At 45.4% G+C, this 72,089-nt stretch overlaps 3 protein-coding genes and 1 pseudogene across 4 annotated transcripts; 1 reads left to right on the top strand and 3 right to left on the bottom strand.

Annotated features, from left to right (window-relative positions):
- Positions 1-23,007: 23,007 nt before the first annotated feature.
- LOC136471933 (BTB/POZ and MATH domain-containing protein 2-like) lies at positions 23,008-24,158 on the bottom strand. The gene is made up of 2 exons (XM_066469674.1): positions 23,914-24,158; positions 23,008-23,808 (listed from the first exon to the last, which is right to left on the bottom strand). Exons 1-2 carry the CDS (start codon positions 24,156-24,158, stop codon positions 23,121-23,123), a joined length of 933 nt encoding a protein of 310 aa, XP_066325771.1. The 3' UTR covers positions 23,008-23,120.
- Positions 24,159-28,565: 4,407 nt separating this feature from the next.
- On the bottom strand, positions 28,566-35,058 carry LOC136471934 (protein NRT1/ PTR FAMILY 4.3-like). Of its 2 annotated transcripts, XM_066469678.1 has the most exons (6): positions 34,750-35,058; positions 34,389-34,606; positions 30,503-30,961; positions 30,290-30,417; positions 29,263-30,186; positions 28,566-28,945 (listed from the first exon to the last, which is right to left on the bottom strand). In XM_066469678.1, the coding sequence occupies exons 1-5, from the start codon at positions 34,844-34,846 to the stop codon at positions 29,283-29,285; spliced, it is 1,806 nt and encodes a 601-aa protein (XP_066325775.1). In that variant the 5' UTR covers positions 34,847-35,058; the 3' UTR covers positions 28,566-28,945; positions 29,263-29,282. The 2 variants fall into 2 exon arrangements, with proteins under 2 accessions (XP_066325775.1, XP_066325774.1); XM_066469677.1 differs by having other exon boundaries at positions 28,566-30,186.
- Positions 35,059-42,272: 7,214 nt separating this feature from the next.
- LOC136471935 (receptor-like protein EIX1) lies at positions 42,273-45,706 on the bottom strand (annotated as a pseudogene).
- A 17,373-nt stretch (positions 45,707-63,079) lies between these two features.
- LOC136469021 (BTB/POZ and MATH domain-containing protein 1-like) lies at positions 63,080-63,955 on the top strand. The gene has a single exon (XM_066467374.1). It carries the CDS (start codon positions 63,080-63,082, stop codon positions 63,953-63,955), a length of 876 nt encoding a protein of 291 aa, XP_066323471.1.
- Positions 63,956-72,089: the final 8,134 nt, after the last annotated feature.

Genomic DNA, 72,089 nt, shown 5'->3' on the forward strand with positions numbered 1-72,089 from the left:
CTTCGACGGATATCGTGTGGTGGTCATGACCGAGTATCCTTTGGGCGACATCATTCGCAATAAGGACGCGAACAGGCACATCGTCAAATGGGCAATGGAGCTATGCCCCTTTTCCTTGGAATTTGCAAGCCGTACTACAATCAAGTCTCAAGCACTCGCCGATTTCATCGTCGAGTGGACAGACTTAGGTACGCCTGCCCCTCTAGGATTCGACGAATATTGGACGATGTACTTCGACGGTTCTCTCAACATTGACGGTGCGGGAGCAGGAGTCCTTTTCAGTGTCACCATCCTAAGGAGCAGCTCTGGTACGTCCTTAGGATTTATTTCCAGCATCTAATAACGCCGCCGAGTATGAAGCATGCTTGCATGGTTTACGCATTGCAGGTTGAGCTTGGTGTTAAACGTCTCTATGTCTATGGAGACTCGGCTCTAGGTCATCAACCAACTCAACAAGGACTGGGATACTGACCAGCAAAAAGATGGACGCATACTGCAAATCGATAAGAAAGCTGGAAGGCAGGTTCTATGGCATCGAATACATACACAGTGGTCCGGGACAAGAACCAGGTAGCAGATGCGTTGTCAAAGTTAGGATCATCCCAAGCCAAAATCCCACATGGCGTATTCGTCCAAGACCTGTTCACTGCCCTCCATTGAAGACGAAGAGCCTACGGTCGACAATGCTCCAGACCAGTAATTAGTGGCTACGGTTCCGGCACCGAGCACAACCGAGCCTGTTACCAACCACTCATGAGCTAGACTGGAGAACACCTTTCATCAAGTACTTAACTAGATGGTAGTGGTTATACTGATCGAACTAGAAAACGAGCGCCTGATGCGTCGCAGTAAGCAGTATATGCTCAGTCGATGGCAAGTTATGGCACAAAAACGCAAAGGAGGAAATCTTGATGAAGTGTATAACCCTAGGAGGAAGGCGAGCATCTCCTAGACCAAATCCACTCTGGCTCCTATCGGCAACCACGCGGCCTCAAGAACACTGGTCGGTAAGGCTTTCCGAGCAGGGTTCTATTGGCCGTCAGCAGTAGCCGACGTAGAGAAGCTAGTCCGCCGCTGTGAGGGTTGTTAGTTCTTCGCCAAGAGAATCCATGTACCAGCACATGAGATCTAGACGATCCTAGCCTCTTGGCCCTTCACATGCTGGGGACTAGGACATGATTGGGTCCTTTCAGACCGGCTCCTGGAAAATTTACATGCGTCTTCATGCTAATTGACAAATTTTCTAAGTGGATAGAATACATGCCTCTAGGTACAGGCATCCTCAGAGAAGGCTGTCACATTCCTCGACCAGGTCATCCACCGTTTCGGCGTACCCAATAGCATCATTACTGATCTGGGTACTCAGTTCACCGGAAACGCTTTTTGGGACTTCTGTGATGAAAGGAGCATAGTAGTAAAATACGTCTCGGTGGTGCACCCTAGAGCTAATGGACAAGTCGAGTGGGCAAATGGCATGATCTTGGACGCACTAAAGAAGAGGATGTTCAGAGAAAACGGCAAAGCTCCAGGAAGATGGCTCAAGGAGTTACCAGCCGTGGTCTGGGGCCTCCGAACTCAACCCAGTCGCAGCACCGGCGTCTCACCATACTTTATGGTTTACGGCGCTGAGGCAGTCCTCCCACCTAGATATAGCTTTCAGATCAGCACGGGTAGAGAACTTCGACTGAGGGCAAGGCCAATGAAATACGAGAGCTAGAAGTAAACAGCGCTAGAGGAGAAAAGGCTCGATTCTTGTGTACGCACGGCCAAATACCTTGCTGTTTTGCGCAGGTACTACAACAAGAACGTTAAAGAGCTGTTTCTTCAGTGGTCGAGGACTTAGTCCTGAAGTGGAAGACAAACCAGGCTGGTGTCCACAAACTCACAACCCCATGGGAAGGACCCTTCATGATCAAGGAAGTCACACGACCAACGTCTTACAGGTTAGCTCACCTAGGACGGCACGGACGTACCAAACTCGTGGCATATCGACAAGCTTAGACGTTTCTATACTTAAACTGCTGAGATATGTACTCTACTTTTATTTTCGTTTACTTCAATAAAGCAATTATGATTTCACCGACCACTCTAATGCGTCACTACGAATTTTATGGTTACTCTAACTTAGCCAGTACAAGCCGACCACCACTCCTTCTACGGTTTTCGGAGTAGGCCCTATCTCCGGTTCCCCCCAACACGTGCATGGGATCTGCTCTCTATGTTATGGGTGATCGGTAGGTGCCCCCTGGTTTGACTAGTCCACGTCCACATGTGCATAGGTCACGATACCTCACACTCTGACTACATGCCAAACTAGGTCCGCACAAACTCTTCGGGATGATGTGTCGAGCAAAGCGGTACAACTAAACAGAATGTTAACACGTTCTCACTTAGTTACACCAACAAAAAGTTTCAAGCTTAAGTACGTTTTGTACAAAGCAAACAAGCTTATAATGATATACAGTTACGTTATTACAAACTTTCCTGAATAGGGTCAAGTTTACAATAACACAACTATGTCCTCCTTCTATAGCTCTAAGCCTATTACATTAGCTGGTCGGGGAGCATGGCATTTACTGCTCGCCGCCTCTAATACCCTACTCAAGCCTCGGGGACTCTTGCGCTAGTCGAGCTGAAGGGGATGGCCCTATCGGTGCCTAGGCTGGTCAGAGACCGCTAGGCTTCGTTGGTTGGCTTGCAGCTGATGGCATTTCCAGCTGACTTGTCGATGGCATCCCCTGTACAGGTGCTGTCCCACCTCCACACAGGTTAATATCGCCAATTATCTTTGACGACAAGTCCAGCTGGGCCATCCGAAGCTCTTCTGCCTTGTCTAGGGTCTACCTCCTTTGGGTACCTAGCCTCCAGGCGCTTGAGATCGATCAGGGGGTAGTGGGCACGCACCATGCTTAGTACATGGGCACCCATGTACTCACCCGCCTCCTTCATGAACTCTTGGAACCATCCCCAAGCTTGTCTGCATCTCTCGACCAGTCCTAGCTGGGGCGCCCTTAGCTCTTCATCTAGTGAGCGCCAGGGTCGATAAGGTCGAGGACGGGCACAATGCCAGTGGCCATCTCTTGGCACCGCTTGCTCCACGTGTCCCAGCTCCTCGGTGGCCTTGAGGCATCGTGCTTTCTAGTCGTCGCGCTCTTTGATCACAGCCTCTAGGTGCCTCTTAGCATTGACTTTCAATACTGAACGCTAGTACAAGACACCAAATGTGATGACACGACAAGGCAAGGAGGGTGGCAGAATGAGAAAGGTGATCTGGAATACTTACTTTTCAGGTCATCCTTCATTCTAGCGGTGTGGTCTTGGAGTTCAGACTGGTTGCGTACTAGTTTCTCGTTGTCCTCCTTTAGGCGACCACATTCTGTGGTCACACGGCTATTTTCCCCTTGGAGGCGGGTCACTTCAGCTTCTAAACCTGCATTACAGCCGTCACTGCCAAGAACACAATAATACAAGTCCTACAGTTGCTATGATAAGGTGAAAACTTACTTGTTTTCTCCCGCTCTTTGTTATTGAGCTGGCCGACCAGGTTTTGGTGTTGTGCTTCTCGGTCTGTCCTCTCCTGGTCGGCGGCTTCAAGTTGGTGCCGCAAGCGTTCCACTTCGGCCACCAGCTCCTTATTGGTCGCCGTGATTCCTTCAATCTGGTCGAAGCACCTTTTTTGGTATTTTGTAGTTTTCATCAAGTCCTACATACAGACAAGCTAAGTCAGACAATTCGACTACACAACAGGGTCAAGAACTCAAGTCAAATATACCTGGACTTCTGTCACCAGACGCTTGGCCGCCCAGTTCGACTCTTAGGGTCTCTTCAACCTCTGGGATCTCTTCGTGCATGACCCATTCGTCGTTCCGATAGCTCGACACATATACATGTTGTTGCCTATCTTGAGGACGGCCCAGGACCTCTTCTATTTCTTCCTCTTCAGCCTCCTGTTCGAGAGGCAGCGCTGGTCTAGAGTCTATAGACTTCACGACCACCAGGGCTTTTCCATGAGCCATCGCGTCAACAAGAACGCCATGGGCCACTTCTGGCTGCTGCTCCTCGGCTAGATCCGGCTCCCTTGGTGCCAGGGTATCCGCCTCGGCAGAGTTCGTGCTCGGTGCACTTGTACTCTGCTTGGCTATCTTCTCGACCAGCCGCTCGGGGACCGGCGTCTGGTCGTCCGCCTGCTGAGGTACAGGCGGAGTGCCTACTATAGGCTCCTTCACAGCTAGTTGTCGGGCAGTTTGTCTCGCCGTTGCTGGCGAAGAGGTGCCACACCCGGCTAACTGGTCGGGGTTCTCGGTGGATGCCGATCTAATATATCAGAGACAATTTCAGAAGATAATGGTATCCAATGCAAATTACAAGCTTACATCAAAAATATAGATACTTACAGCTTCGATTTGCGGAATGATGTGGCAAAGGAGCGTCTCCTCGATCGCCCCTACTCCGCATGCTCGGTAGGTTCCACTGGGTCTTTTCCCACCTCCGGTACAGGCGTCGGGGTTCGACGCTCGACGTTTCCCTCGCTTGTCCCCTGTGTTGCAGTGGTCGGTGATGCGACCACTGCTAGGCACGGAGGCGCCATCCTGCTCCGACGATCCCATTTGCCTTCTCCTCTTTCGAGGGACAAGCCGGATGACATCCACATCCTCCTGCTTCGTCGTCCGATAGGGGGAAGATGGCTTGGCGTCATTTGCTGGCCACTGGACGCTTCCCTAGTGGCCCTGGTCGATGCGTCCTCCATAGTCTCGAGGGCCGCCCAGTGGACGTCGTCGGTCCTGGTGCTGGTCTGGGCTGCTGGGCCGGCAGTTTGCGGCCAATCTACAATGGGGGAGGCAACACGAACACTGCTGCCCGGTCACGACCATTCCACTGAGGCACAAAGCGGGGACAACAGTCAATTTATGGTTACAACGTGACTCTACAATTAAAAGGAGGCATCATTTACCTTTGGGGGAGGTCAAGCCAGCTTGAAGGCATGCTCGATGTCGTTCAGCCTAACGTAGTTGGGATCGGCCAAGGTTGAAGAGCTCCCCAATCCTAGGCCTTGATTTCCATCTTGTCGAGTGGCTCCTTCCTGGTCCTTGTTGGATCGGCACTCCCCTAGGTACTCGAAGCCTGGATGAACCCTCTTCTGGTAGGGCTGGATCCTTCGGCTGATGAAGTTTCCGACCACACTTGGGCCATCTAGTTTCCCCCATGGGATCATCCCGAGTAGTTCGGCGATCTGCTCTACGTTCTCGGGCTTCTCTGTCCTAGCTATTCTTCTTCTCTGGAATCAGTCCCACATCACACTAGGGTGATGGTGTTTGGCTCTTCACGGATGTAGAACCACTTCTTGTACCACTCATCCAGCGAGGTGTTCCAGGGGCAGTGCAAGTATTGTGCTTTCATGCCTGTCGCTGCAGATTCAGGTAGACGCCTCCTGCTATCTTCGAGCCACCGCTCCCTTTCTTCCGAAGACAGAACAGGTGGCGAAAGAGGTCGAAATGGGGCTAGGAAGCCACCATAAGACTCAGCAGAGATGGATGAAGGTGGAGATAAGGAGAATCGAGTTGGGATGCAGATTGCAAACCCCAATCTCAGTAGTACAAGCAGAGACCCTGAAGGAAAGGGTGCACTGGAATCCCTAAAACCCCGTTTGAAGAAGTCTTCGAAAACCACAATCTCACCTGGTTGTGGATCGGGGAAGCTCTCTCCTTCCTGGCGCACGCCATCCCGCGAGTGCCTTGTTGTGGAGCACTCCCATGGCGACGAGGTCCTCGATGGTCTGCTCATTGCTCCGCTGATTTCCACCATTCCTTCGCCATGACCCCACCTTTCTTCTGGGCGTCTCTCTTTGCCATTAGTCCATCCTTGCTAAGGGGGTGGATGCGGGATGGCGAGGGGATTGGTGATGAATTTTCGGAAGAATAGGATTCGGCTTGGAGGAAGAAGAAGGTTGCGGCGGCGGATGGCAGTGGGGAATGGTATGAGTAACTTACCAGATCTACATTATATAAAGCAAAGAGTCCCATCGTTTCGTTCGCCCGAGAATATTGGGAGTCATGCGCACGCGCCGCAGACGGTTGTTCACACAACCTCGAAATCTGCTGCCAATAAACGCGCTCCTTCGTTACCAGTGTACGCGCCTCTTCGTTGATAGTGTAAGAGGGCCCACACTGACACACCTCAATACAGGTGTCAACCTGACTGTTTGCCAGAAAAGAGTAAGAAGACAGAATGGCATACTATACCCATTTGCTTTTTTGATCAGACGTGTTAGACTGGACTTGGCAGAGAATAGAGACAAATAAATACAAAAATTAATTGTCTACACAGCGCACGCGATCGTGGATTTGCCCCGACCATTTTTGTGCTCGGGGACTGCCCAGACCACTTTTGTGCTCCTGAGACTACCCAGACCACTTTCGTGCTCGGTGACTGCTCCGACCACGGTGACTACTCTGACCACGGTGACTACTCCGACCACGGTGACTACTCCGACCACGGTGACTGCTCCGACCACTACCCTGCCCGGGGACTACTGCGACCATTACTGTACTCAGGAACTGTTATGACCACTGCTGTGTTCAGGGACTCTCCCGACCACCTCTTGGAGTTTTGCTCTCCTCGGCCACATGTCATGTGTATTCACATACAGTTGAGAGACATTTCTTTAGACCTGGCCACAAGGCTCATACTTCACCTTTCAGCAAACTTGGGGACTATGTCGGTACGATGCACCTACCGGTGCATCTTGTTTTGCCAGTACGGCAATTGGATTTTTAACGTCAGTAGAAATTCTTTTTTGACCCTAGGCACCACCTGCCTGCATCACCTACTACCAGGCTCGGGGACTAAGTGGGCACACTTCACCTTGCGGTGAATTGGTTTGTTTACTCGACCCCTGTGCTTTGAATGATTGTAAGGATTATTAATGTGCTCAGGGACTACCCCGACCACTGCTTGAATACTGGTTCTCCTTGGCTACATGTGGTTGGTACTCACATACAATTAAGAGACATTTCCTTAGACCTTGCTACAAGGCTCATACCTCGCCTTCCAACAAGCTCGGGGACTACATCGGTACGATGCACCTGCCGGATGCATCTCGTATCGCCTGTACGACGATTGGGTTCTCAACTTAACTGGGAATTCTTTTTAGACCCTGGCACCACGTGCCTATGTCACCTACTACCAGGCTCGGGGACTAAGTGGGCACACTTCACCTTGCGGTGAATGTGTTTGTTTTTTGACCCCTACGCTTTTGATGTTCAAGGACGCTATGCTTCAAGACCACTTACATTTCTTTTCAGAAATACAAGTGGGCACACTTCTCAGGACAGAAATCTTTTTCTTTTTTCTTAAGAGCACCATATATTCTTCGGACAACCTACCTCTTCGGTGATGACGATGGTCAGAGGCATCAAGGACTCAAGCCTTACTTGTCGGAGAAGGTTAAAATGGCGTGTCGTAGCATAATACATGATGCTCGGGGACTAGCTAGTGGGGGTATTAACCCCTATACCCTTACGGCTAAACTTGGGCTGGCCCGGATCGACGGGTCTAGTCCACCCAAAAGACAACAGTGCGGCCCAGCTAACCTGATTAGAGTCCTGCACTAAGGAATCAAGACGGATTTGGCGATCAAGCAGGATCCTGGTCGGTTAGAATAGGAATCCTTATCTGGCCACATATGGCAATTGTAACTGACTAGGATTAGTTTCCAGATCTGTAACCCTGCTCCCCAGACTATATAAGGCAGGGTAGGGGACCCCTCTAAAAATCATCATCTATTGACATATAGCAATACAAATCAGACGTAGGACGTAGGTATTATGCCTTCTTGGCGGCCGAACCTAGATAAAACCTCATGTCCGTCTTGTGTTACCGTCTTGTTTGGGGCTTGCACACCTGTCTACCGATAATCTACTACCTTGGGCATACCCCTAGGTAGACTGCCGACCTTATTTCGTCGACAGGCTAGAAGCCTAGTTCGGATTGGATCCAAATTAGACAAGGCTTAGGGTTACTAATGGGCCTCCAACTTAGGAGCTCATTAGGGATGCCTATAAATATGTGGGGTGGGGCAATGGGGCAAATCAATCCATGCCTTTTGGCAGCTGCCGCCGCCCATCCTATGCCCGCACCTACTGCTCCTCACGGACCTAGCAGTCCAGGAGGCACAACGCTCCCTCCCTGTACGTGTGGATACCTTGGAGGTGCTGCATCTGGAGCACAAGGACTGAACCGCACAAAGGGGATGGACGGACGAACGACCTCACAACTGCACGGCACTACTACGACTGCGTTCGACTACATCGAGTCGCTTCCGCTACATCTGCGCAGTCTAGTGGTAATCCTGTGCTCTATAACTAGCAGTAGATCTTGGTTTATGAGGTCGAATTTTTGTTTTTCGGCTAGCGTAGCATCCTCATAACCCTACATGTGTGACTTGGCAGGAGTTTATCACTGTTTTCCATGAGTACTATATTCCCGCTAGTTTGCTCAATAGGAAGTTGACTGAGTTCCTAGATCTGAAGCAAGGGAGTAGGACTCTGATGGATTATGTGAATAAGTTCAACCATCTTCCACTAGTATGCTGGGACCCATGTAGACACTGATGAGAAGAACAGGGCCCATTTCTACTGTGGCCTCTCTTGCAACTTGCAAAAGGAGCTGTACACTAGGGGATATCAGACTTTTGGTGCTTTTATGAATGCAGCCATTGCTATGGAAGGACTTCAGCGTGATTCTCATGCGGAGTGGAAGCACAAGCGGGTGATCACTAGATCTTCTAGTCACCCACAGGCTTAGAAGTGTAGGTTGTTTGGAGGATGTCCTATCACTCTCTAGGTGGACAACTGTCCTGTCAGTCTCAGCAGGCTTACAAGGCACCTCCCACCCTATATCGTGCACCTACTCAGTAGGTGCAACAGCAGCCTTAGGGACAGAAGGTTTCAGCCTCATCAGGGATAGGGGAATAAGTCTAGTGCTTGTTTCAAGTGTGACAAGGATGGCCACTATGCTTGGGAGTGTACACAGAACCAGTCTGCATAGTCTTCCCAGCCTTCAGCTAACTCCCATCTAGTCAAGAGGACGATTATCAAGAAGAAGGTGCCCATAAGTCGCTCTGGACAAGTTAACTTCACTGAGGCTGAGGAGATTTTGCAAAATGAACCTATGATGGCTAGTATGTTTACCATTGATTCCCACCCAGCATATGTGTTGTTTGATTCTAGGTGCATCACATTTGTTCATGAGCATGGGGTTTGCACAGGGGCACAATATATCTCTTATGGCTATTCCTATTGCCAATAGAATTAGTACTCTAGGTGTGTAGTTGTGCATTAATACTCAGACGGACACAATTAGATTAGTGATAGCCACTCACACTTACCGCCTCTAGTTCATGGTGCTACTTGGGCAAGGCATAGATGCAATTCTAGGCATGAACTAGTTGCAAGTTTATGGGGTAGTCTTGAACCTTAACTAGAGAGTTGTTGAGTTATGGCTTCCTTCTTCCGAGGATAGGATGTCTCTCTTTATGCCCTCAGATCTAGCCTTACTAGTTGTTGCTCATGTTGAAGCTTCTCTTGATCTTGCCACCGGATAGGGACATGGAGTTTACTATGAGTTAGAACCTAGCACTGCTCCTATTTCATGGTGTCCCTACCGCAGTGCCTCCTAAAGAACTAGCAGAAATGAAGAAGCAGTTAGAGGAATTATTGGAGAAGGGCTTTATCTATCCTAGCTCTTCACCATGGGGTTGCCCAGCTATTTTTGTGAAGAAGGATAGTACACTATGGATGTGTGTGGATTATCCACCCTTTTAATGTGATAACCATTAAGAACAAGTATCCATTGCCTCGTATTGATACTTTGTTCGATCAGTTGGCTAGTGCAAAGGTGTTTTCTAAGATTGATCTTCTGTTCGGGTTACCATCAAATTAAGATCAGGCCACAAGATATACCAAAAACAACTTTCTCTACTAGGTATGGGCTGTATGAATACCTAGTCATGTCCTTTGGTCTCACCAATGCTCCTGCATTCTTCATGTATCTCATAAATTTAGTCTTCATGTCGGAGTTGGATAAGTTTGTAGTGGTGTTCATGGATGACATTTTGATATACTCCAAGAACAAAGAAGAGCATGCACAACATCTTCAGATAGTACTGACTCGATTAAGAGAACACAAGTTGTATGCCAAATTCAATAAGTGTGAGTTTTGGTTAGATCGAGTGCAGTTTTTGGGACATGTTCTAACACCTGAGGGTATCTCTATGGACCCAAGCAAGGTGCAAGATGTGTTAAATTGGAAGTCTCTAAAGTCAGTGCATTAGATCCATCAGCTCCTTGGTCTTGCTGGTTATTATCGGTGCTTCATTCCTGAATTCTCCAAAATAGTCCAACAATTGATCAAGTTGCTCTAGAAAGATGTCAAGTTTGTATGAACTCCAACTTGTGAAGAAGCTTTCCAAGCTCTGAAGCATTTTTTACCACTGCTCCTGCTCTCGCCCAACCAGATATTGATAGGCCATTTGATGTGTATTGTGATGCCTCAAGGACTGGATTGGGATGTGTGCTTATGTAGGATGGACGTGTGATAGCTTATGCTTCACGCCAGCTAAAAAAGCATGAGGTGAATTATCCCACCCATGATTTAGAGTTGGCTGCTGTGGTGCACGGTCTACAAATTTGGAGGCATTATTTGTTGGGAAATAAAGTGCATATTTATACGGATCACAAGAGCCTTAAATATATTTTCACTCAGTCCGAGTTGAACATGAAGCAACAGAGATGGCTGGAGCTAATCAAGGATTATAATTTGAAGGTTCATTACCATCCTAGAAAAGTTAATGTGGTAGTTGATGCCTTGTCGGAAGTCGCATCAAGTTGAAGAAGAATCTTTGTCTCTCAACCATTCTGAGGTGTTAGCCCATATTGCTCTAGTCTCAGATTTACTTGAGCAAATTATTATAGAGCAAAGGCAAGATGTTTCAGAAATTCCACATATCAAGAAGTTAATTGCCGAAGGGTGGAGTCCTCATTTTAGTGTTGATGACCAAGGTGTGGTGAAGTTCAAGAACCGATTGGTGCTTCCCTCAAGTGATGAGCTTAGGAGAAAAATTTTGGATGAAGCTCACAATTCCAAGTTATCCATTCATCCAGGAAGTAATAAGATGTATCATGATTTGCATCACTTGTATTGGTGGCCAAATATGAAACAGGACATTACCAAACACATCTCAGAATGTGACATTTGTGGAAGGGTTAAGGCGGACCATATGCGTATGTCTGGATTTCTATAGCCCTTGCCCATCTCTGTTTGGAAATGGGAAGATATTTCCATAGATTTTATTGTGGGTTTACCCCGCACGTCCAAGGGCTATGACTCCATTTGGGTCATTGTGGATCGTCTTACCAAGTCCGCTCATTTCCTCCCGATGGATTCCAGGTATTCAGCCAAGAAGTATGTCAAGTTGTATTTTGATCGGGTTGTGACCCTACATGGAGTTCCTCTTTCCACTATTTTTGATACAGGGTTAGTCTTTGTCTCTCGTTTCTAGGAGCAACTCCAGAAATGTCTTGTTACTAGTCTCCTCAGAAGTTCATCTTATCATCTGCAAACTAACAGGCAGATAGAAAGAGTCAACTAGGTACTTGAGGATATGTTGAGGGCTTGTGTCATCTCTTTTCTAGAAAAGTGGGACGAATGCTTGACTCTAGCTAAGTTTTCTTATAACAATAGTTATCAAGAAAGCTTTTGAATGGCACCATTTGAGGTTTTACATGGCAAGAAATGTAGAACACCACTTAATTGGGTTGAGGTGTGAGACCATGGTTATTTCAAACCATATTTTATCAAAGAAGCTCGAGAGCAAGTTAGTGTTATTCAGAGTCATTTGAAAGTAGCTCAGAATTATCAGAAAACTTATGCGGACAAGCGAAGAAGGCCCTTACAATTTGAAGTTGGTGATCATGTGTATCTCAAAGTGTCTCCCATGAGAGGGGTGCATCGCTTTGGTGTCCGAGGAAAGCTAGCCCCTCGCTATATTGGAACTTACAAGATTTTGGCCCGGTGTGGTTCTATTGCCTACCGTATCCAGCTCCTGAATATTTTTTGTCATAGTACATAATGTGTTCCATGATTCCTAGTTAAAGAAATATTTGTGGGTCCCTGATGAAGCCGTGGAAATTGAAGGACTTCCCCTCTAGCCCAACTTGTCTTATATTGAAAATTCCGTCAAGATCTTAGATGAAAAAGAAAGAGTGACTAGAAACAATGTGGTGAAGTTTTATAAAGTTCAGTGGCAAAATCACTCGGAGGACAAAGCAACGTGGGAGCAAGAAAGATATATCTTGAAGAATTATCCCCACCTTCTTATTAATTCACCGAGGTAATTGTTTAAATCAGAATTTATTCTTATCTCTTTTCCTACACTAGGCACTCACATGAAATCTCAGGGCGAGATTTTGTTTAAGGGGGGTAGAGCTATAACACCCTCAGTGTTACCCCATTAATCATCTACTAAAACATGTCATGAGCATCATACTTGTGTGTTAATGCATGTGGTGAAGTGTGTAGATCAATTTCTGTAACTCAAAATGATCAATCAAAATGCTAAACGAAAGTTTGTTCGATGGTTCATGGATATCAGGTAGGGTTTAAACCCAATTTTTATTAAGCAAAAATACTATAGAACATGTGTGTGATACTTAAATAAAGTTGGAAGTGCAAACTTTGTAGATGACAATGAAATACTTGCTGTTGAAAAAGAACATTGCTAAGTAATATTTTCAGTAGCTTAGAAATGCAATATGAAATTAAGATTAGCTCAAACGCTTAGAAAATTTCTAAGTCTATGGATAGCTAGACGCTGCTATGTTTAGCAATTTATTTGGAGAGATTGGGTTAAGGAGTACTTGAGTGTAATGAAGCCAGTTTAGGTTTAGGAGCAATGGTTTGGTCATGATCAACGCTTTAAAATTCATGCACGTAATAGCTTTGTGCTGTCTGGCGCTGTGCACGTGGTCACCACGTGTAACCGACCCGCGTCGCCGTGCAGTTGTGCCGTGCACGCATGTGTGGCTACGCACCAGCTGGCCATGGCCACCGTGGCCTTGCCGTGGCTTGGCCGCTCTGGCTGCACCACTAGGCCACCAGTCCGCTCTATGCCCAACCACCCCTACCACCGTGGTTGTCGTTGGTGCTGCTGCCACCGTCGCAACACCACGCTGCGTGCTAGTAGCTGCGCTACGCCGCTGGCCCACCTTGACGCTACACACACATGGCCGTGTCGCTGTCGCCTTGCTATTGATGGCACTACGGCGCATGGGCCATGCCGATCACGAGCATGCTTGTCTGTCGCCACCCAGCCGTGTCCGCTATGGCTCGTCGCTGTGCTCGTGTAGTCGCCGGCCGAACCACCGCTTTGACTGGGTTCATGGTGTGCCCCTAGTGCTTATCCCCTATCTCTACCATCTTGTTAGCATTGTAGCTCGCCAAGGTGACCGCGGCGCCGCCGTGGGTGACCGCGCGCGGTTGCAGCTCGCTCCATTGCACCCTATTGCTTCGTATCGCCGCTTAGGGTAGGCGTCAGGGTCGTAGATGGGGTTTGGCTCGTTAGTTGGGTCGGTGCGAGCCTTGAGTGGCCGGTGTACCGCCTCATGCCACCGTCTGCAACGTCGGCGAGCGCGGGGCATCTCGGGGACCTCTCCGATTCGAAGGTGAAAATATATGAGGGCTCCGTTGCAAAGTCGTTGTCTATATAAATAGTACGTGTAGTGTTCGCGCTATTGTTTGATAACATGAGGGCATTTTTGCAAGAGTGCCAGCGCACGCGTGGGCTCCCCGCCACTGGCCACCTCCGTACGTGGGCCGCGCCCCGCGTGGGCCGCGTTGGGCCAAAATCGGTTTATTTTTTCGTGAAAAATAGAAAAAGCTTTTCATTTTAATTCTGAACTGAACTTTGATAATTAATATAAAATAATGTAGATATCCAAAAATTGTGAAACTAATTTTGTTAGGTTCCCTAAAACATTGTCTACCTGTTAGTATAGTTAGTTCATACATATATGTGTGGTTGCTAAGGAGCATTAAAATAGTTGAGATGCTTAGTATTATTTTGATTAATAATTGTAGGAATTTTTATGGTAGATTGGTGATAGCAAAAACCCTAAAATTTTTATAGTAGCTTCATTGTATTATTATGTGCTCACTTTAATTTTTGTAGCCCTAGAATAGACTACTTAATATGGTAGCTAAATACCCATTAAGGCTAAAGGAATAATGTCATGATATTGGTTTATAAAAGTTAAGCACTTGTAGGGTGAGCTTGAAATCTATTTGGTAGAGATAATGATTAGCTTAGTATCTTAGTAATTAGAGCTAGCTCAGTAGCTTAGCATGTCTATTCTTATTTTAAGAGTTGTTGCTAAAATACTAAGTGTTGCATCATCATTGCATGCATGTAGAGAATGAGTTGGTGGAGTTCATGACCGCCGCAGAGCAGGAGTACGAGGAGGTGATCGAGGAGTACGAGGAGAAGGTTCTCATACAAGAGGAAGCCCCACAGCCACCGACGACTAACATAGCTGACGATCCGCCTATCCAAGGCAAGCCCGGTGCATAACCCTTATTTTGAAAAATCACTAGATATATATATATATATATATATGTGGTGTGCATTTACGTTACAGGATTTATATTGAAACTACATACATAGATAAACCTACCTATGAGTTCTACTAGCATAGGTCGAGTAGCTGTTATGCTTAGGCTATCGGTAGCCTGAGTAACCTGCTGTTACTCACAATAGGTGATTATTATTATTACTCTCATGATAAAATGGTGAAAGGAAATGGAGATCGGGCAGGGATATGGTACGGGTATTGGTAGGTGTAATAGGTTGTGTTCCGTGGCCAACGGGGCATAGCTTGGTTACACTGTTTTCCCTGTCCGTGTCGGTTAAGGACCGTCCGTTGCTATGGATGGTAGTTAGATCACAAACTTATTATCCTAAGCACATACTTGCTTATGGGAGCGGGAAGGCTCGTTGCTCTCTTGTCGTGGGTTTTGGCTCTTTCTGGACCAACTGATTAGAGGTGGGGATGGTGGAGGTCTAAGCACCACACTGAGTCTAGGACTCAGGAGTGGGGGCTTGGAGTCCATGTTTGGGCGGGGACCTAGACCCATTGACAGGAGAGTGGTGTGTTAGTCTTGCTTGTGCTTGTGGTCCAAGTAGGGCGTGTGTTTTGGGGTACCCAACTAGGATACATTGGTTCATGAATCGCCATGTGATACGGTATGACTTGGCTATCATCTAGCACCGTAGTAAGAACTAGAAGATGAAAGGGGATGAATGGATCTAATTGCTCAACTCTTGCTTGAAAGTAGAACAAGTGCTTACATAGAATGGTTAGCTAATGAACTAATTATGACTACTAATAAAACACATACATAAGGATTCACTACTAGTAATGCTTTACGCAAAAAGGAAACCCAGCAAACCATAAAGGTTATCATATCCTTTGGAGTCAGGAAATTATTCCTACTAGTCGGGTAAGTCTTGCGAGTACATTGTGTACTTAGGGTTTATTTACCCCTGTTGTAGGTGCAGCTTGAGGAGTGGCTGTTGTGTGGAGGATTCTTCTGGTGGGCACAGATAGATCCTTGTATCTTATCGTTAGATGTTTATTTCAATTCCACTGTTTAAATTCCGCACTCTGAACTTGGTATTTTAATAATATATTTCTGAGAACTCTTATTGTATTAAATATACTAAGTATTGTAAACTCGTTCTCATTATTGGATTCTATATGAAAAAAACATGGATTGTTTGAGTTCTCCCTTGGGGTGTGCTCGATGGAACCGCCTGGTGTAGCTTACTTTTGGGGTGCTTAGTGTCTAGCGGAATATAAGCGCCTCCGAAGGTGTGTAATTTTGGGTGGTTCTACCACAACATCCATCTTCTCATTGGTGCAATTCCAATCCTTGTTGAGCTAATTGATCACAAGGGCAGAGTCACCATACACCTGGAGGTGTTTAATGCCGAGCTCGATAGCTATAAGGAGACCATGAAGTGTCGCCTCATATTCAGCGATATTATTGGATGCACGAAAGTATAGGCAAAGAACATAGCGAAGCTTATCCCCGATGGTGAGATGAAAATACGCCTGCCCTAGCACCATCAAGGTTGAGAGACCCATCGAAGTACATGGTCCAGTGCTCAGGGTGGTCGACTGGGACAGGAGTCTGCATATCCATCCACTCGGTGATAAAGTTGGTGAGCGCCTGCGACTTGATTGTGTGGCAAGGCCTAAAGTCGATGGTATAGGTGTCGAGCTCGACCGCCCATTTAATGATGCAGCCACTGGCTTCCTTGTTGTGGTGGATGTCGCCGAGTGGGTACTCAGTAACTACCACTATATGGTAGGTGTCGAAGTAGTGATGGAGCTTCTGGGATGTGATTAGGATGGCATACAGCAGCTTCTGGACCTAGGGGTAGCGAGTCTTAGACTCATTTAGGACCTCGCTGATGAAGTACACTGGGCGCTGGACTTTGTATGCATGTTCGGCCTCTTCTCATTCAACAACGATGGCGATGCTAACTACCCGGTTGCTCGATGCGATGTATATTAGCAAGGTTTCATCCTTTTAGGGGCGATCATGATCGGAGGTGTGGTGAGGAACCACTTGAGCTCGGCGAATGCCTTGTCAGCATCCTCTGACCAGACAAATTTCTCTTGAGCCTTGAGTAGCTTGAAGAAGGGGAGTCCCTTTTCGCCTAGCTGGGATATGAAACAACTTAAAGCCGTCATGCACCCTGTTAGCTTCTGGACATCCTTGACATAGGTCAGTGGCTTCATGTTGGTCACCGCTGCTATCTTCTCTAAGTTGGCTTCGATGCCACGGTGACTAACGAAGTTGCCTAGCAGGATACCAAATGGAACACCAAAAATGCATTTAGTGGGATTCAGCTTCCATCGGTACACTTTCAGGGCTTTAAAAACTTCTGTGAGGTCAGCGATGAGAGTGTTGGTAGTCTTAAACTTAACCACTATGTCATCAATGTAGGCCTCGATGTTCTTCCTGATCGGGTCCTTGAGGCAGCGCTGGATGGCTCTTTGATAAGTCGCACCCACATTCTTGAGCCCGAAGGACATGGTCATGTAGCAGTAGGCGCCGAAGGGCGTAATGAACGACGTCTTGATCTGATCTTCTTCCTTCAGCGTGATCTGGTGATAACTAGAGTAGCAATCTAAAAAGCATAGGAGCTCACAAGTGGCTATAGAATCTATGACCTCGTCAATGCGAGGTAAGCCAAAGGGGTCTTTAGGGCAGTGTTTGTTGAGATCGGTGTAATCAATGCACATTCTCTATTCTTTTTTCTTTTTTCTTACAAGAATCGAGTTGTCTAACCACTCTGGATGATACACCACTTTGATAAAACTAGCAACTAAGAGCTAGGTTATTTCTACTCTAATGGCCTCCTTTTTGTCCTGCGCGAATCATCAAAGCTTTTGCTTGATTGGCTTGACGGTCGCCGAGACATTTAAGGAGTGCTCGATCAGCTCCCGAGGCATACTAGGCATGTCCACTAGTTCCCATGTGAACACGTCAACATGCTCCCTTAGGAAGCTGACAAGCGTGTCTTCCTATTTGGGATCGATGTCAACCCCGATCCGAGCAATCTTAGACTGGTCGATAGGGACGAGGACCACTTCCTTCACCTCCTTCGACTTGGTTGATGCTCAAGCGGCCTCCATGGTTGGGATCTACTATGAAGATGCGAGGCAGTCTTGCATGCGGATGGAGATGTCAGTAGCCTCGGTGAGCGTGAAGCTTTCCTTCTCACAGGAGTAGGCGATGTCGAGGTTGGCGCATAGGGAGAGGACCCCTGCTCCATTGGCATCTTCAACACTAGGTACGTGTAGTGTGGCATGGCCATAAACTTGGTGAGGGTTGGTCGACCAAGGATGGCAAGGTACGCTGTGTTGAAGTCAGCAACCAGGAAGTTAACGTAGTCGACGCGGAAGTGCTTGGCGGTGCTGAATTGTACCGATAGTGTAATCTGTCCTAGAGGTAGGGAAGCTTTTCCAGAAATGATCCCCTAGAACGGAGAGTCCATGGGGGTAAGGTCTTCTTTCTTGATCCCAAGCTCCTCTAGGGACCCAGCGAACAAGATGTTGAGGGTGCTCCCTCCATCGGTGAAGACCTTCTGGAAGCGCACATCCTTGATGATGGGATCCAAGACGAGTGGGAAACTCTCTAGGTATGGGATATCCGACCACTAGTTGGCCTTGGAAAAGGTGATCGGGTGCTCCTACCAGTCGAGGTACTTGGGATCAATGACGGAGCCATCATACATAGCGACCGACATGACACGTCGAGCTACAAGCTTCTGCTCCTGCTTTTCTTTAGAGATAGCTCTCCCACCAAAGATGGTGGCAACGGTCTTGGTGGGGTCCTGGTATGTTGGGCCCTTGTTCTTGTGGTACAGCTTGCCACAGAGTTGCTCGTGCTGGAGCCCCTTAGTGAAAGCGGCGATGGCCTCGGTGTTAGTGATGTTAGGAATGGAATTTCTTATCTTTGAGAAGCGCCTGATGAAGTCACGTAGGGACTCCCCGGAAGATTGATGAAGCTTCTCTAGGTCATACTTGGTGTCGGGCTACTCGCACATAGCCATGTAATTGTTGGTGAAGACTTTCTTGAGGTCATCCCAAGATCGGATGGAATTCTCCCACAGGCTAAGGAGCCAGTTGTTCATAGACTGGTTAAGCATGACAGGTAGATAGTTAGTCATGACGTCTTCGTCTTCGCCTGTGGCTCTTACCGCGATCTCGTATAGAGTTAGCCACTGAGCGGGGTTGGTCTTTCTGTCATAGGTGTTAACACCAAGAACCTTGAAACCCACAAGCCACCGGATGGCTCGGAGCCTTTCTGTGAAGGGCGAAGTCCTGATGCGTCGGCGGGAAGTGGCCCTTGACGAGCAGCAAATCCCTCATGTTCGGCGTTGAATTGCTAGCTACGCTCCATCTCTGCTTCGTAGCGCATAGTCCTACTATTTTCGATGCGGCCGCGAACATCTACGTCGCGTTGATGTGGTCACGAAGGTCGTGATGGGGTTGATTGACCTCTTGGTTGCAGTTGCCACCACAACCTCCCTGGGGGCGCGGTGGGTGACCGTCATGGCATGAATGAGCTTCATAGTTGCCTCTAGATCCTCTCTAGAGGTAGGGACCTCTAGCCTGAGGTCAGGGGCCCTCAACACCATGACGCTGGCCTCCTCCGTCGCGGCGGGAGCGACGGCTACAAGCCGATGCGGTGGAATAAGATGGGGCGTTGTTCCAGAACTCGTTGACTTGGACTTGCGCTGCTATGATATGTGCTCGGACCTTCTCGACCTCTAGAGTATGAGGGAGTTTGTCAAGCTCGTTGAAAGCGATGGCTAGATTGGCGCTTGGAGTTTGGTAGGCTGGATGGTCACCCACCATGTCAAACGCCTCCTCTAGATTATGTTGATGGCGGGGCAGGTCGCGACCATCTTCGTCGGACACTTGGGCTGCTTCTGCATCTCACCGACGTTGGCGATCAGCATTCTTCGCTAGATGAGCTTCGTGCTCTTCAGTGGTTTTGCCATCCTTGGTTATGCTATCGTGGCTGATATGGAAGATCATGCCCCCGATCCCCAGAGGGAAAGCAGGGCAGCTAGATGCGGTCTTGGTTGAGCCCTCAGAATAATCGTCGGGGCTCTCATTCAGAACGTTGTGGAGAGATTCGGTTGGAAGAGAGGGTTCATCCGAAAGCTAGCGAACAGCCACCATGTTGACCACGGGCGCAGGTTGACCAGAGTCAGTCGGGTCGATGATGTAGAGGTCGGTGATGTAGTCATGCTCGACGTGGTCGACAAAGATGTGGTGGATGGCATTCTGGTACGTAGATCCCTCACCCTCCAGCCTAAAGGGATAGGGCTTCGGCGGGTCCTCCATTGGGGCCTCGTAGTTGGCCAAACGTAGGCCGGTAGCGAGAAGTGGTCGGCGCCGCACCGTGCGCCCCTCTAGAGTAGCCATGATCACCAGATCAGAATCTGGCCGCCTTGAACGATGTGGCCGAGCAGGTCACTCAGTTGCAGCGGCTTGGTGATCTTGGAGTGTGGGAAACTCGTTGCTCGCTCTAGATTGACCGGAGACCGAATCCACGAGGAGCTGACATTCCTCCAAGCGGTCTGTGACCCGATCGATGGATCCAATCAGATCATCATTGTTGATGGATCTCCTAACCTAGCGACGGGCGCCGGGATCAGAGATGTCGTTGCAGGTGTTGGCGTGATTGGCGTATGGTGATCCTACACCGTCTCCACGATCTCCCTATTGCTGTCAAGGTTGATGACCCAGGTCATGGGTCCGACCATGAAGATCGGGTCCGGCTCGGGAAAGGCCATGGAGCTTGGGAAAGTAACCATCTGGTATGCCATGAATTCAGCACGCACACCCCTACCTGGCTTGCCACTGTCGACGAAATACGTTCGGCTGTCAACCGAGGGGTATGCCCACGGTAGTAGATGAATCGGTGGAGGTGCGCGTGAGGGAGCCGGATGGTAACACAGAACGCAAGAGATAGCGATTAGACAGGTTCAGGACGTCAGCTTGATGTAATACCCTACGTCCTGTGTCTTTGTGGATTGTATTGCGTATGATCAGATGAAAACGAGGGGGTCCCTACCCACCTTATATAGCTCGGGGTTTAGGGTTACAGATCGGTTGTTTCTATCCTAATTGGTTTTACAAGATAGAAAGTTATAGATATTACGGGATCTGTCATATCCGAGCAGGTTTCCTAGATCATCGAAGATCTTCACGTAGTTTTGCGAGACACGCCGACCTGTGTCGTGCCTCACACGGCGTCGTCTCATAGGTTGGGCCTCCACCAGTGGCGTGGCCCATGAGCAGTCTTGTGGGCTGGGCCGCCCTAGCGGCTCGGCCCATGTACAACCATGCTGGTACCGAGGGTTATACCCCCACAAGGACTAATGAAATTATACACTGCAAAACTTTATAAGCTCCAATTGATCAGTTCCAAAATATTCATGATATCTACCCATTAAATTTGCATAAGCTTTTCAAAATGATAGCAACAAAGAAGCAAAGAATAAACATTTTGATCTGGTTTCAATTCAGCAGAAACTTGTATTGATCTGATGAAGTAAAACATTGGAGAATTCCATCATTATACACTGTAGATGGCAATAATCAGCCTGTTCGTTTGTTCGTAAACGATCGTAAATTTCCAGCCGGGAACAGTGTTTTTCTCTCACATCAAACCAGCCAACAGTAAATAATCCACGATACGATACGGCCTCCCGAACAGGCCGAATGTAGGAGGAATTCTTAATTTTAATGGTTGACTATTTAAGATAAGTTCTCACTTTATGTAAAGTTATGGACATTCTTAACTAGAGTAAGTCCTCTCAACAAAAAGGAAGTACTACACAGGTAACCTTCTAGTTGTAAAGAAAATTTATGAAAATCCTATCAGTTTAAAAATCATTTGAAAATTTTAAATTGAGGATAATATATTGTATAGCACCATGGTCGACATCATCTTAATTATTCAGTCTAGATTTATGCAGTATATGTGTTAAATTTGGCATAGACTGACATCAAAATACTAATTTCCACTTGTAATTTTAATAATAAAAAATACAATACAAATTTTTTTTTGCCTTCTCAGTTAGATGAGTAGTACTATGGAAAGCTTTAACTTTGCAAAAACAAAACTAAAAGAGGAGTCAAAACCTGAAATTGTGGGTGTCACTCCCAGAACAGAAGATGCACTGACAGGAACAAGTGTTGGGACAATTAACTCTTATTTCAACAGCCACAAAACAGGATAAAGATGTTAGAATTGATATGCTGATTAATCCCTCATTGCGAAATATAGTGCCCCAATTTTAACATAATCTGGTTGATTTCTTGTAATTTCTTGAATCATATGAACAGTTTGGATGTAGATTCATATATGCTGGTAATAATCTCAAGGCTCAAGCACAATGTCTGCACTTTAGTGTGTTCATGTAGAAAGAGGAAGGAAGAAATACAGGACAGATGAAATGATATACTGCAAAAACTTTATAAGCTGCAATTGGTTCCAAAATCTTCATGATATCCACCCATAAAATTTGCATATCTTTTCAAAATTATCAGGACAAAGAAAGCAGAGAATATATAATCAGATAATTTGGTCCGGTTTCAGTTTAGAAGCAAAAACATGTATTGATCTAATGAAGTAAGACAGTGGATAGTTACATCATTGTAGAGTGTAGACTGTAGATGGAAATGATGTAGGAGGAATTTCTTAATTTTAGTGGTTAACTATTTAAGGTAAGTTCTCAGTTTCTCAATTATGGGAAGTTGTGGACATTCTTAACTAGAGTAAGTCTCCAATCAGTTTAAATATCAATGAATGTTTTAAATTGAGGATAGTATAGGGTGTCGCACCATGATCAGCGTCATCTTAATTATTCAGGCTAGATGTATGCAGTATATGTGTTAAATTTGGCATAGACAGTGACATTAAAATCCTAATTCCCACTTGTAACTTTAATAATAGAAAATACAATAAAAATTCCTTTTCCTTTCACAGCTAGATGAATATTATGGTAAGCTTTAACTTTGCAAAAACAAAACCAAATTAAAAGAGGAATCAACTTGAAATTGAGGGTCACTCCCAGAACAGAAGATGCAGCGACAGGAACAAGTGTTGGGACAACTCTGGTACCAAGAGTGTTGTACTTGATTTCAACAGCAACAAAACAGGATAAACATGTTAGAATTATATGCTGATTAATCCCACATTGAAATGGCATTGATATATGCCTTTGTTTTATTCGGTTGGTGTAATGGGTGATTATCATGATGATGACACCAGCCGCTACAAAACTGAGAATGAATTCTCAGTAAACTGAAATATGATGTTAGATGGACAATGTATTTTGACAGGATGTGTACAGAAAAAGTAAACATCTCAACATTAAATATACTGCATCATTTCAGCATCAAAGTTGTCCTGACATTTTACAAGGAAACTGGTTTGAAGTAGTTTAAATCTATGCAGAATTGCAGACAGCACTAGACCCGGGGAAACTTGCTTGACTTCTCCAATACCTCCAGCAAAACTGAAGGGCACGATCTTTTTAGGTGAGCATAGCCTTGGCTTGCCACCACATCATCAATCTTATTTGAGAAGGCAATATACTCGATGCAAGCATCTTTTAGGATGCATAAGTTGAGCTGCTCAGCAAATGCCAAGGTAGTGGCAACAGAATCCACGCTAAGGCTGTTGCAGAGGCTGTCTTCACACATCAACTTCAGCCTCTTCATTTCATACTGATCTGCAGCCACAAGCAAATGCCGAGTCATTTCTTTCTTATCAACATCTCCAGGATTATCCATATCAGGCAACGAGTCAGTGTAGATGAAATGGAGCATGGCTTTGAAGACAGCAGGCCGCACATCCTCAACAGCAATGCAACCAAAATTCTCCTCCATCTCAGGCCCATAGAATTTTGCCTTGAACACCGGTGACCGCATAGCCAGCACGATCTTGTGGGCACAAATAACCTCTCCCTGAACCTTGAAAGTGACATCAGATGTGTCATCCTCCAACAGCAAACTGCCAAGATGCACCGACAGGTCCGAAGGCGGCTCCTTGAACACGGAGACGATCTTGGTTTCAGAGACCTTTGGTTCTTTGACGACAGTGACCGCGCACTCGATGGTGAGGCGATCATCTTGGGCATACATTAACAGATTCCACCTGAAAGTGCTGACTTTCGCGAGGTTATTCACAGATCCAGCTTTGTAATTCATAAAGCACGCCTGCCACTTGGGGGATGCCTTCCCGGTGGCCTGGTTGAGAAACCTGAAGTGGCACGACGCCTTCGCCACGACGTCCTTGGTCAGCAGCTCAAGGAGCAGCACCAGCGCGCCGCCCTCGCCCCCATCGGGGAAGAAGCGGACGGCCCAGTCGTAGCCGCCGACGGAGAAGGGCGCGGAGCGGACGGAGCTCCCGGCGCCGAGGCGCTCGTGGAGGCTGTAGCCCACGATGTGGAACAGGTGCGTGCCTTGCGACGCCTCCACGGTACAGGTCGACGTGGTCAGCGGCATTGACGGCGGCGTAGGCTGAACCTACTTCTTGTCCCTGAAGAAGGGAATCGAGATGTCGGCGAGGCGGCGGCGGCAGCAATATCGGCCCAGGGAATCAGAGGGGCCTATTTAACGAAGATGGGCTTGTATGGGCTGCAGCCGGCTCTGCAGTGGGCCGGTGGCCTTTTCCTATTTCGGGCCATGGAAGTGTGCTTCTTCTCTGGCTAAATCACCCTACTTCCTAATTAATTTGTGTGGGTCCTCTGCTCCCATTGATCAAGCCTCATGTCATGTGGTAGCAACAGCAGTTAATTGGAGTATAAGGATCCTAACGGATGGAATTTTTATTATGGGACACCTTTGACTAAGTTAGTTTCTGTCATTTTTAATGAAGAGGCAAGGACCGGGCTGCATGTGTACCGGTTGCTGCCACAAACCAAAGGAAAGATTAGTGTTAGGTGATCTTTGTTTCTTTGATCTGCTCCATAGTTTTTTTTTTCTCCCAGTTAAGCAAGGTTTGGTTCTTGTGCTTCGAATGGTTTGGACTATGAGCCCTTTCTAATGCGTATATGTGTTGAATTCTAACTTATTTTATTCTCAAGATTTCCTATCTAGATGTGTACTATGGTTTTGCTAAATGTTGCTATATCTAACACAAAAGAGTTACGCAACATAAATCCCAATCTTGTCAACTAACCTAGCAAATTATACTAGGAAAAATAAACACACAACCTAGGAAAGCAAGTAAATGCGGAAGTTCAAATGAGTCACAGAACGATATTTTTTCTAAGGTATAGAGAAGCTCAAGCTTTCTCCAAATTGGAGCTCATCACAAGGATGTCTTCTCAAGGAAAGATCCAAGTAGAATTAATAATCCAACATACCTCTTTTCCTTTTTTTTTTCTTGTACCACATACACCTGTCTATTTCTATGACTTTTTCTTTTGCTTGCGTCTAACTTTCGTGTAGGAGTTGCCTACATTTACTACACTACTATAGAATTGGACATAATTGCCGGCCTCATCACTGCCGACTTTTAAGAAACCGATAATGATAGCCCATCACTGTCGGTTTTTTGCTAAAACCGGTAGTAATAGGACCAACCGATACTGATATTCGGGTCTTCACTATCGGTTCATATCACTGTCGGTTCAAGCCACGAACCGACAATGACAGTATCAGTGTTGGTTCTTGGCTAAAACCAGCAGTGATGACCCAAAAAACTTAATAAGTTTCACATATGATGTCTGATGAAGACAAACTTTATATCAAAATTGTAGTACTCGACAAGATCTATAATTTTGTAGTTTAAACTTTTTAATTTGAGATCGTTTGGATGTCCAAATATTTTCATTTGAAATCATCTATCTAAAAAAATTATGTTTGATTTCTAAAATTTATAATTTGAATTTTTCAAACGACCTCGGATGAAGAAACACCCAAAACAAAAGTTGTAGATCTCGAAAAGTTATACAACTTTGTAGTTGACAACCTTTTCATTTGAAATCATTTACTACTTCAAAATCTTATTTAAAATTAAAATTTGAAATTATTGAAGAAGTCTGATTTCTCTTTTTAATCTCTGGGTAAAACTTGTAACTAGTGTTTCTCCCTTATACTAACTTCAAATTTGATGATTTTTTCCTAAAAAATTTTAAAATCATGCTCTACTAATTTATTGTGTTCTTATAACTATTATTTTATCCACCTTTTCATGTGACTGTGTTTTATCCATTTGAATTTTAAAAAATGACAACTTCAAACGTTATTTTGGAACAATAAATGATTTCAGTTGAAAAAGTCATGAACGTAGAAGTTCTACAACTTATCAAGATCTACAACTTTTATTTTGGTTATTTCTTCATCCGATAAAGTGATAGTGATATTGTTCACAAAGTTTATATATCTCTCTTATAGTTTCATAAACTATAAGAGGGATATACAACATTTGTAAATAATGTTATTACCACTATGTTAGATGAATAAATGATCAAATGGCCAAAATAAAAGTTGTAGATCTCGAAAAAATATGAAACTCTGTAGTTGAGAATTTTTTGATTTGAAATCATCTTGTCAAGGAAAACTACGTTTGAATTTCTAAAATTTGAAATTCAAATTTTATAAACGATCTCGGATTGAGAAGCTATTAAAATGAAGTTGTAGATCCCAAAAAGTTATGAAACTTTGTAGTTGATAACTTTTTATTTTAAATCATCTTGTCAAGGAAAACTATGTTTGAATTTCCAATAATTTGAAATTTAAATTTTTTAAACAACCTTAGATGGACAAACAGCAAAAACAAAAGTTGTAGATCTCAAAAAATTATGAAACTTTATAGTTAACAACTTTTTGATTTCAAATCATCTTGTGGAAAACTACGTTTGAATTTCTCAAATTTGAAATTCAAATTTTGTAAGCGACCTCGGATGGAGAAACTACCAAAATGAAAGTTGTAGATGTCGAAAAGTTATAAAAGTTTATAGTTGACAACTTTTTCATTTGAATTCGTTTACGATCCCAAATACTCATTTCAAAATAAGATGAACATAAAATGGCCAGGACGAAAATCTCATTTGGACACAAACAGCTTGCCGGTTGAGTGGTTAGGGGCCGAAGACACGACCTAGGAGGTTAGGGGTTCAAACGCCGGTGGCTGCGAAGCGTGCGTTTTTTCACGCGAAAAATCGCGTGACTTGTGGGGCCTCTCCCAGATTTTAAAAAAATCCCTAATTTTTTAGCCTATTTTCTAGATTTCCTAAAAACCACATTACTGTCGTTTTTTTATAACCGGTAGTCATGAGCCCCCTTCATCACTGTCGGTATGCCACTGTCGGTTCAAAATCCAGCAGTAAAGGGGTTTTTTGAACCGACAGTGATGTAAAGATCTAGAGCAGTGCTAGATTGACAGCTCTATGATGAAGTGCGAAGTGTTACATCGACACCATCTCCATATGCCTATGCAGCGGATCCATCTTCGAGGTCAGTGGCAGATCTTCTCTCCCTCTTCATACGCCATATATGGGTGAGCCACGGCGATAACTCCATCTTTGCATGGGAAGAGACGACCACCGGCACCTACATCAACGCCATAGCGCTATGGCCATGGCGACGGCTTGGCAGCCTAGTAGATTGATGCCTCTGTCAACCTTTATTTTGTTTTTCTTTTTTATTAAGAAAGATGCAGAAGCCTACTGAGAACATCAGTTCCCCTTTTCTATCCCCAATATAAAAAAAAAACTATCCATATTGGGGATAGAGGGACTATTTAGCTGCTCCCAATACCACAGTACCAACCCCTTTTATTGGTCGCCTCCAAAAATCAACTCATCTCTCCTCAAATAAGATGGGAGATACAACTCCCCTAATATACTGACGCGTAGCCCAAATACCACAAACTTGATTTTTTCGCCCTCTGCTCCCGCTCCGCTGCTCTCTACAAAGCGTGGAAAGCCATCGGTGCGTCGCTGCGCACATGCCGGCTCCAACCTCGCCTAACCCACGCGAGCGTAATGGAGGATGTCGTCGTCATCCATCAAGTTCAAAGAAGAGCTAGATTCGTAGCTGGAAGAAAGAAGAGAATATAGCGGAGGAGGGCATGAGAGGGAGTCGCCATGGCCAAATCGGGAGGCTGTCGTCAAGGAGGAAGAAACATCGTGGCCCTTTGCTCAGGGAAGAAAGTGGTGGCCACAGAGAGATGGGGCGCGGGGAGATTATGGAAAGAGAAGAGATCTGATCTGAGTTGTCTGGCACCAGCGTCCATGGAGTTGGGCAGTCCGCGACGTAACAGGGTCGGGCCTGGCACGGGGAAGGAGGTCGCGAGGGAGTGAGGAGGACAAGAAAGGCTTACAGCCAAACTAAGGCCTTGTTTAGTTGGGTGAAGTTTGAAATTTTGGCTACTGTAGCACTTTCGTTTTTATTTAGCGATTAGTATTCAATCATGGACTAATTAGGCTCAAAACGTTCGTCTCAAGATTTTCAACCAAACTGTGCAATTAGTTTTTTTTGTCTATATTTAATGCTCCATGCACGTATCGCAAGATTCGATGTGATGGCTACTGTAGCACTTTTTAGGAAAAGTTTTTGGAACTAAACATGGCCTAAGTATAGAGAGATGGGAGAAGCTACTGACATACGGACCGAAATGTATATTGCGGTTGATGTATTGTTTATCTGCTGTAATAACTCTCTTAAGAATCTGAAAAAAAAATAGTATTAGTGGTAACCAATACTGCCATATTAGCATGTTTTATTAGTGAGCTCGAGATGGTGTGATGGCGAGCGAGTTGCGTGACAGCATGAGAGGACCGTTGTGGATGTGGCTAAGGTAGTGTGAGGGTTATACTTGTCAGCGCCTATTGACAGAGTGCATTTTTCAATATAGGAGAGACAAGTCATCAAACTCTAGCTTTTGATCCAAACAAGCCATTTTTTGTTTAGCTTTTACCATTCCACAAGCCACAAACCCCTTTACAATTCCACACGCTACAAACGAGTTTCCACAGTCTTGTGCGGATCAAACAGACTCTAAAACACCTATGCATTGCCCCCAAAAAAAAACTATGCCCAAGTAGTCGTTCCTGTGAATAGCTCACGGATGAGATGTAATATACACGACGATGTGGCATGTTTGACATCTTATAAGCCTATCCTCGTGTCGTCGCAGCCTTGTGTGCATTATTATCTACTCTTCTATATGTAGGAGACCTTGTATATATGCTTTGTATGAAAAGAGGTGTGTGCGTCGAATGATTGCACATCAGTGATCAGTTTTAGGGGCTGTTTGGTTTCTTCCCCTCCTCCTAAAATTCCTGTCACATCGAATGTTTAGATATATGTATGGAGTATTAAATATAGACTAATTACGAAACTAATTATATAACTTGCGACTAATTTACGAGACGAATCTTTTAAGCCTAATTAATCCATGATTTGACAACATGGTGCTACAGTAAACATGTGCTAATGATAGATTAATTAGGCTTAAAAAATTCGTCTCGGAAATTAGCCTCCATCTATATAATTAGTTTTGTAATTAATTTATATTTAATACTCCTTATTAGCCTCTAAACATTTGATGTGACATAAATTTTAGAAGCGTCTAGAGAACCAAACACCCCCTTAGTACCATGCTCGTTGCTGTGTTCTTCAGATGAGCCCCTTGCCATCGTCCTCCTCCTCACAGGCGACCTCGCCGGAGGCAGCTCCATCAGGTTCAGAGCCGCCGGCACCAGAATTATACCACCTCGCACACAGTAGGTAGCAAAAGAAGTTGAGCACGCTGAGCGCGGCGAGCACCCAGTAGAAGAGGTCCAGCCTGTCCTTGTTAAGGTCATTGTCGCCGAGCCAGCCCCGGCGGCCGCCGCTCGCCGTGACCCTGTTCACCAGCGAGACGAGCACGGAGCTGAGGAAGAACCCGAACGAGAAGGAGCAGTAGAAGAAGGCCATGAAGAAGGCCTGCATCTGCATCGCCCCGGCGGTCGCCGCCTGCTTGTAGAAGAACTCCATGAGCCCGACGTTGGTGAACAGCTCCGACACGCCGAAGACGAAGAACTGCGGCACGAGCCAAAGCACGGACAGCTGGTGCACGCCTCCGGAGCCGGACGAGACGGCGGCGTCCCGGCGCCTGCGCTCGACGGCCGCGGCGGAGGCCATGGACAGCGCGACGAGGCAGAGGCCGACGCCGATGCGCTGGAGCGGGGTGATCCCGGACCGCGTGCCCGTGAGCCTCCGCGTGAGCGGCACGAGGAGGAGCTCGTAGGCCGGGACGAGCGCCAGCAGCATGGCGTAGGGGATGGCCTGCAGCGACGCCGGCGGGATGCGGAAGGAGGAGGAGGAGCCCGGCGCCAGCCTGGTGTCCATGACGCTGCCCTGCTGCACCGAGAACGTCTGCAGCTGCGCGAGCACGGTGTTGGTGACGACGGTGCACGCCACGATGGGCAGCACGGCCAGGAGTGTCTTGGTCTGCTGCACCTCGCCCGCCGTGCACAGCCGCCACTCGCTCTCCGGCACCGTGTCCGCCGCGTCCCTGATGCACGCCTTGTCCAAGAACCTGTGCCGAAGTTTTTTTTAAAAAAAATTCTCACTTTGGTCAGGTCAGGTGTCTGAAACTCTGAATACTGAATGTGCGGATGGTGCACGAGCTAGATGGTGACCTGAACTTGTTGGTGTGGCGGAAGTCGCCGTCGCCGACGACCGCCGGATCTCCGGCTGCGGTGTGGGCAGGATTGGAGGAGCCGGAAGGGCAGATTTGCTTCCTCTTGCTGAATGCAGCCACGAAAACCTGACAAATTTTACAATTGCACAGTCAGGCAACCGTATTTGGCACAAGGAAACCTACGAGATTTTGAAAGTTCTCTTGTTCTCACCCTTGCAATGGGTGTAAAGATGACGCTGCCCCGCGGGGGCTTGTTCCGGTACAACACCGCGCCGGAGACGAGGGTGATGAGCCCGGCGCCCAAGGCGGCGGCGGCGAGGCCAAAGCCAACGGCCATCCCGAAGCGCGTCTGCGCCCAGACCACGGCCATGAGCGCGACGACCTCGGCGACGCAGTAGCCGAAGTAGGAGAGGTTGAAGTAGGTGGAGAGCCTCTTGCTGGCGTCCTTCTCCGCCGCGCCGGCGCGGGCGCCGGCGAACTGGTCGCCGCCGTACGTGGTCATGTTGGGCATCACGCAGCCGCTGCCGAGCGCCACCAGGTAGAGCGCCACGAAGAAGATGGCGGCCTTGAACCCGCTGGCCCGCTCGCAGCTGCCCGCCATGGTTAGCATGTTGCACGGCGCCGACTTGAGCTGTGTAAGATGTGCTTGTACCGCCAGTAATACCAGGCCCTGGTAAAACACACGATAAAAAAGAGCTTTATCACACATATATCAACACCGTAAGCTATGCTTTGCTATTTAAATGTACCAGGACCAAATGTACCTAACTTACTGGATGGCCACATTTTTTTAGCAGAGGTGTCTAGAGACATAGATTCATGAAGATTCATCTGTCCTTGTTATCCAGATTCACAAGCTCTTAAAATTATATTTAAGTCAAACTAATTTTAAATTTATAGGAAAAAAACACTAACACGTCTGACATCAAACAAATATATCATGAAAATATATTTCATGGTGTATTGAATAATGTAAATTTGGTGTCATAAATTGATACTTTTTTTAAATCTAAAGATATTTTACTTAGAACAACTTTATAAGTTAATTTATTTTGAGACACGTGTAGTAATAAATATGTGCTATGGCCTCATAATATGGCTCACATTTAACAGTATAGCATTATACACAAGGCCTCTTATGCCCATGGTTTGAAAGTTGGCATATCATTTCCCATTGCCGAAATTTTGCAACCATTGTTAGAGTACTGCAAAACAGATGAGGTCCTTTTCTGTTTCTGAATACATATCCTGAGAGGACAGCAAATATTAATCTGCAACCGTTCTTCCAAAGATCCAGCCAAACGAATAGATTCTTCGTGAAAAGTTCAAACGCAAAAGTTCAAAATATTAGGTAGATCGCCATAAATAAGATATGAGATCCCATGGAGAACACCTACCGGTCATCCAGTGACCACTAGTACCGTCCCACCTCACAAGTCACAAGTCACAACACCAAACACCGGTCCTACCCTACCCACCACAGTCCACAGTGAATGAACTGTACCCAGTAGCTAAAGAAAATCTTGGGAAATGCAGCATACTCTGCGCGTGCCAAGTCGTCGTCGGTTCGTCCCCGTTAAATTAAAATAAAATTGAACAGTTTTGAATTTAATCAAATCTACATAGACCGATGTTAACATTTATGGCACTGAATTGGCATCATTAAATTAATCATGAAATGGAATTTCTTAGTATATTTGTTTGAAGTTACAACTGTTAGTAATATTTTTTCTATAAACTTGGGTCAGTTTGTCTCGATTCAAATTCAGAATTGCATCTTTTTTTAGGACAGAGATATAGTAGCATATGACTAAATCTTCACGCGCGCTCCCTTGGTTCCAAATTATAAGATGCTTTGCCATTTAATATATAGTTTTTTGTTACACATTTAGATATACGCTATTTCTAGATATAATATATAGTAAAACAATATATTTAAAAAAATAAAATATATTATAATTTGTAAAAAGAGGTGATACCATTTATGCTGTTCTATTTGACATGGTTTACGGATGTTGATTATTATAGGGTACTTAGAAACTAAACAAAAGTTCAAAACTAGAAACATAACCGAGTCTATATGCATTGAAAATAAAATACTCCACCTGTTGTAAATTATAAATAACTTCGAAATTATGACAAGTCAAACTTTTTAACTTTGATCAAATTTGTTGACGAAATATGCTAAGCTTAAAATTAATATAAGTAGTCCTAGGTAATGGTTCATTTGATAGTGCAACTTATGAGTAATGGTTTACTTCAACTGGACAATAGAAATCTGTATAGTACTTAAATTTCATATCACTAGTCCTAGGTGATGCTTAACTTCATTTGAATAGTGTATCCCTAATTTAGTATTATTATGGTCTGAAACTATAGAATCAATGATTAAAAATTATGTATTTTTTTATACATAAGTTGTGTTGTCGTTTAATCCTCTCGAAATCTGAACTTGAAATTCAGCCTGTGTTATGTATTTTTTTTATACATAAGTTGTGTTGTCGTTTAATTTGTCTCCTCTCAAAATCTGAACTTGAAATTCAGCCTGTGTTTGGACTTTGGAGAACAGAAACTTAAAAATCATATCTCATTTGGCATAGATAGACTGGAGCAATCAAAATAGTTTGAGCAGTAAACAGAGGATAATTATCTGCTTATATATATATATATAAAAGCAGATAAAGTGGAAGTAGAGATAGATCTTTTTTTGGAAAATTAGAAGTACAACCTGTAACAACTTAATGGCCCCGTTCGCTGGTCTAAAATTTGGCTGAAACTGGCTGGTTTTATGAAAAAAAAATATTGTTCAGCTGACTTTGATAAACAGCGAAAAGAGAGGGCAACCAGCCGGCTGATCTGATTTTTTCATACCAGCGAACAACGATTTGGACCCAGCAATGAAAACTCCTCGAGGATCCAGCTGCATGCACCTGATTAAACTATTTTACTGGCGAGAAGCTCAATGATACCATATCCTTTTGGCCCAGGGCCCCAGCATGGAAAATTCAATGCCATCCGCCAAACCAGTACCCACACGCAAAAGCCAACAGGCACACAACACACACAGGCAGGTTGCAAAAACTTTTGCAGGAGGGAAGGCCCGAAGGCGGTTGCCAGATCCAGAATTCCAGATGGACCACACCCCTCGTGAATCCCAATGTTCCTGTCGGAATCCCGCTCAGGCGGTTTGAACTGGAGATCTCTTTGCAGTTTGCACTGAAGACTGAACTGTGAGCAGACATTTGAAGGCTTGGCGCTTCTTCTTCTTCTTCTTTTTTCTTTCTTCTTTTTTTTTGATTTGATAAAAGAAGAGGAGACTACTTGGTGGTGCTGAATGCTGATGGATCCAAACTCCCAAAAATGCTCCTCTCCCCCTCCCGACACTTGATTTCGTGCAAACTAAGGGGCCGTTTGGTTACTACAGGGACTTCTAAAATTTCTGTCACATCGAATATTTGGACACATGCATTGAATATTAAATATAGACTAAATATAAAACTAATTGGTTTTATAATTCATCTCGAAAATTAGCCTCTACCTATGTAATTGGTTTTGTAATTAATCTATATTTAATATTCATTATTAATATTTAAATATTCGATGTGACATAAATTTTAGGAGCAACCGAAGAACCAAACATGCCTAGAGACTAAAACTGGTATCGAGTCCACCAGTGTGCAAGCATGTGAGCGGCTGCGAATTCGTTGCTGCAACCAGCGACTTTTGGTTGTATTTTTTTTTCTTTTTTGTGATTAAAAAAAATGGAAGCATTGTTGGTGATGCTTGGTCATGGTGATGGGCGATTTTTCCGGGCCATGCATATCATGCATCCATGCCCATGACCCTACCATGTTCTCATGTTTCAGTTCATCTCCCTTACCACGAACATGAAAAGCCGGCTAGCTGGTCCATATCCATGTCCATGTCGCTGTCCATGAGAGTGATGCTACATAGGATAGCTGGATAGGAGTACGACTACTAACTGTCCAATCCATCAAGGAAGAAGCTACAGAAGGAAGAAGAGGGACGAGGAGGAGGTAGGACGGACCAGTGAGTGTTGAGAGGAGGTGGTAATAATCAAGAGGATGTAGTAGTACCGCGAGCTCGACGGCGGCGAATGATAGCAGCGTCCAGAAGCATCCGGCGTAGGAGTCGGAGAGGAATCCACCGAGCGGGGAGAGGATGAAGACGGTGCCGACGAAGTTGGTCACCACGTTGGCGGCCTGCGACAGCGGGAAGTGCAGCTCCCCGAAGACGAACGTGATCAGGTTGCTCCCCACCGCCGCCAGCGCCACCGTCTGCGACGCCTGGAACACTGCATGGATGCAGCAGCTCAGGCATTAATTACATCCACCTTGTTGTTTGCACTGCGCATTTGTCGCCGTCGGTCTTCTCCTCCTTGCGTTCTTCCTTGTATAGGAGCAGGAATCCAAGGAGCAAGAGGCAGCAAAAACGCACCTAGGATGAAGACGGCGGCGCGCATGCCGCCGTGGCGCTGCCGGCACGGGCGGCCACGCCAGTCGACGGGCGCCAGGGATCTCCCTGCGTCGTCCATGGCTCTCCTCCAAACTCTCTCCCCTCCTACCTCTGCTCTGCTACACACACTATCCCTCTCTCTGTGTCTGTGTCTGTGTCTGTGTCTGTGTCTGTGTCTCTCCCCTCCCTTCCTGGAGCCGGAGGAGCGAGTTGACTGGCGTTTCGAGTCGAGGCTGGGAACGAACGAAGATTTTAGCCAGCTGGTCGAGCAGGATTGGACTTGGATTGGGAAGCAAGCTCTGCGCTCAGCGTGAACAAGCTGGCGCGGGCTATATATAGGGCATGATTGGTGGTAGAAAGTCACGAGTCAGGATGACCAGGCTAGGTAGAACAAAAAAAAGCTAGGTTGAGCTTTACAAGTGGTTGTGTTTGGTTATTTTTGTTGTTGATCTAGTATGAGATAAGATTGTGTTTGGTTGCTTGTATGCATCAGTTTTTTTTAGTGTCTAACGTATGGGTCCCTACATCTTAGGTGAATCAAGTCATCCTGCATTATGAGGGAAAAGAAATCCAGAAGACATAGATATGTGGGATGAAGGAGGGCAAACGAATGAAAAAATACAGACAAAAAGTAAGAGTAGAGTAATCAAACACGACACGACGTAAGTGTACGAAAAGATGCAGAATGTCCCTTCGCATGTCCTGTTCGGACAACCAATCACCCTATATGGAACGCAACCGCGGAACAGGCCAAGGCGGCGTGCGGTGTGGATGTGGATGTGGATGTGGATGTGGTTGGGCTCAGCCTGTTCGCTTGCTTGTAAACGATCGTAAATTTCCAGTTATGAACAATATTTTTCTTTCACACCAAACTAGCCAGCAATAAATAATCCACGATACGATACGGCCTTCCGAACAGGCTGCTTCTCTTCTCAGCTTGGAATTTGGACGTAGGACTCGTACAGTACACGACCAAGCAAGCGGAGCAGAGCTGAGCAGAGCACGGCTCGGGTAGCAGTTGAGCACAGTGCGCGCGCGTTTCGTCGTCTGGCCGACTCTCCGACCGCCCAAAGAAAACACTTCCCTTTCACATTGCGACTGTTTACTTTCGACAGCATCGGGCTTTGGGACTGACAGACTGGTTGAAATAGTGTCCTCTGCCTTGCATTTCGTCGATGGCAAAAAAGTAATCCCCCCTCACTCTGTCCATGGAAGTACGATTGATCTACCGCACGTTCCAGCATTCCCCATCAATCAAAGAAATATACAGTAGTAGTACTGTGGTGCCATGCGTCCACATCGGCCGAGGCTCTATTTAGTTCGCGAAATGAAAATTTTTAGATGTCACATCGAATGTTTTAGAAATATTAGAAAGGGTTTTTGATAGTAATAAAAAAACTAATTACATAGCTCGTCTGAACATGGTTAGCGTCGCGTGCCAAAGTACCGGCCTAGGTAAAGTACTATGAAAGTGCTTAGTCGTGTTGTGCCACTGAACACGGCGGCACTACAGTGCTCGTGTGCTAGTACGGGCACTAAAGTGCCTGGCCCCTCAATTGACACAGAATGAGCAAAGGACTTCAACAAAATTGATATAGACCAGCAGATATGTCACTTTATTTATTGAATTGAGATCAAACTTACAATAAACAACACATAATCCGCATTCCACAACATAATTAACACAAACATAGGCAAAGATAACAAAATAACAGTTTACAGGGAGCTTTAGTGCAATGGCTGCCTCATTCAAAACATGTCTAGGTAAAACTCACCTTTGTGAGAAACTCTAGATAGGGAAAAAAATTACAGCCCAACTCCAATTATAAAGTTCATTGTCCTTACATCAAAGTCCAGTCCATAATATTACAGTCCCATTACATAAATCATAATTAATCAAGATAAAGTTCTTCAAATGCTTCTTCAAGCTCCTTGTCATCCACCATGTGTTGCAGCCTTGCTTCTGCAGCCTCTCAATCTTTGATGCATGTCAGCATCTCCACCATTTCAGGCTTTAGCTTCCTCCGCCGCTCCTCGATGATCCTGCCAGTCATACTAAAAGTGGATTCTGAAGATATGGTGGACACAGAAATAGTTAAAACATCTTTAGCCATGATTGACAGCACTGGATATGTGAGTTTGTGCTGATGCACCAGTTCAAAATGTTAAAATCACCATCTAACTGGTTCACGGTGTCACAGTCCAAGTAAGAAACAAGTTCAGAAGCATTAGAAGCTGAAGAACTTGTAGCCTGCAGCAGGGCAGTTACAGAGGTATCTCTAGCCATGTTTAGAGTAACAGCTAAAGGATGCATACCACTAACAGAACCACAAACATCATCATCATCATCATAAATTTCATCCCAAGCAGATCTTTTCTTACCAGGTAGGTTAGGAGGGACAACCCTCTTCAACCTAACAGCTCCATATTTCTTCTCATACTTATTGTAGACATCAGTAAATCGAGCTTTAGTGCCCAACCGGTAAGTAGTATAATCTGTACTAGTAAGGTTACCCAACCTCCTAAGCACTCTATTGAAACCTTTCATTTTAGCTCTAGGGTCCAGGATAAATGCAAAAGAATAAAGCAAAGGTATGTCCCTCTAATATTTATTATATTTGTTTATCATAGGTTGAACCACAGGTCTGATGTGACTATTATTAGCATAATTCTTTAGGTGTATAGCAATCTTAACAAGATAATAAATAATAAATGGAGATGTAGAATAGTACACACCAGACAATGCAACTGTAGAATCATAAAACAGTTCAAGAAATTTAAGCACTTTTTCTGCCGTAGCCCAATGATCATCAGTTAAAAGCAACTGATCATCTTCAGCCCTAGGATATTGAGCATGCATGAAAGTAGTGAATGGAGCCTTCTGAGGAAACAAATGCTTAAGCATTACATATGTAGAATTTCACCTAACTTCCATGTCCAGCTAAAACTTTCTAGGCCTAACACCAGTGGCAATGCAGTAACTTTTATATGCAACAATTCTCTGATTAGATGAGTTTAAAAATGATATTGCAGTTCTAAATGTTTCAATCAAAGACTTAAGAGCCTCAAGGATCTCCTTAACAATCAGATTGATAATATGACATGCACAACGCTGATGCAAGAACATTGAATTAACTGTAGTAAGGGATGATACATTGTCTAATTGTGATTCAACAGGATCATCTACAACCTCAATACCAAGATATTTAGACAGCACAGGTCTAAGTTTACGCATGGCTGATACATTAGATGATGCATTGTCCAAAATAACAGCAAACACTTTTTCAGTCAAATCATAATCAGCAAGCACAAATGCAACACAATCATCAATGTTTTTTCCATTGTGGGAACAATCAATAAGCCTAAGACCAAGCACTCTCTTCTATAGTTGCCAATCAAAGTTTATGTAGTGAGCAACAATACTAAGGTAGTCTTCTTTGGCATTATCAGACCAAAATATCAAAGGTTAGACACACACAATTAACACTAGCAGAACTAACAGTCTCAACAAGCTTAGCCTTGCAATTAGTGAAGTATTTCAGCATGTCTCTAGTGGTGGTTTGCCTAGAGACTGGAACATATTTAGGATTATGAGCAGTTTTAATGTACTCTTCAAATACATCAGATTCTTCCAAAGAGACATGAACATCAAGCCTAGCAAGCAATCAAACCAGTTGAGTACGAGCAACAATAGAACAGTACTCTCAATTATGCATACTATCATCAGGATTAAAAGAGATCTGTGACTGAAACATGCGAGATTTTTCACGCCTCCTAGGGCATTTATCCCTATACTGGGTGAGGTGACCAGTGCCACAACTAGAGAGTGCAGAGTATTCCTTAGAGCAATGGATGCACTTAGCTCCATACCTGACTTTCTTACCATCCACTTTTTTGAAGAGCTTCTTAAAATCCAGCCACACTGCCGAGGTAGAGGGACAGTGAGCGCTTGGCGCTATTCTCATCCCCATCTCCTTCCGACGTTTGTTGCCCCGCCTTCTTGATCATCGCCGACATCGATTGGAGCTTGAACGCTATGGCCAAACAGCTCCTCGGCGTCCTCGTCATCATCTCCTAAACTGACCAAGTATATATAACCCCAGGAAGGCAAGGGCGAGTCCTCTGATCCGAACTTACCACTCTTCCTGCCTGTTCGTTTGGCACACAACATTGTCGTCAGAGCAAGCGTTGAGGCGTGGACTCTCTGCTACTGATTTTAATTCAGCATTTTTCCACTGGCTGTTGGTTGGCAAGGTATAAGAACATGGCGGTTCCTCTTCCTCCAAAAGTTAAGTACGTACTCCTCTAGATTTTCTTTAAGCTACATATATTATTTGATCATTTTCTTAGTATCTGTTGAGATATCAATCTTAACACAACTTCCTAATTTGGTCTGCATGTACATGCCACTTTCTGCAGTTCTGCTAGCAATAACGTAAGTATTTTTTATTTCTCAGTGCTTTATGTCATTTGATTTCCCTCTTTAGCACCAACCATTATGTCATTCTATATAAATGGATTAGTCATATGATTATTAAGGTACTCACAATGATGACTTTTCATTCCCCTAGGAGAAGTACTACGACTACAGCTGAGATTTTGGAACTCTTATGAAGGGCGCGTTTGGATCCAAGGAAAATCGGAGGAAAAGTACATGAATGCAATTCCTTCAAAAAGACTTTCTCTCACCGTTTGGAACGTAGGAAGTGATACAAAACTTTCCAGAGGAAAGGCTTAGGAAGTTGTACTTTTAGAGGAATCTGAAAATGAGCTTTGAGCCAAGGGAAACTTTCCTGTAGCCACTTGCTGCTTTCTCATTGCATCGAAAGCTATTAACATGTTATTTCCTGCATTTTTTCCGTGTTACGGATTCCTGCATTCCAAACACTCCTTCTAATTATTTTCTGTGTTTTTCCTTTCCTCTGTTTTACCACTACACACTCATCCTATTCCTGCGTTTTTTTCTATTCCTGTATTTTTGATTTCTACGTTCCAAACAGTCCCGAATCCTTCGGAACAACTATATAGCAGGTACTGCTGTGCTATTTTTCTTAGGTTTATACAGTCTATGGTTGCTCCCTACAGCAAGGCCATGCTTCTATGTTGTCAGATATTCACAGCGCAGCACAGGTAGGTAATGGTCATGAGTCATGACCCACGGTTCACGTTAGGAGGAAGATGCCTTCACAACGCGTTCCTTTTGGTAGCAGTTTTCGCAGGCCATCTACACGTCCTGATGACACAAGAACTTCCTCCTACATGTACATCAACATGCAACATACAACCCTTTGCATCGCCTCCGCTAACCTAATCTATCCCATTTATATTTTAAGAAGAGATAAAGCTACAAAGACAAGCACCGAATGTATCTTGGATCATCAGAAGGTTAGTACTTTCTCAAACCCAATCTATTCTTACCACAAACCGACAATTTTTGTGTTGTACATCAAGTTACAAATATTATCCTCCACAGCTTAGTGACCCATGTTTTCTTTGATGAAGTTGAAGATCCAAGATTAGCATGGTGCCTTTTTCTTTAGTTCATTATTGAAATTACTTTTACATTCCTCTTAACTCGATTGAAATTATTTTTACATGCCCGCAGCAACGCGCGGGGAATTCACCTAGTTTCAAGTGTTTCAGACGTTTAAAGGTATGTTGAAAGTGTTTCATATGGATATTGCAAAAATATAGCATGGGATGTTTGTACATGTTGCATATGTTGCAAGTGTTTCAAAGGCATGTTGCAAGTGTTTCAGAGATTTGTTTAAAATGTTTCATCTGTTGCAGACCTATCTTGCAAGAGTTCTGATCTGGATATTGCATATGTTTCACACACATTTGTTGCAATAATATGTTCTAAATGTTTCAGTCTTATGTTTCAGTAATTGTTTTCATGTTGCAAGTTGCAAGTGTTTTATCTGGGTTGCATATATTTCACATATATATTGCAAGTGTATGTTCCAAATATTTCATCAATTTTATAAGTATGTTGCATTCAAGTGTTTCATGTTGCACGTGTTTCAAGTTGTTCGCGGAGTCAGGGGACGCGGGGAGTGATGGTGGCACAACACGGACGTTGGGGAATGGGGCGCAACGAGCTAGGGGGTCGGCGGTCGGGGCACGCTTAGGGCGGGGTGCACGTGGGGGGCGGGGCGAACGGTCTCGAATCCAGGTGGCTATGGGCTGCGCGTGTGAGGCGAGTCGTCCGGATGCATGGGCGCTGCGACAGGGTGGGTTGCACGTGCGGGGCGGAAAACAAATCAGCGGACTTGGCAGGCTATACGGGCGTCCCGCATCCGTCGCTAGCAATTTGTATCCTGTTACAACTGTTCGATAGCGATTGCCAGGTGCAACTGGGCCTAATCTACTTGCTCCACTCTGGGCCCGATACTTTTGAGTTAGGTTCCTTGGGCCTTTTCCTTCTTGGGCTTTTGGGCACTGCAGTAGTGGTTCCCATGTCCGTGACATTGAAGCGGGGCTCGGCGATGGCGTGGAGGCAGTTCTGAAGCTTTGGCACTGTCTCGGTAAGGAGGCGCACCTCTAGACCGGAGGCGGAGGTCCGCGGTTGCCGTGGGCTCAGGCGCCGGCGGCGTCAGATGCGGGGCGCAAGAGAGACTCGGCACCCGGGCGTTACATCGTCTCAGGTGCTTGCCGGAGGTTCGCCGGATCTACACCGTGCTTCCTGGTTTTCTCCCCTGTCCCCAGTGGCCCAGTCCTGCAGGCGCCGTTGTCGCTCTTCTCGCGCGGAGCGGCAGTCTGGCGGAGAAGGAATAGCTCGCCGTTGCCCAGTCCTGCGGAGGCTCGTTGCCAGCGGCGGCGCTCGCTCCTCACGTTGCCAGCGATGTGGCCTTCGGTCGCACCAATACTACATCATCGTTTGTTACTCGTTTCAATTTCTATAGACCAGGGGAGGGTGCACGCCCGAAAAGTGTTCGACGGAATGCGCGGTCAATGCCCCACCGCCGCGGGCCGTTTCCAAGCTCATCTGCTACACCAAACCGGGGAAGGGGACGACGACGCCAGTGGAGGGTGCACGCCCGAAAAGTGTTCAGACTGGACTAACCTCGTCTGCCTCAACAGTCAACCTATCCGTGGATCTGTGGTTCAAATTGACGAGCGCGCGCAGAGGTTGATGCCAATTGGTGACACAGCACAATGACAAATCAGGCTTAATGCCTACACCGTGTCACCGCAAGTGCAGAGTTATTCTTTAACAGGTAATGCCCTGGATCCTGCAAAAGATTCATACATCAGTTTCATCACGTCTTCATATGACTGGCACGTCTTCCACCACGCATAAACTGAAGCATAGAAACAACTGCATAAATCCTTGCTGTAGCGTGCATTACAGCATATGCAGAAGTAGTGTTTCCTTAATTGTCTATCACTTTAGTATTAATTATAAATGACTAAAATATTACACCTATTTTTCATTCCAAAACTACACATCACTTCAAATTAAGAATGCCAGTGAATTGAAGAGGGGGAAAAGGTATTGCTAGCCACATAAAAATTCTGGTAACTATTTAAACAAGTAACTTACTAATAATAAGGAAGTATATAGAAATTAGGAATACATCTTCATGTACTATAAGGACTGACCAATATATATTGCCTTTGTTTAGATGAAAATACAACTATACAAGCCATATGACATCACATATGTCAGCAGGGTCTTCTTCCTCACTATGATTCAAACATAGCCGCCTGAATTGGTCTTGGCGGGAACATGTGTTCCATAAGGTATTTGTTTATTCTGCAGCTTTACTTACTAGTCAAAGTTGCCCACGTTACCACAACAAACACATAAACTCTGTCATAGAGGTTGTCAAAGAGCCGGAAATAAGCAATTCTCCATGACTTCATGAACAACAGTAGACAAAACACCATCCACAGCCCCACCACAAATCCCAATATAAGACCAAGATACAAGGACAAGGGTTCGAGTTCGTGTCCGTTGTTTCTGTTCTGACCATCGGTGGGTGTATCATTTCCTGATGAACAATTCTTCTGAAGAGGGGGCCCACAGAGTCCATCATTGCCGATGTACATAAGTGATGGATTGTCCACACTGAGGGTATCAAGTTGCCTACCTGAGGGTATCCTTCCAGACAAACTGTTGTAGGACAAGTTCAAGTAGCTTAGTGATGTCAAATTTGATAAGTTTGGTGGGATTTCTCCAGAAAGATGGTTCTCCGAGAGATCGAGTGATTCCAATGACTGCAAGGCCCCAATTTTGTTAGGAATTTTTCCAGTCAGGCGGTTGGATGATACATTCAGATTTATTAATGCATCAAGGGAAGTGATATCAAAGGGAATTTCACCGGTCAAAGAGTTGCCTGATAAATCAATGTTTATGAAATATGCCATTGTGCGACCATACCTAAGCAGTTGCCCTTTCATAATTATTGGTATGATTTCTCCAAACTGACCAGTTATGGACTTGACTTCCCCTGAAAACTGAGGATTTCCATCTGGGAAAGGACCCATTTCCCTACCCAATCCCTTCAATGTCATAGCTGTCAGGCTTGACAGATGCCAAGGTATAACACCAGATAAGTTATTGCTTGATAGATCCAGGTATTGCAGATAGCCAAGATTTGTGATTTCTGCTGGAATATTTCCTGAAAATGTATTGTGGCTTAGTCGAAGAAACTGTAAATTTGTCAGTTCCCCAATCCATTCAGGTAACCTTCCAAAGAAGTTATTCCATGCAAGATCCAGGAACTGTAGGCCCGTGGACTTCTGCAAAAATGCTGGGAATTCTCCTGACAAACTGTTATTGCCTAGAAGCAGGAATTCTATAAAGAATTGACTGGATTCAGTCTCAAAACATCGTGGAATTTCACCCTCCAAAAGATTGTTTGACAAGTCTAGGTCAGACAGCAGAATCAGTTTGCACAAAGATCCTGGAATGCTGCCACCAATTTTATTTGAATACATAAGCAATGTTTGCAGTTGTGGAGCTCCAAGGTTCGAAGGTAGTGTTCCTGAAAATGAATTGCTGGACATGTCCAAGATGGAGATATTTGTTGGTAGCGGTGGTATTGGTCCACTAAGCAGGTTTGAACTGATGTTTAGCTCTTCAAAGGCCATGTCAGCTAGATTTGCCGGCAAGCTGCCACTTAACTGATTGTTGGAGAGGTCGATATATATGGCCTGTGAAAATGTAGGCCAGAACCAATCGGGAATCTTGTCCATTAGAACTGTACTTGAAACGTCAAGTTCAGTGATCTCTGGCTGCCACTGAAGCCAAGCAGGAAAAAGAGGACCCATTTGGCAAGATGCAAAAAGTGCAACCTCCAGGCTGAAGATAGGGATCCAATCTGTATCCACTGACAGCTTCAAATTGGTTGAAGATAGGTCTAGTTTCTTTAAGCTTATTAGAGCTGCAAAGTGTTCTTCCATGATGATACCGCTGAAGTTGTTGTTGCTTAGAACCAACCAAGTCAAATTAGTGAAGGCTCCGAGTTCCGTAGGTACACTTCCACTGAGATGATTATTGGACAATTCAAGGGTGACCAAACCAGTTAGACTCCTAAACTCTGGTCCTAGAGGTCCAACAATTCTATTGTTGGAGAGGTCGAGGGTGGTTAGGTGTGTGCAGTTACTGAGCTCTGGTGGGATGTTTCCAGCAAGGTTGTTCTTGGAGAGGTCAAGTACAGTCAATGCGGTGAAGCGGCCTATCAAATTTGGAAGGGTTCCAGTGATATTATTAGAGTGGAGATGCAGCTCCTGCAGTGTATCCCACACACATTGTGGCAACCTCACCATCAATACTGCTATGTCTCCACTCATTCCATTGTCAGTGAGGTCTAGGATTTCCAAACTACATAGGTTCTTAAAGTTTCCTTCCATGACCAGCCCTTGATTAAGACCAAAGGACAAATCAAGGACTTGGAGAGATGTCATTTTTCTAGTGCATCATGAAATTGGCCAAATAACCTGTGATACCCAAGATAGAGGTATCTGAGGCTCGTCGCCTTCCAAAACCAACTAGATGCAATTTCGTGGTCAAAATTATTACCCGAGAGATCAAGCTTATTGAGTTTTGTGAGATTTAGTAGAGGAAGTGATTGGTTTGCACTAGCAACCGAGCAGAATGAAAGATCAACGACTCTCAGAGATGGAATCCTATTTAGCACATGAGGCCAGTTAGATACCTGTGAGAGATTTACATTGCTCATGCCAAGGTATTGTAAAGGTAGATGTTGTAACCAAGTGATGTCTGCTGAGTACATCCTGTAGGAGCCAAGATCAAGGTACTGCAACTCAGACAGATTACCAAGCTGAGGAGGCACTTCACCGCTAAATGGTATACCAGAGAGATTCAGATATCTCAGACTCTTCATCAGGGTCAGGAACAGAGGTATAGTCTTTTGATGCTCTGATGTCAAGCAACTCCAGCTGAGGTCCAAGTGCTGTAGTTGTTCAAGGGAAAGCAGAGAGGGACTTATCTCGCCGAGCAGAGCGTTTACGTCGTCGCATCCGGTGTCGGAGCCGGTGCTTGGATTTCGATTGCCAAGGTCAAGCTCGAGGATGCGGCCGGTATGGTTGCTACACCTGACGCCTCTCCACCGGCAGCAGTCTCTACCGTGCCATGAAGCAAGGCGGTTGGTGAGGTCAGCTGTGATGCCCTTCCTGAAGGAGAGCAAGGCGGCCCTCTCAGCTGGGATGCAGCCGCTGCGATGGGAGCCATGTTGTTCAGCTTGAAGCGCAGCGACACTCAGGAACAAACTGGTGTCTATGATGAGGATCAAGAGGAGGACGGACGAGGGATTGGTTGTTCTGGGATGCATGCTGGGAAAACAGTGTAGCAAGAAGGCCGAGAAAGGTATGAGCTGCTTCGGTGCCCTGCCCCTTGTTTTATAGCTCCGTCCCTCCACCACAGCTGTTTGAAATGATGTTCATATTTGTATTAAAAATTGATGATTTTAGAGGGGCTACACCGCAGGGAAGGTTAAACAAAGGAGCTTTATGGGCTTTGACCGTGGACTAGTCCGGAGCCGCAGGACCCACGTCTGCCGGTCTTTATGGGCTCCGGACTTTGACCGTCTCCAGAAGAGGAGGGCATCCACCATGGGATAGGATAGGAGGGTCACGGGCGCAGCGAAGACTTGCCTTGTCGTGCGTGCGGGAGACGTCATGGTCCACGGCCTCAACGGCAGCGGCAGCTTCTCTCGGCTCCTTCCTTCCTGCCGATTGCTTCTGCTGTCTCTGGCTCTCTGCCCGAATTTGATTGATTGATTTAAGTCACAAGGGTTAATAGTTATATAGTATTATATTATATATATAAATATAATATGGCCTGTCAGTCTCAGTCATGACTAATGGGAACACAAAGGGTAGACTAGCCATTCGACCGCGTTGAAGGAAAGGAATGCAAAACAGAAACAGGCCAGATTTTGGGGGCCCCGTCGGCGTCGGCCCTGTCGTGAGTAATGAAAACGCATTCAAACGAAAACAGCAAACTGACAAGACAGACCAGCCAAACAGGAATGCGCTACGTAAGCTACTACTCCTTCCCCACGGAGGAAGACTTGGCCAAGACAGAAATCAGTTGACTCAAACGTCCAAACAGATGTGTACGCCAGGTGCAGCTTGTGGTGAGTGCTAGGACCAAGTCATTAGCGGCCTAAGTAACTTGACACAGTCACACCGTAACGTCCAAGTCCGACATGAAGTTGTGATTTTTTTTTTTTTACTTTCAAAGTTTTTTAAACAATATTTTAGCTAGCGCAACTATATTGGTGTTGTCTCGTGTACGGTCTCATACAGTGCCACGTAATTTAAAGACAATTTAATAGACAACATATACGATGGTTGTCTTTTAAGTCTCTCTTATAGTAACTCATAATTTCTTAATTTGTGCATAGAATAAAAGTAAGTTATAAGTTGCATGACCACAACTCGTAAATTGATACAATAGTTGTCTTATAATTCTAAATCTTAACTCATGAGGTAGTTGTTTCGCGAAACAATACCTCTTTTTCTCTCCTCTCTCTCTTTCATTTCTCTAGCAAAAATTCTACATGACACTGTATGAGATGGAGTATGAGACCGTTAATGTGTAGCGATGTACTTGCCCTTAACTTTAGACCGTATAAAAAGCTATTTACAGATCTAACACTTTTGATCGCGATAGATCGTTGATCAATGAAAATCATTTTATCGCGCCACAATGCATGCAGATGTGACAAGGTATATCTCACTAGAGCGCCTATATTTTACAATGCCACTTGACTAGCGTGACAAGTTCCGACCTTGATAAAATCATATTTTTTCATATGAAGCTCGGATGGAGGTGGCCGACGTCTTGGAAGACATACGAAGGTGAAACCAGTTGGGCAGAAGAATTATTAACATAGCTCAAGTACAAGGGACTCTCGGACTTCTCTCGAAGCTATAGATCCGGTGTATCCCCAAGGTAAGCTTATATTCAAACACAGAAAGATAGGGTAGGACAACGCCTGTTTATTCGGTCATGTGTTACAAGGAAAAGCTCCCATCTGAGAGTATATCTCCTATAACTAAAAAAAATTAAATTGTGGATATTTTTTTTTGCGATATTTGTTTTGGTTCGTCTGTCTGCCCACGCCTGCGATCTCACGACATCTTAATTATTGATTGATAGTGTCATTCTCCTTGATTAAATATTGCATGCCATGTGATAGAGGAATCACGGTAAAATAGGAAGTAGAAAATTATTGTGCTATTCATATACACATTGCATGTTTGCATGCACCAGCACACATGGCAACGAACAAAAGGAAAGAGAATTAAGACAAAAGGAACATCTTTGCATTTCTGAGAACCTTGTCAAATCTGCCTATATTTAATTACTTCCCCTCTTTGCATTTATAAAATGGACAGCTTTTTTCTTCTTTCATTTGGTTTTACGCTCACGTGTTCCATCGCCCTTGCTTGCTATTTCTTGCGTGAACCATAGTTGATGTCATATGTCTTCTATAGCTCAGCCTCCCAATCCTAAAAGAAGATCCCGATCTATGTGTTTTTAATATAAATTGTTAGTTATCTCCGTAGAAATGGGTTTGATAGGCAGTGGTGGAGATGACTCGAGAGGCCAGGAGGTTGCGTGTGAATTGTGGTTGTGCTTGCCGCTCCTTCGCAGGGAACTTTCACAGAGAATGGCTGGGCGATTTCGATCAGAATTGCGGGTTCGCGACGTCGGTCGTCGGAGCAACCGAGCGCGTGAGAAGAGCAGCACGACGCCAAGGCGGAGAACCTGCGTGCCGTACGTGTGGACCGGCTAGACTGAACCTGCTGCAGTTGGTAACAAGACTTGGAGCCGGGAGTCCGCCTTCTTGCTGCAATTTCCGAGCAGGTGGGGCAGTAAAAGTTCGTGAAAAATTTTGTGTTCGGCTACTGCAGCACTTTCGTTTGTATTTGATAATTAATATCTAATTATAGATTAATTAGGTTCGACAGTTTCGTCTCGTGATTTTTTACCCAACTGTGTAATTAGTTTTTTTTCATCTATATTTAATGCTTTATATATACGTCTAAAAATTTGATGTAATGGACAAAAACCAAAAAAATTTTGAACTAAACGCGCCCAAAGTGCCTTCCTGAGTATGAACCGGGGATTCTGACCGGACGATGACTAGAGAGCACTTTAGTTGTTAGCTACTCTCTGGTGAGTCACGTCAAGGAATAAGCTATTTCCTTGCAAAAAACGAGTGGAAGAAACTACTAGAAATTTTAGGACACCTGCTACTAATTGGGCAATATCAATCGTGTGATCTAGCTACTCTGATCAGGACACCGAGTTAAGTCGGTCATGCGCAAATGGCAGTGTGCAGTACATTGCACATGAGATCCACGTCAGTTGTCAACGTGTGAGGGGGCTTGAGCAGTTGAACTTGACCAGTTGGGGGTTCTCCGAATGGTCCGTCCTTGGAGCCAAATATCGGTAGTGCGATACTATATCGCAAATCTATAGATGGCATTATGGCCCGAGGTCCATGGGCATGGCTCATGGCTTGATGATTCGGCCTGGCCCAGGCTCAGTACGGCCGCGTCAGTCCAGCACGATGAGGCCTTCCGCAGTGGTAAGCGGTGCCAAAAGAAAAGAGCTGGGCCCCACCACTTCTTTGGGCGTCACTCCTGAAAGGCTGCAATGGGTGGGCATCACTCGGCATCACTTTGGGACCCACTAGCTCTGCACCATGCAACCAAAACGAAATAAAGAATGAAAACCACTCCTTCTCTCCTCAGTTGCCACACACAGACTGTTGCCACTCGCTCTTCTTTCTTTGTATTATTTTATTGATTGGCATCAGTTGGCACCGGTGCACGTAGATGCACCGCTCCCTATTTTTCAGGCATCACTCTCGAGTGGGCTTCACTGCCTGCAGTGTGTGGAGTGAAGCTAAAATCTTCTCTTTCTTCTTTTGGCACCACTCAATTGCAACACTGCGGAAGGCCTGAGTGCCTAGGCACTCCCTCACATTGGCGGGCCAGAAATTTTCTAGAGCCTGAACGAATATAAAACTAAAATTAACTGTGCGTCACCGGAGAAATCAGCAGCAACGTCACCGACGCTCCAACCACGACGCTGCTGTCATCATTGTCGCCACCGCAGCTACCTGGTGAACTGCACATTGTGGGTGCCATGGTGAACACGTTCCACAAGACACAGAGCTTCACCTACAGCAGCGCGATCTACAAGTGCAACCTCCACGACCGTACGTCGGAGTGGTTCAGGGCGAGGGACATCGGTGATCAGACATTGTTCGTGTCTAAACATTTCAATGAAAGATTCAGTGGAACAAGTGTATCTAAGTACAAGGAGAACAAAATTTACATGTCTGAGCCATTGTATGGGGATCTATACGACTTGGTCCATCGATTGGAGATCGTTGATATTGCTACCGGCGTATCCGAAGTGAAGCCCGTCCAGGAAAAGATGCAGGTTCCGAGACTCTAGGTTGGATTTGACCCAATCTCTAGAAGCTCTAGAGTTTGTGAGCATGTGACGTCGCGCACTCCATGACTATGTTAAATTCATAAACTTTGTTTTTTAATTAAATATCACTTTAATATTAATATTTAATTTAACAGTATTATTATCTTATCGTGCGATAAGTATATTTTTAATATAAAGGATTAGTTGTTCCGTACCGACGCATCGACTAACATAACATTATTAAAAGCAAGAGTGATTTGTTCGGACATCGTCGCTCTGTAAAAAAATATTCTCCCCACACTGCCGCCGCAACACCTCCGTCCTGTCGTCTCCCCACGTCGTCACTGCACAGGCTCCATCTCGCGCTGCCGGCGCATCGCTTCCTTCCCGCACCACCACTGCTCTCGCCTCGCGGCGCTGTCCCGCGCCAGCGCTGCACGCGAGACGGACGCTCCTCCCGTCCGACCACAGCGCCGCCGCTTCTCCTGTCCGCGCGCAGGCGCAGCCTCGGCCGCTCCCCCGTCCGCACACAGGGCCGAGGAGCTCGAAACACGGAAGAACGGTGGACCGGTGCCAAATGTGGACCTCCGGCCGACGGCTGCGGAGGAAGAACCGTTGTTTGGGGCTTCCGAATGCAGGCGACACGCGGGCCACCGGAGTTGCGTTCCCATGCACAGGGTGGCTGGGTGTACTACTCGACGCCCGATGCTGGAGCGGCGGCTTCACCATGGCAACATCGGCAATGCGAGTACTCCGAGAGGCCATGGTCTAGCTATACGAGATTGTCGGGTGCATTAACGAAATAGGAAGTGAAAGTGGCTTGTATCAGTTATGTCCCTGGCGTGTCCAAGTCCAACACACACAAAAAAAAAGGGGGAAAAAGAGGCATTATTTTATAGAGTTGTTTGTAACACATAAGAGCAATCTCTAAGAGTTCCTAAAACAATCTCCCAATTCTTGATGTTTTGCAAGATTGACAAAAACACATCTCCAACAGCTTCCAATCCCACCTTCCGATCTTTTGGCGCTCGGAAAAACTCTGCCCCACGCGTGCAAAGATCAGCGGACTCGCGTCGCGCGCGTAAACTCCTGCGCGTCCAGTTTTCCGGGCGACCTCCCTCCTTCCCGCGACCACGGCCGCCCCCGACTGCCCGAACCCGGCGACCTTGACGTGCAGGTGCGCGTCGGCGTGCCGCGCATCCTGACGAGCACGTTGGATGGGTTCAGGTCGCCGTGGTAGTAGATCTTCCTCGAGTGCAGGTATTCCATGCCCCGCGCAATCTGCAGCATCACGTCGACGACGACGCGGCACCTTTTTCCAATTGCGATCTGCTGCAGCTTTGGTCATTGCCTGCTGGCGGGCGTCCTGCACTCCTGGCAGCGTGTTCTTGCTCGTTGCTTTTGCTTTGCTTCATTCAGCTCTGGCAGATCGCTGGATCAGCTAGCCATGGATATGCCTTTGCTGGTACGTTCTGATGTGCTTGGCTTTCACTGATAGAAAGGTCGTTGCGCTCCATCCAATGCAGTGGCCGGTGGAGGAGATCGAGACGCTGCGGAGGGAGCGAGTCGCGCTGCTGCAGGTGGAGATCGGCTCCAGCGGCCTGCACGAGATCGCCGGCGTCGAGAGCCTACAGGCGGACGTGGAGTTCGTGTTCGAGGTCCCGAGCCTGGAGGATCAAATTTTTTGATATTTTAGGAGTGAGTTTTTGAAAAGTATTATTTTTGGCATCTTGGAAAACTCAGTGATTTTAGAAACTATTTTTTGGGTACTCTGCTCTAACGATTCGTTTTTTCAGAATTTAAAGGCTACAGGAATCCGTTGCCTACCAAAAGTTCCTTCCGCAATCCTCGCTCCAGAAGAAGGAAATTAAGATTTCCTTTGCAACGGCTCGCTCCTGCCGATCTTCTTCTTAATAGCCCAGCCCTCCTCGCCGCTCTCCTCATCATCTATATTCCAAGTTCGCCGGCACCCACACCAACAGCAGACTCCAACTCCGATCATCCTCCGGGAGCACCGCTTCCTTTGCTCTCGTTTGAGGCGTCCTCCGCACCAGCACCCTGCTCTCTTGGAGGAATCGTCATGGCTGCATCAGCGATGACGACAGATCCGGAAACCAAGGAAACGGTGTTCCGGTGCACCACGGTGGCGGAGAAGGGCGCGCACACGTTCGAGATCGTCGGGTACAGCCTCAAGACGAAGGGCCTCGGCGTCGGCAAGTCCGTGCGTTCCGGCACCTTCACCGTCGGCGGGTGCGACTGGGTTCTCCGTTTCTGCCCCAAGTTCGGCGGCAGCTCGTCGGACGCCGCCTTCAACCACGTCGAGCTGCTGACCAAGAACGTGGAGGTGCACGCGCGGTACGAGGTGTGGCTGGTGGAGCGGCCGTCGGGGTCGCTGGGCACCATCTTAAATGATTCTTGTACCCTTGCTATTAAATGATTCTTGTCATTGAAATCTTTGATATAATAATTACACGCAAAATATCATAAATAGCTAAATTTTAGAATTTTTGTTTGTTTTGTCATTGAAATAGATTCTGATTGCTTAGAATGATTTTACTCTAAAAGATATGTGCTTTTGATCGATTGGATTCATCGATCGGTTATGAATCTCTCAGTTACAGAGAGGATGGTCTTATCCTATGGGGATCGAGATCCCATACAAATCCACACAAAATAAAACAAATAAGGTATTGACAACAAAAATTGACTTAGGCCTGTTTGCACAGTACCAAAAACCGGCCTAAGCCAGTTTTCACGGGAAAAACTCCTGGAAGTGTGATTTTCTCATTGTCGTGGGTTCGATTCCACGATAGTATTCTAACCGATTCGACGTAGGTCCATGCACGTTAGTCTCCAGTGACTTAAGCAGTCAAAACACAAGGAGTTTATCCTGGTTCGGGCGCCTAAGCCCTATGCCAGCAATGATGTTCTTCGGGTTAGAATACTCAATCAAGTTCTTAGAGCATCTCCAAAAGTTCACTAAATTCCTTCCTAATCCCTTTTTAGAAAGATGAGAAAAAAAATCTCTTCAACAACTCCTAGTACATCATCTAAACTTTTAGCACTTGAGAAAAAAACCCTACATCCGCATAAAGTTACGCGCTCTCTCCGTCGCGTGTATATTGTTTTCCCCTACAGTCTCCTCCATCGCGCAGACTTTTTGCCACGGTTCTTCCCTTTGCGCCAAAGCACGCCGTCCAGAGGAGAAGATCGTCGCGTGAGGTAGATCGGGAAGCAGCGCACGGGGAGCACGCCAGGGACGACGACGTACATAGCGCCCAGGCTGATGAGCTACTCCACGCCCTTGCCGATGGCGTCCACGATGGTGGCGCTCTGCCTGCTCGCCTGCTCCAGGGTGTAGCCACCGAAGATCGACATGCGTGCGTGCATGGGATTTAAATTTAATGGCGAGGGCGGCCGGCCGGCATTGATGCCGTGTCGTGCACCACGTGCGTACGTACCCTATGTAGAGCCGCAGATGGACAACATTAGCTGCTGGAACCACTAGATCTGGCTATTGAGGGGCCACGGCCGGCTGGGAGGAGGCCAACGCCGGCTGGGAGGTGTAGGGCTAGGGCAACACGAAGGAAAGGAGCGCGGCGGCGGCGGCGTACGTATGCGCGAGCACGAAGAGTTCCGCGCGTAAAAAACAGAACCACAAAAAAACCCAAATAAAACCAAAATTTGATTTTTTAAAGTGAAGTATTAGGAACTATTAGAGATGGCATTCTTTTTTTCTCCCAATACGTTTTTAGGAGTTGGAAAACATGAAGTTTTTTGGAGGAATATTTAGAGAACTCTTGGAGATGCTCACTGGTAGAGAACCTAGCTGTAGTCCCGGTTCTCAACCCCCTTTAATCCCGGTTTTGGAACCGGGACTATGCAATCAGGACTAAAGGTCTTGATTTTTAGTCTCGTTTCCTTCAACCAGGAGTAGAGGTGTTTATTGGGTAAAAAAAAGTTGCAGCTGTGGAGATTCGAACCTATGACCTCCCACTTCAGCTCTTGCACGCGTTACCATGTCACCTACCACCACACATCTAACTTAGATAAGATATGCTTTCCTTTTAAATTCAGTTTGGAGACACCTTTAGTCCGGGTTTGAGACATAAACCGGGACTAAAGGTACCTTTAGTCCAGGTTCGTGTCTCACACCGGGACTAAAAGTCACACTTTTAATCTGGGTTCATGTCTCAAACTGGGACTAAAGATTCTCGCACTGACGTGTCTCTGACACACCTCAGTAACCGTTACAACCGGGGCTAAAGGGTAGAATTAGTCCCAGTTTGTATTACAAACCGAGACTAAAGGTCCAGTCCTCTCTTTAGCCACGGTTGCAATTTTTAAATCGGGACTAAATACTTTTTGGCCATGGGATGAAAGGTCGTTTCTCTACTAGTGGCTCTTACAGTGGAGAGAGATGGTAGGAGAGCACTAAGGTACTGATCTACGGCTTTGGTCGGATTCAATGGGTCCGGTCACTTGGTCTATGGTTTGATTGTCCGATTCCCCTACAGGATCCCATGTCCAACCTTATATACTGGAGGGCAATGGGAGTACAAGTTACATGGTTTTAGGGGGTTTCTATGGTTTCAAGTCCTAATCTTCGACTAGTGGCGGTGTCGTGCGCGGTCTCCCATAGTGGTCGTCCACAGTGCCCAACTACCTCAAACATCCTCTGCTATAACCTGGAGTTGACTGTCAAGTATTGCCTACTGCCACTGTGCCTTCCCTAGGTTTGCCTTCTCGTGGCATCCATCGCATGCTTGCGGTCTGGCCGCATGCTGGATGAGGGTACCATGCGGTCCTAGACTCATTTGCCTATAGGGCGCGCGATGACCCTTCAGCCTGTTCGTTTGGCTGTGGCTTGTCGTAAACGATCGTAAATTTCCAGCCGGAACATTATTTTTCTCTCACACAAACCAACCAGCAGTACTTCTTCACGAACCAGCAACGATACGAACCAGCCAACCGAACAGGCTGCTTGTCGTGTTGCGTCATGCCCCAGGCGTGACCCTGTATGCTGGGAGTGGCTGACACATCCTAGCTCGTGGGAACGAGCGAATAGAGCCCCGACATGGCCTAGCACCCTGCGGCTTTGTTGTGTGTCAGGATCTGGATGCCTGACAAATTTTGGAGGTATATTTTTAGTGTCCATTGGGTGGGAAGCCTAGTCCGAGCAAAGCTAAGGCACACGACGTGGCCCTAGGTCGGCCGCCACCTCCCAATGCAAGGTTGGGAACCACTCTAACCTGGCTATGACCTCGGGCAAGGATGGTTCGAGCAAAGACTTGCCCTCTTGGCTCATTTCCTAGGCGCCAAGGCCTTTCTTTGTGGTGGGCCTTTTGAGGCCCATTAAGCCATTCGTTAATGTACCGGATTGTACAAGCGAGCGTACGCGACGGGTGTAGCCTCAGAGCCCCTAGCTAGCTCACTACTACATTCAGACCTATCATGTACAAGCGGTTCGTAAATCCCATCACAAACACTTTTCAGTCTTGGCAGTGAGTTGTCGATGGTGATGGCATTCTCATCACAGCCGTAGCTTATCACAGCCGGTTTGTATAACCAACTGGTGGTGATTAGAATTTCTAGAAATCCTAAAAATGGGCCAAAAATAGCAAAACATTTTGTTTTAGTCCCAGTGATAATGGCTTATCATAATCACAAGTTACGTGATTTTTTGCGTGAAAATCCACGCGCTACAGGGTGCTGGGATTCGAACCTGAGACCTTTTGTCCTCAGGCATAGCTCCTCTAACCACTCCACCCCTAAGTCACTTGTGTCTATTTAGCATATCCATTCACCAAGTATTCACTTTTTAGGTTTAAAATAGATATTTAGGACCCTAAATGGCTTCAAATGAAAAATCATAAACTATAAATTTGTTGTTCTAATCGAGATCTACAACTTTGATTTTGATTATTTCGCCATCCAAAGTCGTTTGACAAATTTAAATTTTAAATTGTCAAAACTTCAGCCAGACTTTTGGGACCTTAAATGATTTAAAATGAAAACTCATTAACTACAAAGTTTTTGTTCTCATCGAGAACTACAACTTTGGTTTTGGTCAATTTTCCATCCGAGGTCGTTTGAAAATTTTGATTTTTAAAATTCTAGAACTTCGTATACAAATTTGAGACTATAAATGATTTCTAATGAAAAAGTTGCCAACTATAAAGTTGTAGATCTCATCAAGGTTTACAAGGTCTACAACTTTGGTTTTGGTTGTTTTCCATCTGAGGTCTTTTGTATAATTCAAAAAATTGAATTTCAAAATTTGAGCGCTTCAAACATGATTATGGGACTATAAATGGTTTCAAATGAAAAAGTCATCAACTACAAAGTTGTAGATCTCGTCAAGATCTATAAAGTTGTAGATCTCGTCAAGATCTACAACTTTGATATAAAGTTTGCTTTCATCTGACTTTATTTGAAAGAGTTATGAATTTTATTATGCTACAGCATGGTTATCACGCCGTATCATACAACAAGCTGGCGGTGAAAACGTCTTCATCGTCGGTTCATATGATGAGGCGGCAATGATGAGGAGCACATCATCATCGCCGGTTGGTGGTGCAAACCGGCTGCGATGATGGTCTATCACCACCGGTTGGTAAGGCGAAGCGGCAGTGATAGTTATAAACCCGAACGTGTGATAACTATCACCAACGGCTTTAATAATATCGGCGGTGATAAAGGCGTTGGTGGCTTGGTGCTAAGTCTGAATGTAGTAGTGACTGATTAGGAGAATCAGTCAGTCGGTTAATTAGACCATCATGGCCCTAATCCAGGGTTTAGTCGACCCCTATATATGATACTTAACACTCATCTAGACTCCAAACTCGATGTTATATGTATGGTTTTTTATCGTCTCGGCAAGAGGAGTTCAATGGTCAAGTCCAGTCACAACTAAATACAGCATCACTGCCAATTTTAGGCCTCATCAGTGATATATAGATGGTGATTACAATGGGCATCACCACCAGTTCATGTGACCAACCGATGGTGATGATCATTTCTAAAAAAAATTAAATCACCGAAAAGGTAAAAAAAAATCAATCCTGGACAAGCACCCACAAGTCAAACGATTTTTCATGTGAAATACGTGCTCGTGTGGCTGGTGGGATTTGAAATACCCAAAGTCACTTGTGACAGTGGATGCTATTTTCCTTTTGTGTTGTCTTTTTATATAGTTATTAGTTTCACAATGTTGCATCATTTTTATCACCATGGGATCATAATACAAGCCAATGGTGATGAGACACCATTGTCACAACCGCTTGGTGTCACCAACTAATGGTGAAGATGAACTATCACTGCTGGCATGAACCGTCGGTGATGATGAGACCCCATTATCATTTCCAGTTGATAACATGAAGCCACAGTGATAACCGGTTCATATTACAAACTAACGGTGAAAAGCATCACCGCTGGTTTTAATAAATCCAGTGGTGAAAGTGCCGTTGGTGAAGACCTTTTCTATAGTAGTGAATTTAAATTTTGTGAAAACTGGCATAGACCGATTTAAAAATTAACGGTCTAATTTTCCTGAATTCGGATGAGTTGGGGAATTTTAGGTGTGAACAACATATGCCTCCATATTTTTTAGTAAAGCTTGCATACTAAAGAACATTCTTCTAGACTAGAACAATCTAAGGACAATGATTAACCACGCTCATGGGTCATATTTTGTTCTAAGGGTGATAACCATATTATCGTTGGTAACTCTTGATCAGACTCAAATAGATGTATAAGCAACCTACTTTGGTCTTCAAACCTTCTTCATATAGGTGATGTATTTTTTTTGTGGATTCACTGGAATAACCCCCTTGTTGCTACATTGATTTCCCTTTGCACATTCACAACTAAGTCCTCTTTCTTGTGTGAGACAAGCATGGGGGACACTACCTTAGCTGTTGAGATGCAGGAATGGCCTTCTCATCTTTCTTGTGATTTGAGGATACATTTGTCACTAGATTGTTGCTAGCAACAATCAGTGGTGGTGATGAATTATAGTTTGAGTATGTAATATGAGCACCGAAGCCTTCTTTAGTGGTTCTTGCTTGCCCTCTAGGAGCTTAGGCCTCTCCTCAGCAATGATTACATTTTTTTCCAGTGGCTGATTCAGCCTGGCTTGGACAAACTAACATTTTAGCATTCCCCAAATCAGTAGTGTTTACAACAATAGGAAATCAGATGTGATAGTTTTAACTCAGTTCAACTAGTAAAGAAATAATCATGGAAGTTATGTTGTAAATCAGAAAAGGTGTAAACTGAGTTGGGTAGCAAGGAAATGAACCAAGTAAATACAACACCAGATAAAGAAAGAGGAAACAATCATAATTGGCAAATATTAAGTATGCTAGCTTCACCACATTCAATAATAAATTGCCTTATGTGATTCAAGGTACTTCAAATACCATCACTGCTGAATTTGGCAAAATCAGGAGTTTTGAATCCTTCGGGATTGCAATATAATCATAATTTTTTTACATGACTAATTCTTGACTCTAGGTTCTATACCAAAGGAATTACTAAATATTTCCATTATCTCATCTTTCAAACTAGACCATTATAATAACACGACTCTTATTGTACTGCTCTAGTTGTATTGGACACTGTTGTACAAAATGTTTGGTTCGGCATCATGTATGGAGCATGCTGCAATTAGTCACTAGCATTAAGCAATGAACTGTGTAGCACACCTGTACTCCTGTGATGTCTTAAAATCAATATTTCGGCCAGATGCAGCAGAAAGAGATGGCAAACTGGCTATACGTATAGGAGAAGTTGAACATGAAACCAACTGCACATATTGTTCTAGACTTTTTTGACCTTCAAAAGAATTCAACACCAATGTCAGATAATGGTTGGATTGATGAGAGCATTAATGATGGTTTTGAAAGTGTGACTGTGGTTGAGACCCATAAGAAGTACTTCTTTCATTCTAAATTATAAGATGTTTTAACATTTCTAGATACATAGTTTTCGTTATGCATCTACATATACACTTATGTTTAGATACATAGTAAAAGCAATGAATTTAGAAAAGCCAAAATGTCTTATAAATTTGGAACGGAGGGAGTAGATGCAAAATCAACATTAGCTTCCGTGTTACTAATAGACCTATGCATCCCATATTTACAAATACAGGTTTCACATGAATGGTTTGTTTCTTATGACATGTGTTTGCTTGCCTAAACTTAAGGAGTATTTAATTTAAATCTAGACACTTAATTATATAAAGAGAAAATAGAAAACAAAATCTGACCTGCGGGGGTAAGATAGCTCTGGGTATTGCATTAAGAAGAAGACCATCTCACACAGCTCGAGAAAAAACCCCTTAAACCCTATCCCACCCATACACAGTGGCCCGTAGCCCATGTGAGAATGATTACGACCAAGTGAAGGGTCGAGATGGCGACTAGAGAGGGGGTGAATAGTCTTTTCTAAAACTTAATTGCGTCGGCTAACCGATACAAATGCGGAATTAAAACTATCGGTCTAGCCAAGACTATACCCCACTATATATGTTCACTAGCACCTTGCAAAGATAACAATTATGCAACAAAGGTGCCGGGCTAGCTAGAGCTCTCCTAAACAATTCTAGGAGCAAGGTTACATAAACCTAGGCCACTAGTACTTTAAGCGACAAGGGAGCTCCTACACATGCTAGTAAGCAAAAGCACAAAGCTAACGATGCTCACTAGCAATGCTCAATAACAAGGCAACCAATGCCTAATTAGAGAGCGCAAATACTTAGCTACACAAACTAAGCAATGTGACTAACAAGGTTACTAAAACCAAATTAGCCACGCAAGGGAGCTACTTCTATGCTACACAAGCAAGAAGGTAATTAGCAAGCTACACAAGCTATCTAATTACAAGAGCAACTACACAAGCTTAATATGTATAAAAGTAATTGCAAGCTTGTGTAACGGGGATGCAAACCAACAGGAAGAATAAGGTTGACACGATGATTTTTCTCCCGAGGTTCACGTGTTTGCCAACACGCTAGTCCCCGTTGTGTCGACCGCTCACTTGGTGGTTCGGCGGCTAATTAGCATCACCCGCTAAGCCCGCACGTCGGGCGCCGCAAGAACCAACCCCTTGAGTGAGGGTAGCTCAATGACACGCTTTACTAGAGTTACTCTTCGCGGCTCCCGCAGGGCGAGCACATGTACCCCTCACAAGCACTTCTCCGGAGCGCCGCACAAGCTTCTTGCGGGCTTCCACGGAGACCACCACCAAGCCGTCTAGGAGGTGGCAACCTCCAAGAGTAATAAGCACCACCGGCTTGCAACTCGATCACCTAGTGCCACTCGATGCAACCTCATGATGCAATCGCACTAGAATCGCTCACTCACACAATCGAATGATCACTATCAAGTATATGTGTGATGGAGGGCTCCCAAGCACTCACAAGCATGGACACTAAGTCCCTTGAGGTGCTCTACCCCAGCCATGGCCGAGGGCCACTTCTATTTATAGCCCCAAGGGCTAAACTAGCCGTTACCCCTTCACTGGGCAACGGTCGGGCCGACCGGACGCTCCGGTCGTGTTGACCGGACGTTGGACCTCAGCGTCCGGTCGCCCACAGACGACCACGTGTCCCGGTTCCAACGGTCACTTGACCTGACCGGACGCAGCAGCACTCAACTGACCGGACGCTGAACCCCCAGCGTTCGGTCGTTTCCAGTAAGCTCCCAAGCATGACCGGATGCGTCCGGTCGAACGCGATCGGACGCAGCCAGCGTTCGGTCACTCTTCAGCTACTGCTACACTCCACGTTAGCATGACCGGACGCAGCCTGCCAGCGTCCGGTGCATGCAGATCCAGCGTCCGGTCAGTTGACCAACGCCAGCATCTTCTCCATTCTCTTCACCCTTGCTCAAGTGTGCTAACCACAAGAATTTGCATCCGGCACAATAGAAAATAGACATTCCATTTTCCCGAAAGCGCCGAATCTCGCCGAGCAAGCTCGGCGGGAGGGAGAGAGGGACCCAAACCCATCTCAACCCTGCAAACACCACCGCCTTTGTAAATGTGCCAACACCACCAAGTGTACACCACCATGTGTAAGTGTGTTAGCATTTTCACAATCATTTCCCAAAGGATGTTAGCCACTCAACTTGCCACGCCACTCGATCCTAGCGACAATACAAAGTTAGATCACTCGAGTGGCACTAGATGACCGATATGCAAACAAGTTTGCCCCTCTTGATAGTACGGCCATCTATCCTAAACCCGGTCATAAACTTCTCTACACACCTATGACCGGTGAAATGAAATGCCCTAGGTTATACCTTTGCCTTGCGCACTCCATTCCATCTCCTCCAATGTCGATGCAACACATGCACCAACATGATCAACAATGATATGATCCACTTCATATCATCACATGATCATATTGGTTCATCGATCTTGACTCTACTTGCTCTTCACTGTTGCCATCGTCCATCGGTGCCAAGTCTTGCTCAAGCTTCACCGCCACGCGGTCCATCACTCCAAAGCCTTCGACTTGCCCTTCACGCTTGCAACCGGTCCATCAAGCCAAGTCTTGTCTTGATCTTCTCCACCTTGATCACATGACTCAATGTCATGTCTCATGTGCATTTAAGCTCCTTCATCATCACATGTGTGAGCTTTGCAACATCTCCAAGCCATTTTCACCTTCATGGCATATGTTGCTCACACACATGTACCTGTGGACTAATCACCTGTGTATCTCACATAAACACAATTAGTCCACCTAAGTTGTCACTCAATTACCAAAACCAAACAAGGACCTTTCACCAAGGCCGGGCCTTATACCTATATTTTGGCGTGGGACAGATGAGATGATTTTTTAACACTAGCCTAAAATTCACTCCCACGAGGGGAGTCAAAGTTAAGACATGAGGAGTGCTACTCAGACCACCTAACCAACTCAGCTAGAGGTCCTTTCGGTAAAGAGAAAATAGAAAAGGAAGGACAAAATAGAAAGCATAGCATAGGATAAATCTGGCCCAGACCCTATTCCTCTCTCTAATTCATAACGTTGGCCTAGCAATGGCCTGGTGTCCATGACAATGCCAATAACTACCTTGCACAGCCTCCCCCACTCTCATATGGGTCACAAACACACGAACCATTACAAACAGTGTCTGTTCCATGCCACACCCACTCTCTCTTCGCCCTTGCCTTATTCACACAATGCACACCCGTGCATGTGCCTCTTGCCTTCCCTGGTTCAATATCCTCATAGACCCATAAGGCAACCAAAATAGCTGGCAACCCACACATGCCTACTGGCCTACCTGCACACATGCTCGTTTTGCTCTTTCACCACTCACGGAAAAGTGGGGCCCCAACCCCACCTTGTCACCCACACCATTTCCCCTTCCCCTTGTCCCTTTTTTGCTTGGAGAGATCCAATAGCCCAACACCACTCTCTCCCCCCTTTCTCTCTCTTCATTCCTTCCTCCCTTCCTCCCCTCCGACATAGACCTTTGGCTCAATAGGCAAAAACTAGATCTAACCAATTATGTTGTGTAAGGGTACAATGGTTATTTATCTATTTAAAATAGTAGTTTGGACATTGTATCTATACCTAATAAGCTGACATCAAATCCGTTTTCATCCCCATTATAAGCAAAACCACCACTAAAGAACACATTGAAGGCCACCCCACTCAACGCAATGGATTTTTTGTGGAGCTAAATAGTCAAGATTTTCATATACTATCCCATACCAAAACATACCTTATACAAATATAAATATAATTAATATAGGGAGTAGCAATTTTGTAACTATACCTACGATAGTTACGGTGGGTGATCGTACCATCAAATCTGAAACAAGGGGGTCCAGAACTGAATCTACAAAGCAAATGCTACTATTCCATAAAGTTTTGGAGCTTGACTATATCAACAATACATACACTACACTGACCGTGCCATAGAAGATCCAGGTCCAAAGCTACTTAACGTTTTCCTTCCACTATAAGTTTCTTGGCTGTCACCTAAACTCTCTTCTCCCTTTCAACTTTCCCATCTTCGGCCCTTCACCGCCACCACCACCGCTGCCGCCTCCACCATCGACCATCTCCCTTCCAAGGTTCCCCTCCACCACCCAAGATGCTTCTTTCAAAGTAACTTGTTGGGCTAAGTTCTTTCTATATATCCTAGCTGCAGGGACGATATGGCATCCCAATCCAAGACGATAGCATTGAGATGCACCACTGAGGCAGAGATGGTAATGAACAAATTTTAGATCGTTGGGTACAACTTGAAGAAAGGCAAGGGCATCGGCAACTTTGTCCAGTCGGCCACCTTCACCGTCGGTGATCACGCCTGAGCCATCTGCTTCTTCCCCGACGGTGTCACCGTGGACACCATGATGTTCGCTTCCATCGCTCTGGTGCTCATGGACAAGGACGCCAAGGTGAGGCTGTTCTACGATCTGCTTTTGGTGAACCGGATTAAATGTCGCTTGGAGAGTATTATGTGTTCTGGATCCATCGCGATTGTGTTCCGCCCATGCAATTATTTTGTTGCAAGAGAAAGCAAGCTGGAGCTTCCATCGAATGGCTACATCCAGAACGACCGCATGATTATTAAATGTGATCTCAAAATCATCATGGATTCTGAGCTATGCAAAATCAAGGGGGGCTTTGAAATTCAAGTTCCACCCTCAAACCTATCAGAGCATTTTGGTAGGCTATTCTTGGAGGAAGAGGAAACATATGTGATTTTCAGCGTCAGAGGAGAAACTTTCCCAGCACACAAGATCATTCTTGCCACGCGGTCCCCCGTGTTCAAGGCACATCTATATGGAAAGATGAAGGAGACCAAGGAGCGGTGCATGACCATGGAAGACATGGAACCTAATGTTTTCGAGGCCCTATTGAATTTCATCTATACTGATGCTCTGCCTATCTTTGGTGATGACAATTACATCGATGATGACGATTACAGCAAAATCATCAAGAATTTACTTGTGGCTACATGTAGCTATGCCATGGACAGGTTGAAGCTGCTGTGCACAAGTGTTCTTGTCGAGCACATTCGTGTGGAGACTGTGGCATCTACACTGGCCTTAGAGGACCAACATAACTGCAAGAATCTTAGAGACATGTGCATTGAGTTTATGGCCTCTTCAGATAACATGAGAGCTGTTGTGGCCACTGAAGGTTATGCAAATGTCAAAAGAACATGCCCGTATGTCATAGTTGATGTATTGGAGAAGACAGGCAGGTGCAACAAAATGTAAATCGTCATTTCATTTCTTATGAGGAGTTGGTAGTTTAGTTCCTATAATTATCTTTCTTGTTTTACTAGAGAAGTATAAGATGACTAGAACCTGTGGATGGTAAGTTATGTTTAATTAGCTTCTCAAATTATATATGCTGCACATGTTATCTAGCTACTGGATGAGCACATTATCTATGTTTGGCGATGTCACTATTTTGTAATGCAAAACTGCAATATCAGAAATAGTAGCAAGTCGATGAAGGAACACAGTGACTACTTAATGCTTTGATGTTATCACACTGTCAACTGCATTATATTAAACTAACAGATAATTTTCTTGTATTTGTCCAAAAGTTCATCGAAGCTCGGTCCTATTTTTCTATTGATTTGGAGCTTCTCATAGCCCCGCTTGAAAAGCCGGCTAAACTGATGTTCAAGTTGTCTAGGACAACTTCAGCAACCCAGGGTTTTGTCATCCCCCCCCCCAAGCACTAAAGCCTTCTTTTCAGTGGTTCTTGATTGCCCTTTTCTAGGAGGTTAGGCCTCTCTTCAGCAATGACTATATTTTTCCAGTGGTCTATTTAGTTTATTCTAAATCTCTACATTAGAAACCGATTTAGTTTTTTCCAGCGGCCGATTTAGTTTATCTAAACCTTCTAACGTATTCAAAAAATTTCATGTAATAATTTCTTAATAGATGTACAATGTGAAATTTTTAACTCAGTTCAGCTAGTAAAAAATAATCATGGAATTTATGTTGTAAATTAGAAAAAAACATAAACCAAGTCAGGTAGCAAGGAAATAAACCAAGTAAATGCAACAGAGATAAAGAAAAAAGGAAAAAATCTTAATTTGCAATTATTAATAAAGCTAGCTTCACCATATTCTTTAATAAATTGCCCTACATGATCCAAGGTACTTCTAATACCATCACCGTTCAATATGGCAAAATCAGGCATTCTGAACCCTATGGGATATGCAACATAATCATAATTTTCATAATACAATCTTCGATATGACCGATTCTTGACTTTAGGTTCTATGCCAAAGGTACTTCTAAATATTTTCATTATCTCATCTTTCAATCCAATTATAAGAATGTGGCTCATGTTGTACGACTCTAGTTGTATTTGAAAGTGCATCTAGCCCTTTAGTGGATTTTGGATGATTGAATGACAACGTTATTAAAGGTCTAACCCGTTTGCTAAGTGTGGACAGGTAATAGGTTATCTCACCGGTACTTAATGAAAGCCAAAATGATGTGTTGTTGTATAAACAATCTAGTTCAAGCATAAGACAACAATGCAAATAGAATTCATACAGAGGCTTATTTATTGTGGGTTTTCCATGTACTATATGAAAGCAAGCCCGTAAGAATTAATTAATGAGACATGAGGGATTGCATATGGAATGGTCTCATATTTGAAGCTTGCTAAATTAAAATAAAAAAGATAACAATACAAATGAATGGATGATTCAACACAAGATGTGACTTGATGGCTTGAGATGGTGAAGATAGCAAGGAAAGGCTTTGAGGTACTAAGCAAGGGTGAAGGGCAAGCGATGGTTTGACAGTCAAAGAACCTAGCTAGGGTGAAGAAGGAAGTACTTGCATTTAGTTGAAGTACTAATCAAGCTATGATGATCATGTTTATGTGGATGATCAAATCACTATTGGAGTGTTTGATGGAAGTGACTTGATACATTTGGGATTATTCAAATTTGATGAATGGAATCAAGTCACGTGCTCAAGATGGCTATGCTTAAATGAAAAAATCAATATCAACATGTTGACACTTGAAAGGATCAAGATGCCCAAGAGGGGGGTGAATTGGGCTAATTCTAAATTTTCTTGCAATAATCAAATCCTACGGATAGCCCAATTAACCCTTGGTGCCTAGAAAAGTGTTTCTATCAAACTAATACACAACAGACTTGCAACCTATATTCCAAACTTACTCTAACATGCAATTCTATGGATGTAAAAACAAGTATTGAATTGCTCAAAGTAAATACTTAAAGTAAATGCTCAAAGTAAATAGAGAGAGAGGGACACGGTGATGTTTTGCCGAGGTATCAGAGAGTCGCCACTCCCCACTAGTCCTCGTTGGAGCACCCACGCAAGGGTGTAGCTGCCCCTTGATCCATGCAAGGATCAAGTGCTCTCTATAGGTTGATTCTTCGACACTCCATCGTGGCGAATCACCCAAAGCTGCTCACAACTTGAGTTGGGTCACCCACAAGCTCCGCCGGGTGATCACCAAGCTCCCAATCACCACCAAGCCATCTAAGTGATGGCGATCACCAAGAGTAACAAGCACGAACTCTCACTTGACCACGCGAAGCCTAATGAGAAGATGGATGCACACTTTGCTACTCTTGTTTTACTAATGAGGCTACTCTCTTGGATTCTCAAATCTCAATCACCTCACTAGGACCTTGCTCTTCTTGTCACTCACAAACATGTTTCTCAACTGTTGGAATGAGCAAAAGTGACTCCACACACGAGTGGAGCTCCTATTTATAAGGCAGCCTAAAAAACAAACCATTATGAGCTTCTACGGGGTGACCAGACGCTCCAGTCATGTTGATCGGATGCTCTGGTCAGTTCAACCTGTGAGCCAGTGAAAATGTGTTGATCGGACACTAGCGGGGTCTGGTCACCACTGACCGGACGCGTCCGGTCGCATGAAACCCTCACTGGATGCTTACTGGACTCGACCGGATGCTGAACCCTCAGGGTCCGGTCAGTACTGACCGGACGCGTCCGGTCACATATTCCCTTCTCTGGAACCTTACTGGAGTCAACCAAACGCTGCCTCTCAGCGTCAGGTCACTTAACCGATCTAGCGTCCAGTCACACCGAACGCTGTCTGCTTGATCAAATGAACTGACCGGACCCTGTGGCCAGCGTCCGGTCGCACCAAAGCCAGCGTCCGGTCAGCATTTGACCCTCCATTCACTTCCAACTCTCGATCATATGTGAATAAAGTTTGCTCCAAAGGATCTTAGGCATTCATAGGAGCTACCTAGAGCTAGTTTTAATAAGTGTGCACCACACCTAACTCACTAGACTCAACTAGGTCAAGCTACCCGTTCATACCCCCTTAATAGTACGGCCAAAGGAAAAACAAAGTCCTAAACTACTCTAGTGTCACTCCAACTCTAGTCGACACTTAGAACTAGTCATCCTTAACCTTGTCGTCCATCCTTTGAAAACCGAAACAATTTCCATCATAGGGGCATGACCACCTCGATTGCCCAATCGATCTTCATTACCATGACCTAACTTAATTGCCTCTGCAAAACACACGTTAGTCATAGTAATCTTGTATTGACATTAATCACCGAAATCCAACTAGGAGCCTAGATGCTTTCAATCTCCCCTTTTTAGTGATTGATGACAATACCACCTCGAGTATGTGAAAGAGTGAGGTTTTTGACGGGCTTGGTTCATATAAGCTTTTGTCAATAAGAACAAAAGTGTTAGGCAAGCTTATATGACCCAAGCCAACCCAATGTACTCAAAGGATATGAAGTAAGCATGAGTACAAATAACAAAGCTCATTTGTATCGGAGTATAAATGCGGAAGCAAAGGCAAATGAGCATTACACAAGTGATATGACATATAAATAATTCAAAGTAGAAAGCACACATGTCATATATCATAATCACGTAGATAGCACTATCACATATATATAATAGTATGCTTGAAAGTAAACACACGTATGCATAATAGTAATAGTGTATCACACAAATAAAACTCCAAATGTATATAATAAGCTAATACTAGATAACTAGCTCCCCCTAAATCTCGCTCCCCCTGAGTCTACATACTCGAACCCTCTCCCCCTTTGGCATCAAACACCAAAACCTAGGGGTCAGTCGGTGGGGCTGCAGCGGATAAGCCGGGCGCTGAAGTATGTGGAGCAAGATGAAACTGGGTGACATCATCATCTGACCCTGAGCTCTGAACTGACTGACCCTCTATAGCAGGAAGTGTCACTGAAGCGGTCTAGGTCTGAGCTGGGGCAGGTGCTGCTTGTGATGCTGCTAGGATGTCTATCGTAGGATCTGACGAGGCGATAGACGAGGGGAGCCTCTGAGTAGTCATGATGACATGGGCTGCTGTAGAGGGACCGGCGGTATGCATATGAGGCAGTGTAGGCATGCCAGTCAACTCACTGAAGGATGCTCCAAGACTCCTAAAGACTAACGTGTCAGGCACAAACAGCGAGGGTGACTGCTCCGGTGAGAAGCCCGTGTGATATGGAGTGAACTACAGGGCAACCACCGGTGAGGACAACCACTAGGACACCTGAACTATGGGTGAAGCAAATGGAGCTAGAGGCAGTCCCTGACTCTGAAGCCCACTGGGCTGTACAGCTAGAGTCATCGTGGTGGAGGCAGGCAGAGCAAGCTGGGGCGAAGGCTATGGTAGTGGGGCCCCAAGTACTGTCACTACATGCTGTATAAATCCCATAAGCTGCTGCTGCATGAGTAACTGCTGCTGATGCATCTGCTGCTGCTGCTGCTACCATAGCTGCTGCTGTCTCTGAAACTCATCCTAACGAGCCTGGAACTGTGTGAAGTTGGCTGTAGTCTCCTATGCCTGTCGAGCCTGATCCTGCTGCATCCGCTCAAGAATGGCAATCAATGCGGGGTTCGTCTATGGTGCTGGTGGAGCTAAGCTGGAACTGCCAGCCTCTGCATCATGTCTATGTGGAGGCATCTAAGGAATTGGCAGATAGTCATCATCCGAGCTATCACTGGACTCGGTCATCCCCTGTTGGGCCTTGAGCTGCTCCTCCTCTATGGCGGCTATGCCTCTAATGATCTCATCCTGCTGAGCTACTGACTTTGGAATATCTAGACGACGACTAGGCTAAGCTGGTGCCTGATCCTCTATGCCATGTTATATGCGGGAAACTCTATGGTGGCACCCTTGTACTATGCAACCAACTCAGGGGTCCTAACCTACACACACTTGAGCATCAAGAATGTGGCCCAATGTGCATAAGGAAGCTGTCTGTGACCCTTGAAGCCCTCAGCAATAGTATCCTCCATCTCTGATAGAAGGAGGTCCCAAATGTCGAACATGGTCTACTGCATCAAGGCATTTAGGAGCCAGAGCTATAGGCGAGTCAGACCCTCTCTGTATCCCAACCTGGGAAGCAGTGTCCTCCTGATGATGGCCTCTAACACTCACACTGTAGGAGTTAGGTCACTGGGGTTCCTGCTCGACCCCTCACCAAAGGGCTCCTTGAAGCAATGTCGCACCAGATCTATAGGGGGCACCATCCCTCCATGAGGACGCCTAGGAGGCTCCTGCTATCCATAGCATACCTCATGCAACTTGATAGGCTGATCCTGTAGCCTCAGTATCCCCTGGGCCCTGAAACTCATCACCCTGTAATCTCTGCCGTTGAATGCAAAGTGAATGAAGTTGTGATGCGGATCAACGTAGAGTGAAGCATAAAACTGCCGGACCCAAGATGGTACATATACTCCTGTCTAGCCAATCAGATCTGCGAGCCCCGACAAATATGACAAGTAGGGGCGGATGTGCTCTTCGGCAGCTACCACAATAGACTCTAAACTACAGACTCTCTGAGATCTAAACACTGCACCACTATTCAGATATGCGTTGTAGAAGTCCTCCTGGAGCGGTGTGTAGAACCCCTCTGCTACTCTCTCATCCCTCCTCAAAGGGAACCACACGTCGAACTCAACAAACCTCAGCTGGTGAACCTGTCTGGCTGTGGCGGCCCTCAAGTCGAGGTGTACCACTAGAGGCGGACCCTGTGGTCTGGGCGGGGGATGTGAACCCCTGTGCTATGTAGCTGGCCTCACTAGAACTATAGCACTGGTACGACTAGAGTGGTGAAGCTGGGGTGCTGGCTCGGTCTCCTTGGCCTGCTGGCCCTCCTGAGTGTCCTAAGCTAGCTGAGGCTCTGCTGGTGGGGGCTAGGACTCCTCCTAACGCTGAGGCTCCTCAATGGCTAGACGACGTCCTGCCATCATGACAGTCCTAGGTGGACTACCATGAAGTCGCTCGATCTCCCTCAGTCTGCCCTACACATCTGGTGCCAACTGATCTGCTATGACAACTCCACTGTGGGCATCACCTCTCTCAGCACGCTCTGCGGCCTCAGCGACTGTAGCTGCTCTTGTTGTCTCTGCGTCAGGGTACTTTCGCTTCTTGGATGTCACCTGCTTTGTTGCTTTGCCTTTCGGTCCTGCAGGCTGGCGAGGTGGGGGCCTCCGATCATCATCACTCAGACCACCACCAACGTTCTTGGTGCGAGCCATCTGATCTGACAAGAGGATGAACTGCCACTGATGAAGATCAACTGTCAAACTGACACTCTCGAGGCTTGGCCTTGATCCTTACTCATGAGCTTGGCTCCGAGTTGACTAACAATGTCACAAGAACCTCAACGGCTTCGACTCGCTGCACGATGGAATAGATGGATATACAAATAAATACGATATATCTAATAGAAGCGAAAACCTAGGAAGCAAGCAATGTAGGTACGAAATTGAGATGACGGGCAAGCTACCTGATAATCAGCGATCCGGGAAAAGAAAAGATGTCACGGGGGGGAAACCTCGGAACCGACTAGGGTAGATCGAAAGCCCTGAATGCGATTGGAAATCAGTGCATTGCAATTGATCTATCACACAGGTAAATCAGATTTGGATCAAAGGACTAGTCTTACTAATGATGGAGGAGGCAAAGATTAGGGCTTGGATCAACGGCCTTGAGAGACTCTCGGTGCCTGGGAAGCCGACGGTGCCGCGGTGCTTGAAGGGTGCGCAGTGGCTTGGATGTGCGGGGAGGCTTGGTGGCGACCTCGGCTGCGGCGGCGCAAGGAGTAGGATGGCGGGTGGGCTCAGGACAGAGCTATGGTGGCGTGGCGAGCTGCGGTGGCGTGGGAGACTCGAGCACAGAAGCTACGACGGTGTGGTTAGGTCAAGGAAAAGAAAAACACGATGGTTGCGGTTATATGAGGATCCCAAACGCGATAGATAAGGAAACGGAGAAGGAGTCCCGATGTTGCACGAAAACCACTGACAGGACGCTCTGGTGGTAGCGACCAGATGCTACCACCCAGCGTCCGATTGATTCCAGAGAGGTCCAATTCCTCTGGAATCGGGACCGGGCGTGTCCGGTGGTCCATGACCAGACGCAAGTAGGGCCCGGTTAGTACATCCTATTCCTTCTCCAAACGACCGAACACTGGATCCCTTCCTGACTGGACGCACAAACATAGCGTCCGGTCACTCCTTCTGTAGCAGTTCACCTCCTGTGAACTAACCAGACACTGGACAGCAGCGTCCGGTGCACCTTTTCCAGCAAATCTTCAAAGTTTCTTCGCGCTATCTATTCCCAATCAAGTCCCAACTTAAATAAGATCCAAATAAACACCAATTGGGACTGATATGAGTGACCTCTCTCAAACCCTCATATTTTTCAAAATATTTTGCCTTAGGCTATAATTCTTTTTAAGAAAATAGGCAACAAGAGGGCAAATGGAGCAAAACGACAAAATGACATACATGCATATGCAATACTTGTAAGTAAATCTAGTTGCTAGTCAAGTTTGATCCAAGGTTAAGCTTCTTCACATGCTTTTCGGTGGTTATCTTAACCATGTTAGACAAGCCCTATATGCATTGCTAAAAATTAAACATGTTGTATATTACAATGAATACAATGGACAACACAAGCTCAATTTTTAGTGAAGTTGCTAAAGTCAAGTACATTGAGCTCATTTCGCAATCTATAAAATGTAGCCGCATCTAGCGGTTTAGTGAAGATATCCGCTAATTGATCTTCGGTTCTTACACCTTCTAGTGATATATCATTTTTAGCAACATGATCTCTTAGAAAGTGATGGCGGATATCTATGTGCTTGGTGCGAGAGTGTTGAACCGGATTATTTGCAAGTTTTACCACACTTTCATTATCACACAAAAGAGGTACTTTTTCTAGAACTACACCATAGTCTAGCAAAGTTTGTTTCATGTATAAAATTTGTGCACAACAAGCACCCGCGGCAATGTATTCCGCTTCGGCGGTGGACAAAGCCACACTATTTTATTTCTTGGAGGACCAAGACACAAGTGATCTACCAAGCAAATGGCA

Source organism: Miscanthus floridulus, chromosome 8, assembly GCF_019320115.1.
Source record: "Miscanthus floridulus cultivar M001 chromosome 8, ASM1932011v1, whole genome shotgun sequence".
Taxonomy (NCBI): Eukaryota; Viridiplantae; Streptophyta; class Magnoliopsida; order Poales; family Poaceae; genus Miscanthus; species Miscanthus floridulus.

What these genes read in the sequence shown, in the direction of transcription:
- LOC136471933 (XM_066469674.1), bottom strand. Translation starts at nt 24,158, where the DNA reads ATGCCGCTGACCACGTCGACCTGTACCGTGGAGGCGTCGCAAGGCACG. An exon ending in AAGGCGTCGTGCCACTTCAG is followed by an intron (nt 23,809 to 23,913) that starts GTTTCTCAACCA and finishes CAGCACTTTCAG; the next exon opens with GTGGAATCTGTTAATGTATG.
- LOC136471934 (XM_066469678.1), bottom strand. Translation starts at nt 34,846, where the DNA reads ATGGACGACGCAGGGAGATCCCTGGCGCCCGTCGACTGGCGTGGCCGC. An exon ending in TCGCCGCCGTCGAGCTCGCG is followed by an intron (nt 30,962 to 34,388) that starts GTACTACTACAT and finishes GTGTTTTACCAG; the next exon opens with GGCCTGGTATTACTGGCGGT. An exon ending in TCTTTACACCCATTGCAAGG is followed by an intron (nt 30,418 to 30,502) that starts GTGAGAACAAGA and finishes AAAATTTGTCAG; the next exon opens with GTTTTCGTGGCTGCATTCAG.
- LOC136469021 (XM_066467374.1), top strand. Translation starts at nt 63,080, where the DNA reads ATGATGTTCGCTTCCATCGCTCTGGTGCTCATGGACAAGGACGCCAAG.